Below are 71,706 nucleotides of genomic sequence, written 5' to 3'. Positions count from 1 at the left end.
CTTTCTACAGAGGCCACCAACAATTTCAATGAAGAGATGGTCTTAGGCAAAGGTGGGGAGGGAACAGTTTACAAAGGAATATTACTTGACAATAGAATTGTAGCAATAAAAAGATCCAAAGTTAGTAACCCAAATCAAATTGAGCATTTCATCAAAGATGTGATTCTTCTTTGTCAAATCAACCATAGAAATGTGGTGAAACTCTTGAGATGTTGTTCTCGTCCAACAACAACTAAGTTTTTGCTCAGCGAGTTTACATAGTTCTGGAGAACCTAATTTTGTATATTTATGTCATTCCTACCCTACCAAATAGTGCAACAGTTATTGCATATGCCAACACATACCAAATTTCAAGTTACACTACCTTCACTTATTCAAACAATATCATATGCAATACTAATCCGACAACATTCTCAATTTCATGATACAATTCAAGTAAGCCAAATTAAAACCCTAATTTCAATTCCACACATCATACTCAATCATACAACCTAATCATATAGGCAAAACACCGTACAAGCTTATAATTAGAAATTTCAAGGTATCAATCACATGAAAACTATGCAATTAGTTTTTCTTACCTGAAAGTAAATGAAATTGTTCTAAGAAATCCCAAATCCCTTCAAGCTCACAAGATGTTCTATTTATACCTAGGAACAACAGAAAAACGATAAAGGCACACATTTAGAATCACTAATTAGCAGAGACTCGTATATAAGACTCAAACACTACATGTAAACCAAAAAGATTCACATGCATATAAAGAACATAGAGGTCAAGAAAATGAGCATAAAACTAATGTACTCTATTGGAGAAACTAGGATAAAAATGGAGAACTCGTTGTAAGAATCACTCAAGTTGTTTCCGATCTTCAAACAGATGAACAAAATGTAAGAAAACCAATAAAGAAGAAAAAGAACTATATGAGAAAAGTTTTTAAAGAAAATATATGTTTTTAAACAATAAAACTTAATTTATAAAAACTCTATTTATACTTTTTAAACTTTTAATACTAAAATAATTGAATTTTATTATTTGAAATAAATTATCAATTCTAAAATACGATTTTCTAAACTAATCTATGTATTATTTTATAAAAATTAATTGTTACATTTTGTAAATTTATAATTATATATTTTTATTTTGCTATATAACTCTATAGTTATACTTTTAATGCTTTCTCCACTAGTACAGGTGGAGGATATAACACCGGTTAAAATTGGTTATAGGCACCGGTTCTGCAACCGGTGCATAACTAGACGAGGTAAAAAAACGTAGGTATTATGCCTCGGTCATGAACCGAGACAAAAATGGTAAGATTATGCCCCGAATTTTAGATAACCGAGGCCGTAACACTATTTTTTTTTTTTAAATTTAGGTAACCCAGTTCAGTTCAAGTTCAGTTCAAGCAGGAGGATTTGGTGACCGAGATTCACAAAAATGCAACTGTAAGAAGAAAAAATCAAAGCAACAGAAACGTGGTTTAGTAATCCATAACCCAGAAGCAAAAATCAAAGCAACAGAAACGTGGTTTGGTAATCCAGAACCCAGAAGCGCAACCCATAACCCAGAACAGCAGCCCAGAACAACAACCTGCAAACCAAAACAACAACCCAGAACCACCATAACAGCAACCCAAATCGTGCCTCCATGATTCAATCTTCTCTACCTCAACCTGCACACAGAACCCAGAAACTCAAAAATCGGAGAAACGAAACTCAAATTGCAGCAACCAAACTCAAATCGCAGAAGCCAAACTCAAATCGAAGAAACCAAACTCAAATCACAGAAACTCAAACGGTAGGAGAGAAAACATAGATGGTGAGGGAGATCGAGGAATTGCCGTTGCCGCCGCGTCCACCATCGTTTCTCTCTCGCCGGAAACCACCGATCTCGCGACTGTGCTGGCTGTGTGGGTGTCGTGACCGTCATCGTCGCGAGGGGATCTAGACTCAAGGACGTTGGGGTCGTTGTCGCCCGTCGGAGATCTCTTCCATGGAGTGGAACGAGACCGCACTCGGAGAAGGCGATGTCACCGGTGGAGCGGTCGGGGACGAGGCCGCAGTCGGAGTAGATGATGCCGCCGGTGGAATGGTCGAGAACGAGACTGGACGACGCGAGAAAGCGATGGAGGGAGAGGGAGGGAGGGAGTCAGATCTGGAGGAAGAAGGAAAGGAGGGAGAGCGAGGGAGCGAGGGTGGGAGTCGGATCTGGAAGAGGGAGGGAGGGAGTCTCTGGAGGAAGAAGGAAAGGAGGGAGAGCGAGGGAGCGAGAGTGGGAGTCGGATCTGGAAGAGGGAGGGAGTCTCTGGAGGAAGAAGGAAAGGAGGGAGAGCGAGGGAGCGAGAGTGGTTAAGATACGTGCACATATGACTCGGTTCTCTGCGTGCCCGAAACGATACATGCATATAGGTCTCGGTTCTACACCTGACCGAGGCATATAGTCCTCAAAAAAATGAAAAAAAAATATAAAATGATTATATACCTCGGTTTCCGTTTAAACCGAGGCATAAACACTATTTCGTACTGGTTCTGAACGAACCGAAGCCATAGACTCTACACAGGTGGGCTTTTAGGCTTCGATCGTTGCTTTAACCGAGGTAATATGACTTATATGCTTTGATTGATTTTGAATCAAGACGTATAAGTTCACTTAAACTACGAAAATGCCACTGCATTTTGATAGGCTTCGGTTTCACCTAAACCAGTACCTATAACGCGAGTTTAAAAACAGTTTTTTTACTAGTGCTCTTTTGTTATAATTTCTTATTCTTGTTCAAAATAATTTAAATACATGACAAGGTTAAAAAAATGGAATTAATTCATATAGCAATAATTAGTTTGAAACTAAATATTTTTATCACACAATTAAAATAAAATATATCATTTAAGTAAAATAATTATAAGTTTCTATGTGGATATATGTCACTAAAAAAATCGATTATTACTGACTGAAAAAGCAAAAGTCCGTGGTAATTTGAGTTTATCGAATTATTACCTATGACAAAAAATATTATCGGTAAATGGTAAATGGTAAATTGTAAATTGTAAATTATAAATTATGTGTTGTTAACGTGCTGTAACGAATGAAGGAGGAAAAAAATATTTGGTTTTAAATTATTTCAACTTTGATGTTAACATAATACTCTTTCCCCAATCAATTATAAGTAAAAATTGAAAAGTTTATATAGATTCGAAATATAAATAAAATTTCATTTTTTGAAAAATAAAAACTAAATTTTCTGATAAAATAATGATAATGCGATAAATGATCCTCCTTTTAATATATACTTATTAAATTTATTTTCTATCTCTTTTCTATTATCTTTTATATATATATATATATATATATATATATATATATATATATATATATATATATATATATATATATATATATATATATATATATATATATATATATATATAACTTGGATTCTTTTCCAAAGAGAGTTTTGGATGTACATGACTTAGTATCCATAAAAGAAAGTGTGATGAGAAAAACACTGCAGTGGTCCAAAGATGACAGCGTCAAGTGTTGCGGAGGACAAGTACCGCCCCTTACTGCGCCAAGATATCGAGGAGAACACCAAATGGAGATACGGTCCTCCAAGTTATGAAGTTGTGAACAAACTATTTGAAGAAGGCCGAACAAAGGTAATAATTATTAGGTTTCTGTCAGTTTCATGTTAATTAATTTCTGTGTTATAGCTCAATCAAAACCGTGGTTATGATTTTGATGACAGGTATGGGCTCCAGGCTCACTGGAAGAGAAGGTGCAGACTATAGTGAAGCAGTGGGAGATGGAAATGTTCCACAAGCTTGATTTCCAGGAGAACCGATCGGTGGATCCAGAGAAATACATCTTCAGCCTAAACGGTACCGTTTTATCTCCATAATGAGACTCGATTCTTGTTCTTTATTTCATGCTTTGAACTTGTTTCACAGGAAGAAAGGGCATAAGTTTGGAAGAGAAAAGGAAGCTTGGTGGAGGGTATATCCCTCTTCTGCAAACCTCTCTGCCAGAGAAACTAAGGCCCTACAATCCGTATGCAGAAACAGCAGATTCATCCCACAAGGCCTTTACCACTGCATTTCCACGCGGTTTTGCTCTCGAGATTCTGCACGTTTATTCAGGACCACCAGAGATAGTGTACAAGTTCAGGCACTGGGGTTACATGGAGGGTCCCTTCAATGGCCATGCTCCCACTGGCGACAAAATTGAACTCTATGGAATGGCTATTTTCACGGTAAGAATTCATTAATTAATACTATATACATACTATAGTGATCAACCATATATAGAAAAATTGAAACAAACTGTCATGATATTTTCGATGAGACTGTTTCTGGTGATAGTTGGATGAGAATTCGAAAATAGTGAAGGTGGAATTTTTTTATGATCCTGCGGAACTGCTGGGAGGTCTCTTGAAGGGTGCTGAGTTTGAGAACAGTGCTGAAGATGCTGTTGCGAGCTGTCCTGTCCTCAGGAGCACTGGCTAGAGAAGAACATGTTCAAAAACTTTAAGCTTCAATAAAATTATGGTGCAAAAATCCTATCTGTTGCTTCTTTAATTCTAGTTTTTCATCCCTAATTCGAGCATTAAGGTTGTAATTTATTAGTTCAAATCCCTTCCTAAATCATCTTCAATGTCTAATATATATTTAAAGCCGTATGTTAGCATTAAGAAGTTGTGATTAGTTAAACGATTATTAATAAAACTCAATAATTCTCTGTATATATTATTTTCTTATATATTTTTTCTTTCATATTTTCTCTTATCATGCACGTAACTATCAGCACTGCATTATTTTGCAGTCGTTATGCTTGACTTGTTTAAGCTAAAAAGTAAAGTGAACAAAGAAATAACTATATAATATAGACCACAACAAAAAAACATTTTTTTAATGAAATAATATAACTACTACTGAATACTTTTCTTTCGATAAGAAAAAAAGTTGGCCATAACATTTCAATCCCTTTATTTTCTGTGAATAGACTTAAAACACCAAACATTTAGATGATCCTGGAGGAGAACAATTGTATAATTATTTTTTCAATTGTAAAAATATTGATGTATATTTTAAACTAAATATTGCGTATAAAATTCAAAGATTTTTTATATACAGTATATATATTTCTAATTAATTTTTATTATAACTTTTTAATTGAATTGCTTTAAAATATATATTAAGAAGGAAAACCGAGTAGGAACAAGAATTCTCAATCATTAACGTCCACATAATTTAAATTCAATTATTTGGATTTATTTATCCACTCAAATTCTTTGTCATGTAAAATGAAATCTTCAAAGTTACAATTTTAATGATATTGCGTTCTCTTTTTTCATAATAAAGTGAGTTCACTTATAATTTAAAGAAAATGAAATACAAGAATTCAAAATCAGGTATAGAAACATTAATCTCTCTTCATCACCTAGACTCTTTCTTCTTTATGAGTCAGCATCTTTATGAATAAGTAGAGAGTCTATTACAATATAAGGATAGTTTTCAAATAGTGTCCATAATAAATGTATAATACTAAACATACATGTCATATCATTAGGAATTATATCATCATACTCTCTGACCTGATAATAACCCATTGAATCATTCATATCTACCATATGCATAACCTCATCATCTAATTACATATCCACAAACCTTAATTCTCACGAATATTCTTTATATTTAAACATTTATCATATTCTATTCACATAAACTTCATACACTATCCACAATATATATATATATATATATATATATATATATATATATATATATATATATATATATATATATATATATATTTATTGACATACTTTACATTTCAAGTCACACGCATTTATAATTCATAATATATATTCTTTTCTTTCAAGATCAAACCAAAATCACAAATAAGTACGAAACAACCCACAAACACATGAAGTAGAAATGTTCTTCAGAAAAGAGAAACCCAAAAAATAACACAATCGGAAGAGACTAAATTTTTCTAAAACTAGCTGTCAAAATGTTTAAAACTAAATGTAATCTTAATTTTAGTTCGATCTAACTGTTAACTAATCCGTAATCTTAATTTTCTCCGAGATGACTCATAACAAAAAGAAAACAACTCATCCAATGAGATATATGACTCACCCAACTAGTCTACATGACACATAAACTCAAATTCTGCAATTTGGTAGTGCCAAAACCCATTCAATTTCTCATCTTATGCTTCACACAAGTCATAAAGACTCCAAAAACCATATTGAAACAGTTCATCTCAACAAACATAATCAATTTCACAATTTCATAGCAAAGAGTTTATCCCAATATCAAATATAACCTATTTTATAACTTCTATATTCAATCAAATTCATACACAATTTCAAACATCAATTCAAACAAAATTATGCAATTCTAACATCACAATTTACATACACATGCAACAATTAGAATGAAAATCAAAAGGAAATTTGTTATAATCAGCTTCTCTTACTTGACACATACCCCTTTTTTCACATTGTCACTTCCTAAAACTCTATACTACATAGGATCACTTAATCAACCAATCAAAACTCCAATTTTGAACATAACATCGTGATTATAGAGCAACAAAAATTTACCAAGAATAACCTAATCACATGCATATCCTAAATTCCTAATACAATACAAGATTGTAAAATTCCTAAAAGGGAACAAAATAATAACTTATTCTATTCGAGTCTTTAATCATATAAAAATGTAGAACTCTTTACTGAGATAGATCCTACTCTCTCTTTAATCAGGTGAAGATTGAAATTAGAAATGAAGAGAAGATAAAGAAAACAAAGAATTTTTAGACAAATTGTGATTTTTATAAAAAAATAATCTCTCTTGTTAAAAATTTTCTATAACTTAACATTTTATCATTAAAATATTACACTATTTTTTCTTTATAAAAATCTCCACTCTCTAAAACCATTTTCTAGATTCTCATATCTATAATTATATATATATATATATATATATATATATATATATATATATATATATCCGATTATTTTTATTGTTACTTCATATATACATATGGTTTATTAATAATGAAAAAGGCACACTATTTGAAGTTTATAATTAATAAAGTAGACGAATAATTTTCTTTAAATTAATGTTCTGCTTACTCTTTGAAAACTACAACCAATATTTTTTAAGATAATTACTGAAAAAACGTTTAGAGATCAATTTCAAAATTTTTAATCAATTTATAGACCTAATTTCTAATTTAACTATTTAGATACTGTTCTTAGTTTAACTTCGATACTAATATTTGGTAAATGATTCTTTGTTGAATTTGAATAACGTAATTTTTATGCTATAATTTTACGCCTTAATTTTATTTTAACTTGGTATTGTTTAAGTATTACTTTGAAATTTTATTTTTGAATTGTTTCTATTCTATTATTTTTCTAACATTATAATGATACAGATTTATTTAAATCACGTTATCCAGAAGCTAAAATAAACCAGACTTGTCCTTTGCAATTTATACTTGTGGCTTTTATATAAATTTGCTCCAACCATGAATAAAGATTGGGCTTAAAACATTTCTGTGCACCTCTCCCATCTCTTCCTGTCCTTCACATTCCACAAATAATTTTTTTCAATAATTTATGAAATAAATTTTTTTAACAAATTTTAAAATTTATTAGAAAAAATTTCAAAATTTTTAACAAATTTTAAAATTTGTTAAAAATTTAAAAAATATTTAATGAATTTGGAATCCGTTGAATTATTTTTTTTAACGGATTTTAAAATTTATTAAAGAAAAAGGTTCTAAAGTTTTTTAAATGTAAAGAATAGTTTTTGAATTTAAAAAAAATGTAGAGATATGAGAGAAACATGGAATGATGTAAAAAAAAATACAATTGAGCGTACTTATACTAAAGAACTCAGCTTATCAGCAATATCATACATGCTTTAAGAAACAGCTATTTATCAAGAAATTGAAATGAATCTAATACAAAACATTTGATCTAAAAAAATTGAGTAGAGGAAAAATTTTATTATTAAGAATTGAGATAGAAAAAATTAAAAATTAAATTATATATTAAATCTCTTAAATTCTTGAATTTTACTCTGTTATTTACAGATTAAGAAAAATCCCTTTATAATTAGGTCAAACCAAAATCTTCTGGTAGAGAAGATAGGCATCTCTGAATTTGAATTCTTTGGTCATGTCTACTCGAGGGAATATTCAGACTGAGGCTTTATTCATTGTTCATTCTGCTTCAACTTTTAATTGGTATTACAAGAATACAATTTTGACACCCATAGTGCTGGAATTTAGACGGCACAGAAAAGACAAAACCCATGCTTTGGAATATCAACCCAAATCAACTCCAATAAGCTACGGTGTCCAAACACACAGCGTAACTAATAACATAGTTTAGTGATATGAACCAAATTGACTTACTAATATATCAACCTTGTTACAATAGCAGTTAATGAGACAGTTTCAGAATAAAGGCACTTTTGTTTCTCTTAGTTTAGACACCATATACATTTATGATTGTAGATTTTATTATACAGAGATTATTTTCTAACTTTCTGCACTTGGTGGGGTTGAGAGCTAAGCTCGGATACAAGCAACTGTATCAGTAATACTAATATGATTAACTGTGAGGAAGAGTTATTCATAACCATATACCAACAAATAAGATCAAGTTCTCCAAATTTCTCAGCCTTGTTTCCGAACCAGCTGTATGTGTGTGTATGTACTTGTCTTATTGACAAAACTAGCTAGTTTAGATAGAAACTAGAAGCCAGATTCTTCTACGGTAGTACATGAGTTATTCTGTTCATTTAATTTTCTTCTTCAACTGATTCAAATTTAGCAATCAACATAATCATGCCACCAGCAGTGTCATCTACTTTTGAGTCAGAGAGAGATCCTGTGATATATGTGCACACAGTTTCAGAGGCTGGTCGCCTTCTTCCTTCAGCTAGCCGCTGGAACTCTATAGCAGTTGACATTAAACTTGCTCCTGATTCTTCCACTGCTTATGAATCTATCCCTTCCCAATATCCAAAATCTGTTGATTACGATCTTGTTATCACTAACAGGAAGCATTTTCATTGTTTTATTTTTGTTCTTGTAACAATAATTTTAGTCATCCTAGCAGCTGTTTTGTTGGTACATTTTTTACCTCAGAAGCACAAGCACCAAGGGTCTTCAATCAATCTCAAAGTGGCAATAAACCAGGCTCTAACATTTTATGATGCACAAAAATGTATTACTTCTATTTCTGCTGCTACAAAATAAAATTTCTAGGTGTAGTTCAACTAATTATTTATTTTTTATTTTTGTTCAGCTGGGCATTATCCTAGGAACAGTCCAGTGAAATTTCGGGGAGATTCAGGATTACAAGATGGGAATTCGGCTAATACTGATCTTACTGGTGGATTTTATGATTCTGGCAACAACATCAAGTTTACCTTCACCACAGCTTACACCATGACCTTGTTGAGTTGGACTGTCATGGAATATCAAAGTAAATATGCTGATATTGATGAACTTGATCATGTTAGGGACATCATTAGATGGGGCAGTGACTACCTGCTCAAGGTGTTCATTCCCCCAAATTCAGCAGATGGATCAAACTTGACGCTATATTCCCAGGCAAGTTACAATTTTTTTGTAGGGAATGGATCTTGTCGTGTATATGATAATATGACACACATTACGTTCAAAATATTGGGGTACCGTGAGAGATGCTAAAATTCAGTCTCATTTTTGTGCCATAATCCTGAATTAAATACTAATAGATATGAATAGAAATTGGTCCTTTTTTCCTTTGTTTTATTCAATTTCATTAGGTTGGAAGTACCATTAGTATCAACAATGAACCTAATGAGTTGAGTTGCTGGCAACGACCGGAAGATATGAAATATGAGAGATCAGTTTCAATTTGCGATGGCTCTGCTACAGATTTAGTTGGTGAAATTGTGGCAGCATTATCTGCAGCATCGATGGTATTCAAGGAAGACAGAGATTACTCAAAGAGACTTAAGGATGCAGCAGAAAGGGTCTTTGGGGCAATACCTACCACACAAGGGACTCACACCATGGTTGATGCATGTGGAAAACAAGCAACAATGCTTTATAACTCAACCAGCTACCAAGATGAGTTAGCTTGGGGGGCAACATGGTTATTTCTTGCTACTACAAACACTAATTACCTTGCAATTGCAACTGAAACTTTTTTTTCAGCCAAGAGTAGTGAATCAAGCGTTGACAAAGGGGTTGTTTACTGGAATAATAAGCTCAATGCTGTGGAGGTAACTTCAATAGATACACAAACTGAAATTTGAGGAGAATTTGTTTTTGGTCTGATCTTTGATCTTTGTAGGTTTTGCTAACCGGTATTCGATACTTCCGTGATCCTGGCTTCCCATATGAGGATGTTCTGATACTTTCATCTAACTCAACCGATGCACTCATGTGTTCTTATCTATTCAATAAATACTTTAGCAGGACACCTGGTAATTAATTCTACGATCAATTGCCACATACGTCATTCGTTTGCTTGCGATTAATTACCTATGTGAGTGCATACGTGTTATCTATGTATATGACATGTTAAACATAATGATAGGTGGGTTGATTATCCTGAAACCTGATAATGAACCACTGCTCCAGTTTGCTGCTACAGCGTCTTTTCTCAGTAAATTATACAGCGATTACCTTGATCATCTGAAAATGTCTAGTGCAAGTTGCAAGACTGATACATTCTCCGTGAAAATGCTTCGTGACTTTGCCACTTCTCAGGCAGTTCCTAGCTTCCTTAACATTTCATTGTTGCATGTAAATTGGGAAAAAGTTTATTTATGTTTCATTCTGTAATGTGTTCTTCAGGTTAACTACATCTTGGGGCAGAACCCTTTGCAAATGAGTTATTTAGTGGGCTATGGTGACAGGTATCCTGTCCAAGTTCATCACAGAAGTGCATCAATCCCTTGGAACAACCAACCTTACAATTGTGACGATGGTAAGAGATGGCTAAACTCTAAAGATCCAAATCCACAAGTTCTTTTGGGAGCCATGGTGGGAGGGCCAGACGCTAATGATAATTTCCTGGACCAAAGGACCAACCAAAAGTTCACTGAACCGAGCATAGCCAGCAACGCAGGCTTAGTTGCAGCATTGATTGCACTTCAAGATCCTCCTTATAATTCACGTGACCTAAAAAGCACATTGTGGGGATGGACTTGATCTATATTTGACATGTCCATTAGATTATGTTCTGTTCCATATTGAGCATGTGCATTAAACGTCAATCATTTGATGGATGGGATTTTAATGTTGTTCGTGTTATCTAATGTAGAGTTCATGCATCCACCATGCAGATTTGTGCGAGGACAGACCCAGGAATTGGTTATTTTAGGATTCTTTACGCCACCAAGGTGTTATATTCAACTTTGAAATCATTTGAAATATAAAAAATCTGGTCATGCAGACCACTTTATTTGGAGGAACATTTAACAGTATCCTCAAGGTTTTCATTTCTTCAAAATATCAAAAAACTGTTTGTGAAAACAGCCAATCTTTGGAAAGAGAAAAAGTGCATATTTGTAATCATAAGACTTCCGTTAATAATAAGTTAAACCTTATACCAAGCTATCATTTACCTTTGAAAATTAGTGAGCAGTGCACACTAGAGATGTAACTCAAATAAACAGCAAGCATGGATGTAACTAAAAGAAATTACTAAACTATGACCATTGAGTGGTGGATTCCTCCTTCAACTTTAATTAACTTAGCACGTTTTGGATGTAACAAGGCTCTAAATTAGATCCTCCATCTAGACAAAATAAAACTTTGAATTCAACTTGTACAATTTTAATGTATAATAATATTATATATTGAGTAGCCGAAAGCAAATTTATAACTACATATCAGTGTTGACGAAAATTTTACTATACAAGCCATTTACACGAAAACAGAGAAGAATGAAACCAAAATATACACTACACAGAGCTGTACATATTCTTCTATCTTCAAGTTGACTTAATCCTGTCCAAGTTATACACTTTCTGCAAAATAATATTAATGAGGTAAGATGACAGAAAATTGAAGGAGCATGTAGGATATATGTTATGTTAGGAAGCATGAAATAAGCTTACAAGAATACAATGAACATCCTCAAGAAAAGGCACAAGCAAAGAAACCAAGATCTGCATTTGGTCCTTTAGGGTGTCACAGCTTTCATCTCTTTCCTTGAGGAGATCCATGAAAGTTTGAGTATCTGGCACTAGTTTTATAGCTACCTGCAGCAGTATTCCGGTTAGTTCAGCAAGAAACAAGTGCACAATTTTGGTGACTACACTAAACTCTGCAAGTTTTACATAGAGCACGGGATTTCATTTGGTAAAGAAGTTAGTAAGCTAATTGCTTGGAACAGACAAGTTGAGGTTAGCTTGAAAAAGCCATCAACAAGCTTAAAATTGATTTAACACAAGAGAAGAACAAGTGGTTATTTATTACTCTGAAAGCAGCTGATGAAATCCATCCATGCCATGGTGACAGGGTTGCATCATAAGTCTCTTGAACTATTTGCTCCATATTCTTTTTAGGATCGATTTCTAATGCTCGTAACAATGCTGAAGAGAAATCCAGGGATCTGTAAAGTTGCACATCTGTGAGTGAATATTAAGCACCTTACACAAAGGGAGGAATATATACTATACAAGTAAAGATAATTTTTCTGTTACTTCATCTGAGTAACAGTTATTAACCCATCGTTTTTTCTCAACAATTTGTAGAGCTGAAAGGAACTGATGATACAACCTAGCCTAAGTGTTAGGAATAACAAAATAGTAAATGAAAACAATATAATTTATGCATATGTTTACCTGGTGAGCCAAAGAAAGGCTTTACTGCAACTAAACCTCTTTCTTGCGTTGCCTTTGCTAGCTTCTGATTTCAGTATTTCAACCAAATTCGAATTCATTGAGGGGTTCAATTCATGCATCATTTCCAATCTCTGCAGAGACACAGAATTCAATAGCCCAACTGTTCGATCAATGTGCAATTAAATGCTTACTGAAAACTAGACCTCGTACAAGTAGACAAGAAACAACAAATTTAGAAGATCCCAATAATTGCCATGCAGAGACAGTTTCCTTCAAGTGAACTGAAGCAATTGAGAGTTGAAATTTAATTTGTACCTTAATATTCTGGTGAACGTCTTGTCTCAAAACAGCCATCGTTGGGCCTATCTTATCTGCAAGAGAGCATCAATCAAGCATAAAGACAATGTGTTTGGTGTTACATCACATTCATGTTTTCAAGTAAAACAAGCGAGTAAACCCACCAAGAACTTGTAGAACCATGTAGCATAGAGATAGGAAGGGTTTGGTGGGGATGTTCGCAGTCTCATGATTACCACCTGGTTTGACTATAGCCAGCAAAGACAACTCTTCAATGGCAGAGTTTATCTCTGATCTCTTCTCCATATCTCTGCTCCTCTTCATTCTCCTTATTATCTTCCCTCCCTCTCCCTCTTCCACTTCTCGGATACACAAACATGTATATTATGTATGCAGCTTCCAATACCCAACTAGGCTTCTCTATTAATACCTCTAGCTAGCTAGCTTGAAGCCTTGAACTTCCAACCGTAGTTAATTGGTTCAAAAATTTATATTATACTTGCTCCCAGATAGAGAGAGAGTAAAAGAAATTTCAAAATTTTGATCCAAGTGGTTGAACCAAGGAGTGAATCTTGCTTTGCCCACCTTGCCAATTATTTAATTGTTCTTCACATCTAGTAAAACAGCTAGTTTGGCTTCAACAATTTTTTTTTCCTATTGATTTGTTAATAATAATATTCTTGTGCTATCAGTTTCCTCTGTAAGTCATTGATAGTGACTTTATATTTGACCTTGTAGTTATCATCGATCACTCCCTTACCTTATGTTAATGAAACATTATCCGAATAAATCAAATTTGTATAGGTCCCATGCTGAAATTGACAGGGCTAGATAGTATAGCCGTTTATCTCCATCTCAGATTAACTGTGACAGCTTTGTTAGTTGTTACTGCTACTTAGAATTTTTAAACATTTTCTTGTTAAATGTTGCCCTATTGGGCCTTGCATCAGAACCGATAATAGTAGGATATGCTTTTTCAATTGGATCTCATATGATGAACAGAAAAAGATGGTTCATCACAGGCATCACAGGGACAAACCTATTTGTTTTTTTTTTTTTTACTACTATATCCAATAATTTCATATAATTTAGGATCAATTTAAATATTTATTTTTTTTCCATTCTTTAAAATGTTTAAAAAAAATAAAATTATGATAAAATTTATTGCTTCAAAGCGAATAATAAGAAAGGTAATAAGGCATTGTGCCAAAGAAGTGACTTTGTTTTGGAGTCTTTTATCTTCTTTTCCTAGAAGCTATTCAATTATGACTTCTCAAATTGGTCTAACATTTTCTTTTCTTTTTAATAAAACACAGTTGATATTTTAACATATTTTTAAGGTTAAACATGTACCTGTAATGGATTCTCTGTAGACAATATTATTAATTCAGTGTATAAGTGTAAAATGTTACTGTTCTTGTTCATGTTATTGTTAGATTTTATCAATACTTTTAATTTATTTTTTGTAAGTATAATAAATTCTTAATTTGATACATACCACCCCTATTTTTTTTAATTGCTTTTTATGTAAATTACGAAGATTTAAATATTATATTTGTCTTTGATAATTATTGGATTTTTGTTTTTATTCTTAACATTTTTTTAGTATTTTTGCCTTTACTACTTTTTTTTGTTTCTAAAAAGCAGTTTATATAAAACTTTAGACAGTAAAATAAAGTTATTTATAAAAAGCTTTTTTGATAAAAATGTTATTTCATATATGTATTACATCACTCTTATTGGAGAATAAAAACAATTATAATAGATTTCAATTGTTTTAATATTGTTTAAGAGAAAATTTATTTCATTGGAAAAATAATAAGCCAATTTCATTAATTTGGTATAGTCATATTCAATATGTAACTAAACATTTTAAACTTAATAATTCTTTTATCTTCAACTTTTAAAATAAAACCCAAATATAAAAATATATAACTTAAATGAATAGTTAATAATTATTACATTTTAAAATTAATAATACATTTATCTTCAACTTTTAAAATAAAAACCAAATACAAAAATATATAACTTAAATGAATAGTTAATAATTATTTCTCACGTAATTATATCTGATTTTTTTTAATTATTCTATCTACTTTAAAAAGAGTCCTTAAAAATTTAATTGATTTTAGAAATACATTTATTGATTTTAAATAACGTAAATACCCAAAGAATCTCATCTCTGGGAATAGGTTCTAGTTGTTTGATTATCTTAAAGCTTAAGGCGAGTTTTTGTTATGATTGAGTGTAAAAATTATTTAGAATTTATCTCCTAAGAAATTAAATTTTAAGGTAACATCACAATTTCTTTAGGCTTAAGTAAGTTTTTATTCGTTCAAGTTACGATGTGATGAGTTTGATCTTCTAATTAAGTTTTTTATTATTATTTAATTTTGAAAAAAAATGTTAGTGATGTTTACGTGTATTTAATTAAATGACGTGATTTTTTTTTAAATGTGTTAATGCTTAAATATATTTTCAATCATCTAAATTGAGTATATTACTTTTCTTTTTCCTTTCATTAAATTTTTCATTTTAAATAATTTATTTTGTGTATTTTTATGTTTAATTTGTGAGGTTAGGCCTCATTAATAAATAATGACTTATTTATAATTTTTCACATAAATTCAGTTAAGTGCATGACTTGTTAAAGGTTTGGTAAAGTTTTGTTAACTTCCATATTAACTAGAATTCTATTAGTTTTGGAGATATGTACATATGAGTTTGTTCTAAAAATAAAAGGAATGACCAACAATTATTTATCATTGTTTAGTTTAGTTTATAACGGGTGAATGTACAAATCTCTTACAAGAATATTCTATGAGAAGTAACAATTTGTTTAATTTAATTTTTTTATTTAATTTAAGACTTAGAGTTATATTTAAATTATTTTTAACAATTTTTATTTAAGGATGAGTCTTTTTTTATCTATGATATTTTTTTTCTTTAAGTATATAACTGCTGTTGTGGTTATGGTATTAGGTTTATGAATTTTTTTAATGTGAAATTTATTTTTTGTTATTTTTATCAAATAAGAATTAAATTCATATTTGAATTACTTTTAATAAAATTTTAGTTACTATCGTGGTTGTTGTACCTTCAAATGAAGATGTAAGAATGTGGTGTTGAAATGAGAAATCATAATTATTAAAATATGGCCAATGCATGTATGTAAGGGGAAAGACCCAATTTGCTTGGAAGTCCACGAGTGAGATAAAGCGTCTATTGGGAGACGTTGTTGGCAGAGTACTCCCTTTGTCCCGGTTGATAGAGAGAGAAAGAGCTCGAGGCTCTTCCAGAAGCTAGAGAAAGAAGTGGAGCAACGCTCTGCATAGCGACGGAGCCATGGATGTTCAGGGAAAGTGGAACGCGATCTGCACGGAGGTTTCGTGAGAGGTAAGAAAAATGCACACTTTATTTATTCTCTGTAATAGCATATGTATCTGTTTGTGTTACAAAAAATTACAAATGAAAAAGGGAGAACTCTATATATAGAGCTCTTGGGAAAACGGGGACAATACCGATTATTGTCTCTAAACAGTAATCTAGCAGTTATAGGAAAACTCAATAGCCTCCCCTCAAGCTGGATGGTGTATGCTCACTAATCCAAGCTTGGGAACTATGGATCTGAACCGCACACGATGGGGAAACTTGGTGAAGATGTCGGCCAGTTGTTCATCCAATCGAACCGGAAGAAGCCGTAGGAGATTCGCTTGTATCTTTTCACGAACAACATGATAATCAAGCTTTATGTGCTTGGTCCTTTCGTGGAAGCTCTGGTTATGAGCTATGTGTCTCGTCGATTTGTTGTCATAGTATAGAGCAGGAGTTCCCGCTTCCTATACTTTGAGATCTTGTAGGAGATAGTGAAGCCACTGTATCTCGCATACAGTGGCTGCAAGGGCACGATATTCTGCCTCGATGGAAGATCTGGAAACCGCGCTTTGCTTCTTGGGTTTCCATGAAATGAGAGATGATCCAAGGAATACACAAAATCCTGTAGTGGACCTTCTAGTATTTGGACACGTTGCCCAATCTGAGTCACTAAAAGCTTTTAGGTGAACTGGAGAATCAGCTCCAAAGAACAATCCCTCCGAAGGCTTAGATTTTATGTACCTAAGAACATGTTGCACAGCCCGATAATGATAGTTAGTGGGTGATTTCATAAATTGACTTAATAGATTAATGTAAAAGCACAAATCAGGTCTGGTATTGGTGAGATAGAGCAACTTCCCTATCAATCTTCGATAGGAGCCAGGGTCATCCAAGTAGCTGTCTGCTTTATACAGTGAGCTTGTATCACTTAAAAAAGGTGTAGAGGATGGTTTGCATCCCAGCATTCTTGTTTCCTTAAGGATGTCCAAAGCATACTTTCTCTAACATAAATGAATTCCCTTTTTAGATATGGCCACCTCCAAGCCTAGGAAATATTTGAGTTCTCCTAGGTTCTTTATTTGGAATTTATTATGCAATAGAACCTTTATGTGGTTGATTTCGGTCATGGAGTTTCCAGCTAATATGATGTCATCTACATAGACAAGTAAAGCAGTAAAATTTGCATAAGTACTTTTTATAAAAAAGAGAGTAATCAGATTTAGATTGGATATAGTTGATAGAAATGAGAAAAGAAGACAATTTTTCAAACCATTTCCTACTGGCTTGTTTTAGTCCATATAGTGACTTAGTAAGCCTGCAAACCTGACCCTCTTTATGGATATTTAGACTAGGTGGTGGCTCCATGTAGACTTCTTCATTTAGGTCCCCATGTAGAAAGGCATTGTCTACATTAAGTTGATGTAGAAACCAATTATTAGAGGCTACAAGGGCAATAAGCAATCTAATAGTAGTGAGCTTGGCAACAGGAGAGAAAGTGTCCAAATGGGCTTCTTTCCTGGAGGTAGTTGTGTTAAGTACCAGGTATTATTGTCTTGTAAGGCCCTGATTTCTCTCTGCATCGCTTCTGCCCATACACACATACCTTTGGCTTCATTATAAGACTGAGGCTTATTATTTGCAGTGATGGCCATAGTATACTTCAAGTGCTTTTCTGACAAAGAGTCACATGACAATAGATCAGAAATGGGATAAGGGGTTTTAAAATTATTTTTCATTGATAAAGATTGATTAACCTGATGCACATAGTCACTCAGATATCTTGGAGTCCTTTTAACCCTGTTAGATCTCCTGCAGCCATGATTTTCTTCACCATCAGCAATGTTGTCACCATTATTGTTGTTAGCGATAGTCTGTTGCATATCTCTTGGATCATTGGTACCCATTTCAGTAGGTCTCTCATCATCAATAGGGTTATGACTACCTAGGAGATCATTAAGAAAGGTGGTTTTATTTCCTTCTTTGTCAGCAATTTCCCTATTGTCTCCCCGGTCTTTGTAGGGAAAGATGTCTTCATAAAAGACAACATTTATGCTTATGAAGAGTTCCTTAGTGCTGACATCAAGAACAATGTAGCCTTTGACACCACCTTTGTAGCCAAGGAAAATCCCTTTTCTAGCTCTTGGATCAAGCTTACTTCTATTGTTTTCAAGGGTAGAGGCAAAGCATAGGCACCCAAAAACTTTGAGACTCAAGTAAGTAGGAGGAACATTATAGACCAGATCATAAGGAGTCTTGTTACTAAGAATGGGGGAAGGCAACCTATTTATTGGGTAAACAACATGACTTACAACGTAGGACCAATAGGCATTGGGCATATTAGATTGAAAAAGGAGACTACGGGTCACATTAAGTATGTGTTGGTGTTTTCTTTCAACGACATAATTTTGTTCAGGGGTTTCAACACAACTCTTTTGGTGATTAATGCCATACAAATCATATAGATTAACACAATTAAATTCAGGTCCATTGTTGTCCTAATAGTCTTAATCCTTTTATCAAACTGATTTTTAATTTTCACAATAAAATTCTGCAACAAATACCTTGTTTGACCTTTATTATTCATTAAAAAACCCAAGTATGTCTACTATAGTCATCAACTATAGTAAGAAAATACCTATGACCGTGAACAGAAGAAGTGGAAAGAGGGTCCTATATATCACAGTGAATCATTTCGAAACATTCAGTAGTCAAAGAATACTTCTAGGAAAAGGCAGTTTATGTTGTTTAGCATAGTGGCAAGCATCACACACAATATCAGGACTCATTTGCACATAAGGGAATTTTCACATATTTGTTTAACAGTTTTGTGTCCAGGATGACCTAACCTATAGTGCCACAAATTTATATCAACATGTTCATAAGAGAAAGCAGAATTTGAAATAAAATTTTGGTCCGGGTTAGGAAAGCCTTGTAGATAATAGAGGCCTTTGCAAAGGTTAGCATACCCAATCATCTTCAACGTAGAATTCTCCCTTATCTAACAAATCTCAGAAGAAAAATCTAGACTGCAATTTAAGTCCTTGATGAGACTTTGGACAAAAATCAGATTAAAACAAAAATCAGGGATATATAAAACATTAAAAATAACAAAAATCTTAGAAAATTGGACAGTCCCTACATGTTCAGCAGTAATAATGGTATTATTTGGCAGTCTGATAGAGATAGGTTTGATTATATGAAAGGTAACAAAGTTTCTTTTATCATGGGTCACATGGTCTGTGGCCCCGGTGTCAAGGATCCAAGAAGAGATACCTTGTTTGTCCTCTATGTTATCTCTCTGCAACTGGTTGATCTTGTGAGCGGGTTCATCAACCTTCTCTATTATTTTGAGGAGTTTCTGCATTTGCTCAGGGGTAAAAGAGTTGAAGGCAGCATTGGTGCTTACCTGTTGAGCAGATTGGACACCCTCTAGGCCTGAACTGCTTTGGCAGGCATTGACAGAGTTCCAGTCTCCCTTCCTATCTTGATTACTCTCAGTTTTCTTATACCAAGGTGGGTAACCGTGCTTGGAATAACACTCATCCATAGTATGATTCATTTTGTTACAGTAAGAACATTGCTTTCCATAGTTAGGGTTCCTTCCTCTTCCCTGCCTTGACCATGTGATCCAGCTCCACGCCCTTGGTTTTTCCAGGTCTGGTCTGGTTTCCAGTTATTATTTCTGTCAGCAGTATTGGCCAGAATCTTGGTTTCAGCAGTTTGATTCTGGCTGACAATGCCTAAATCTTGTCTCTCCTGTCTTTCTTGCTGCATGATAAGGGAGAAAACTCTATTGATGTTGGGTAGAGGGTCCATAAAAAAGACTTGAGTTCTAACAGTGTTGTATGTGTCGTTCAGCCCCTTTAAGAAGCATATGACGTGTTCTATTTCTCTGTACTTCAGAGAAATCTTTGAAAGTTCACAACTGCAAGGAATATCACATGTACAACTGGGTATGGGTCTAAGGGATTCCAATTCCTCCCAAAGAATTTTTAAGTCTGTGAAAAATTGACTAACGTCTCTCTCTCCCTGTTTGATCGAGTGGATATCCTGGAGTAAATTAGAAATTTTAAAATAGTCACCCTTGGAGAATCTTTCCTTCAATTCATCCCATAGCTCCTTTGCTTCTTCAACATATATCACGCTCTCTACAATCTGTGGAGAGAGAGAGTCTTTATAATCCAAGAAAGAACCATCATATTACATCTCTCCCAGGCGTCGAACAAAACCTCATTTCTTTGAGGTTTCTTGATTGACTCATCAATGAACTTGATTTTATTTTTTGAAAGCAGAGCCCTCCTCATGCTTCTGCTCCAAGAAGAGTAATTGTTTTCGTTCAGAACTTGAGAGATGAGAGTAACACCAGGATTCTCCCCATGATGCAAATAGAAAGGGCTGGTAGGATTAGCGGATTGATCCATGTGATCCATTACGGTAGGAAGCAAGAAGGGGCCAAAAAACAATCCAAGAAGATAACAAGAATGAAAACAGAGGCAGTGGAAGCAAAGCAGGTATTAAACCTGCTCTGATATCATATTAAAATATGGCTCAATGCATGTCTGAAAGGGGAAAGGCCCAATTGGCTTGGACGCCCGCGAGTGAGATAAAGCGTATATTGGGAGACGTTGCTGGCAAAGTACACCCTTCGTCCGTGTTGATAGAGAGAGAAAGAGCTCGAGGCTCTTCCAAAAGCTAGAGAGAGAAGTGGAGCAACGCTCTGCACAGCGACGGAGCCATGGATGTTCAAAGAAAGTGGAACACGATCTGCACAGAGGCTTCGTGAGAGGTAAGAAAAATGCACACTTTATTTATTCTCTATAATAGCATATGTATCTGTCTATGTTACAAAAAATTACAAATGAAAAAGGAAGAACTCTATATATAGAGCTCTTGGGAAAACAGGGACAATACCGATTACTGTCTCTAGACAGTAATCTAGCCGTTATAGGAAAACTCAATAATAATCTTATAAGATATTGGTAAATGTTGACTAAAAATTCAAATAATTATAGCAAAAAGAAAATATCACTAACACTATCTAATTCCCAAGACTAAAATAACATTTTACAAAATCAAAGAAATAAAAAATAAATAAAAAATAATAATAATTAAAAGGCTAAAAATTACCCAAATTTCAAAGGCTAAAAACACATCTAAACAATTAATAAACTTTTAAAAAATCATGTTTCTCAAATAAATTCATGTGACAAATTTTGAGTAGACCACTCCTTGTTACATCATCAATACTAACATTGTCTAACCCTAAAGACTATGAATAACTTTTCGAAGGTAGAAAAATTGCTCACAAAGATCCTTTTGAAAATATATTTGTAGTACATTGTAGAAGAAATTTAACTATCAAGGTTTTGGACTTTCTATTTTAATGGTTAACCGTCTTTTTTTTTTTCATGTTTGAGTATACTGTTATTATATATTTACATCTATTTATTGTTGACCGTTGTTCTTGGTAATTTTAATTTTTCTTGAATTATTTTTATAGTAAAGACTTTTCAATTAGGTTCTAAAATTTTTAGCTTTTGTGTGGGGTGAATTTGTTAGGTGATGATGCCTTATTTATTATTATTATTATTATTATTTTACATTCTTGAAACCTAATTCTTATGTCAGTAAGATAAAATTAAAATGTTTACTCACTTTTACGTGACAATACATAAAGGAGGTAATATTGATAAATCCAAAAATTTGAAAGCTAATTCTCTCGCCAACGTAGTGTTTAAAAATAGGCTTAAATATGTTTAGAGACTAGAAACAAATTCGCTTGATAGTTTAGAGATTAAAAACATATTTAACCCTTAAAAATATGATTACTGCATAAATGAAAGCAAACTAAAAAAAGAACGAAATTGAATTATTGGAAAGTAGAAAAATGTTAGAAATTCTAAATTTCATTAAAAAAAATTGACACATTATATAAAAGTGAATATCTAATAATTTATTTTTTAAAAGTTTTGGATTGAAAATGATGTGATGTTGTGGTTCTTCAGTGAAGATAATTTCATCAGAAAAAAGGTTTGTGTATATATGAATTTATAGTTTTGGATAAGATTTAAAATGATGATGAACTTTTTTTTTTATTTCTTACAGTAAAAAAGTTTTTAGTTTCATATGATGTTATCTTTTGTTAGAGTCAATTTACTCTGTTAAATGATAACTATTAGTGCGAATTAATCTTTTTGTAAAACATTACTCGTTGTGTAGGCATGGTCTATTATGGAGAAAGGAATACTGTTGGCTTTCAAAATCTACATAAGTTAAATGATAAATTGAAGTCACCTAGGATTGAGAAATATATTAGCATGAAAATTAAGTGATTATGTGGACTTCTATTAACAATTCAACTTAGCGAATGACTTAAATACTAGATGATTTTTTTAATAACTCTAATATTGTAATGGTCCTTGTCCTCACATCATATTGGTTCTAAAATAACCTGAACTATTTACGTAACTGGGGAATGTCCTTCTCTTTGGCTTATCCCGAATCTCTCTTCTACCTGGAATATAAAATGTTTAAGAAACAAAAGTGTAATGTAATAGGTTGTTCTGTTTTACCAATCATGTATGGTCATGCTAACATCTCATTTGTGTGCCATTCTTTTGTGACAATATCGTACAATTGCTTTCGCACTATATTAGGTATCAGCACCTCTGAAAATTTTTGGTGTGCCATTCCCAATCTAGGACCCATAATATATAACGGGAAAGTAACACTTTTACTTAAAGTTCATCAAAAATTATAATTTTAGGCAAATTTTAGTTAATGAAATTATATTTAGAAGAATGTTTCAACAGATATATCTCTAAAATAGCTGGCGTTTAACTTCATCTTTAACATGTGATTGATAAAGAATGAAGTTGCAATGTTTACAAAAAAATTGAAGATTGAAAATCATTTCATAAGTGTATTGTATAACATCGGTTATCTTCGTATTAGAGAATTTAATCGATCAATCACTTCACAAACATTATTATAATAATTATTTTGAGATCGAACGGTTGTAATCTATAAATTGAACGATTATAACCTACAAATCGAACGGTCATTCTTCAAAACAATTACACCTAACTAATACTGATTAATTTATGACAAAATGTGATTAGTATCAATTAGGTTATGAGCCTTTAATAATTTAAACCTTTAAAAATCTATAAATATAAATTTGAAATAAAGAGATAAATGAGAACATTTAATACACATTAATTGTTACAAATATCGGTTCTTTATTAATTTTGACATCAAAATATTTTATAAATAACCTCTCAGTTTGACCGAATAAGATTCAAGACACACAATAATAAAAACAAACACGTATTTATAAGATAATGAACAAATGATTTCGACTCTATCACCAAAATGTAGTTTATTCTTAGAAAATAGTATTCTCTCAATAATTTTTTTTTCATGCTTCTCCCAAAATTTATTCTCGTGAAAAAAAAAGAGTTAAGAACCTACTTTTCAGTTAATTTTTTACTGTAATAAAAATAATATTTACTATCAACTTGATAAATTTTAATTACTATCATTACTAAAAATCATGAAACAATAAAATATTATGGTATGAAATCGTTCATAGCAAAGTTCCCTTAACAATTATTATAGTTTTTTTTATTGAAGTTATTCAGTTTTGTGAGTGGTCCAGCTAGTACAGGACAAACCTTAAATTATATATAGGTTTTTGTCCTTGGATTGAGTTTTGTTAGGATGCATAAATCTTAGGATAGTTTCGAATTAAAATTTAAATCAAACAGGTTGGGTTGGTCTAGTTGTTGGTCTGTGGATTTGCTTCTCCATTTCTAATTTTACACTTACATCACCATTCCATTCTCAAATTCATTTTCACTGCTTTGTCTGCAGCCATCACTGGAATATATTGTTTAATTAAAAAACCAACGTACTTCTATTATTTTACTTAAATAATAATACAAATCGAAGCATGTTCGGATTCTGAAGCAAAAGTTTGACAACTTCAGGGTTTTCAAAGGAGCTTTAGATAACTGTCCAGAAAACACAAATCAAATTATTAATGTAATATATCGTTTATATAGTCTATAACTATTAATAAAAAAATTAATTTATATGATAGTTCGGTTCCGTAACTGCTTTTTAATACACACATTTTAATTTTATCTTTAATAATATAAATTATTTTATTAATTATTTTACTCTTTAAATTTTGTAACTGTTTTTCTATAATTATACTTTAAAATTTATTTTTTTATAAATTTAATAACATTTTTACTTTAATATTACTTATAAAATAGTTAATTTTTATTTTTTGTTACTATAAGATAAAAATGGACACATACACTTGTATACATGTGTTTTCACTAGTTATTCCTAAAAATAATTTTTTATACACATTTTTATTATATATATACTAATAAAAACACATATATCCAATATAATTAAATTTTACAATTTTATTGTAGATAGTTTTTTTCATAATAAAATATAATTATTTTTGAAAAAATCTATGAAATTAAAAAATTAGTCATTAAACAATAATGTTGGTATAATTGATTTTTAAAATAGATGTTATTTAAATAGTAAAATAGGAAATAAAATGTGATCATCAAAAAAGAGAGTGAGTAAATGAATTTAAGGTAATAAAGAGAAGAAAACAAAATTATTTGTTTTAAGGGATTGAGAGATGAAAGTGAAGAAATTTGAAAGTAAAATTTATGAAAGTTTATGAATAATAATAGATGTGATGGATAAAAAAAATATATTTTAATAGATAAAATTGTTAGATTATAATTTTACCCTTGTAGTTAAATTAATGTAAAATAAATTATAACTATTATTAGTAGTATTATTATTATTATAAATTATCCATGAGGTTTAACAATGGTAATAATTATTATTAGTTTAATAATAAAGATTATTATTATTATTATTAATTTTTTCAATAATCTTAATTTCATAATTAATATTATTAATATTGAAATTTTTTAAAGAAAATGATAGACATTTAGGTAAAAAGTAGGTACTAGATTGTCTTTTTTTCTTCTCATCTCCCTCAAATCCATCGGCATAAATCACCAAGCAAACAAGTTTCATCCATCCTCATTCTATCATTTCCAATTCTCTCAAACAATAAATGTCCAGAGACAATGACAATAAGGTATGAGAAGTGTGAGTTTAATTATCACATTTTTATTTTCAAAGTAAAAATCTATTTCTGACGAGTATGAAATCTATTTTTATCTTTATCCGAATTGCATACACGTGTAATTAGAGTTGTCAAAATGAGTAACTCGGGTTGACCTGATCCAGCTTATCACGGGTTGGTCATTTACTGAGTCAACTTAATCCGGCTCACTTGTTAAGAAACTGAAAAAAATTCAAATCTGCTCTGACCCACCACGGATTGGTAGGTTAAACGGGTTAGCTCACTACCTCATTTAATTATAAGTTTTTTTTTAAAATAAAAAATTACAATTTTTTTAAATTCAAATCTAAATAAACGTCAAAATGATGTTAAACTCCAAAGACAATTCAAAATAAAAACAAAAATATCATATAATCCAAACGTAATATAAAAATATGTACAAAAAACGAACAAATAAGTTTCTAATATTGATAATTTTTATATCACTTGTCTATTTATAATATTAGAGTCTACAACACATAAATCTATAACATTTTTCTCTTTTGAAATATCTTCTTCTTTATCATAATCTACAATATAATAAAAAAATGATAACTAATAATATTAAAAAACAAAATACTAAATAATTAAATTAAATTAGGTGGGTTGGTGAGTAAGGTTCAATCCGGTGAACTGGGTTCTAAGTGAGCTTGGTTGAAAACTAACCCGTATAAAAAAATTACATTTTTTTCAAACCCAACCCGGCTCAAACCTGTGGTGAACCGAGTTGGCTCACGAGTTACAACCCATTTTGACAACATTACCTCTAGTACTTGTTCATTTATTGTTTCAAATGTTAATTAAATATTTTTTTTACAAAGAAATAGAACTCACGTCAAATAAAACATCATTTTATCAAGTATTAAATATTAAAAGGATATGCCTTATCTTATCTTGAAAAATATTAAAAATGAAATTATAATTGTATTAAAATAAAATAAAAATATGAAATAATAATTGAATAAATGTCAAATAATTATTAAAAATAGTATAAATGATTAAATATAAATATGTACCTTAAAATAAGTTATGAATCAAAGGATTAAATAATAACCATATAAGTTTTTTAAATTATTTAAAATAAGTTAAAAGTGTTTTAGTATTTTAAAGAGATTGGGTAAGAAGACGAAAATTAGTATTGGAACCAATATGAAAACGTGGATCGGACCGATATATATATATATATATATATATATATATATATATATATATATATATATATATATATATATATATATATATATATATATATATATATATATATATATATATATATATATATATATATATATATATATATATATATATATATATATATATATATATATATATATATAATAACTTAATGTGATAATTTTTCATTGAAATTAAAACGGGTTTAAATAATTATTCGAAGGAATAAATTCATTTGTCATTTCATAGTTCCTTTCCAAGAAAATATTTAATATCAATAAGAAATAAGTCAACTCATAATAAATTATGATACTAATATAAAACTCTAAAATAATATATTTATGAATTTTTTTGGTATATTGATCGATTTTATTTCCAACTTATGTTTGAATTCCTATTTTTTTGTTATGTAAAAGATTAAAACTAATTTGCTTCACGGTAAAAAGAATTAATAATAGTTACATGATTACTTAAAAAAGTTGTGTATTTTTTTCTTTGAATAAAATGTTATATAGTTCTTATTTATTAAAGTAAAAAAAACAAAAAAAAAAAACTCATGTGATATACATCTAATATATAGTAATCAAATAACTTTATTTAATAAGTATTTGCATGTGCATATAGTAATTTAAATATTTAAATACTTTTATTGTTGGATATTAATAAAAAAAGTTGATAGTATTTCAAAGATCTGTTTAAATATTTAAATTATATGCGTGTGTTTGTTTTGTTAATTTTAGTTTATTTAACAAAATATCAAATAATTTAAAAACATTAAATTTGTAAAATTGACCTTTATTTTAGTTTATTTAATAAAATATCAAATAATTTAAAAACATTAAATTTGTAAAATTGACCTTTATTCTACGATAACTTTTTATTTAGTGATCAAGTTAATTTTAAGTTATTTAGATATTTTTTAGCTTAAGTAAGTTGTTAGTTATTAAATTTGAATGTGAAATTGGAATTAGTTATCATTTTAAACTTTAATATATTTTAGTATTCAAAACTTTTCAAATAGATATAATCTTTTTAATTTAATAATATTAACTTTTTGAACTTGTTAAATTATGTACAAGTATTTAAACTGGAACGTATTAAAAATAATGTAAGTATCTCAAATATCATTTTTAAATACATTAAAATTTTAATGCAATTAAATTAAAAAGGATATAATGGTTAATTTTTAAAATTTAAAAATTAAAATATATCAAAATTTAAGACAATAACAAATTTTAATTTTACATTCAAGATTATGATTAAAAATATATTTAATTTTATTTTCTTCTTAAATGAATATTATAACTATTAAAAAATTCAACTGTGATGATTTAAAATTAAATAAATGTCATAATAATTTACACTATAAATCGAATTAAAAAACTTATGAATTGTAAGTGTAAATATGCTATCGCCTCCGTCACCAATGACGTAAAACGATGGATAGAACATAACTTGCTCAATTTTGATATTAACAATTTACGTATGTATGAGCTACTCGTCTCAATACAAAATACACTTTCTATATATTTATTATGCATATGGATATGGATATGGAAGTGTGAACGTGCTAGATTCTTTAGGAAGCTTCTTAATTATATTTTGTTGGTTTATTTAACATTTAACACTATCCATAGGAAGACGACACTAGTTTCGGCTTAGTTTTTAAATTAAAAATAACATTAATATCAATTAATAATTAAGGACCTCAATCCAATCCACACACTAACTATTTCAGAATATGTTTCACGAGAAACTGATAACGGTTCGAACCAATTTGAAATTAATTAGAGATTCCATCAATAATTAACGCATTAAATTTTCTTTCTTAAGTAAACTCCTCAAGCCATGAAAATTTTCTAATTTGATCCAATAATTAAATTTTTTTTAAGCCAACATTTTACAGAACACTTGGCATTGTCACGCTGCTAATCATTGTCAAAATGATGTTTGATCTTTTGAAACAGCATCTGTATAGTACTTACTAAAATCAGGTGAGTCCTAAATAATGAAAGTTTGTCTAAATTGTATGTTTACAAACAAAAAATAACAATTTCTCTGCCAAAAACAAATCATAATTTATTGTTGTCGACAGAAATGATGAACCCAATTGAGTTTATAACTATATTAGAATTTTCAGTAAGAGTTCCAAAGTCCCAACTAAACTGGTTCCCTCTTTCTTGTATTAGTACCTAATTATATGTTCTTTTCCTCCAACGTACTTGGTTGTTGTGACATGACCACTGAATCTTTCGTATTTAATTTATTTTAAGTTAAATAATGTGATTTGTCTCAACTTTTGTAAAAGAATTTTAAATTAGTCATTATTTTTGTGTGTGAATTTAGTTTTTATTTTAAAAAATTTGATGCAATCTGATTTTTCTATTAGTAATGTATTAATAATGTTAAAAGAGGTATTATTTATGTATTTATTTAATTTTTTCAATTTTAATTTCTTTTAAAAATAAAAATTTGTCACATGTAAATATGGAGGGACAATGTTACCGGATATCATTGTTTTAGTCTTAATTTGCTTTTGAATTTTTATTTTATCTCAATTGTATTATAATTATCTTTTAAAATAAAACAATTTTGTCCCTTTCCAAATTATAATGAAATTTAATTTGTATATAAATGTTATACAAATAATTTTATTAAAATTGATTTTTTATTATATTTAAATTTATATTTTAGATTGAATTTTATTTAAAATTATTTTCAAATTTCAAAATTTATGTTTTACATTGTTCCTAGCCAAAGGAACCGCATTATCTTTATTCTAGCATCGACTCTTCTTAAAGAAGCGAGTAGATGACGACTTCTCACCATGACACTGATATCTCCTTTTCCTTTTATCCTTGTTCAGATGACTGATCCTCACAACATGGACCATCTTTAAGGGAATGGCTTTGGTAATGACCAGTGTAGCACATTCGTGGCCAACCTCTTTAACAATTGCATTGTTCTGTGGCAGTTGTTGAATAACCTATCGGTAGTAGGACTTACTAAAGGTTGATTAAACTTATGATGTCTGTATGACAAGAGAAAACTTAGTGAGGTTAACCCCCTAAAAAAAAATAACTGAAAAATAGGAAACATGTTTACCATAAATGTCCTCTCACATAGTGAGAGAAGGAGCGGTCCGAAGGATCTTCTGGATCGAGAGTTTAAAGGATAGCTGATTCAAAATCTCTAATATGGAAACCTCGATGGAAGTCATTGTAGACAGGGACCAGGAGGTGCGACTGGTTGGTTGATTGATCCAATAAAAAGGAAACTCGGGACAATCGCCCTAAAAGAATGGTGACAATCGTCCTCTTTTATCACGATCTTGAAAAAAACTATCCTTAAAGCTCTTAAAGGAGGAGACATATTGATCGAGGAACCACTTCGACTTCTCACATTTTAGGGAAAGCTAACCCGTTTTTTTCGTAGGAGGGCAAGTGTGAAAATGATGAAGGAACAAGGTACGCATAGCCATCAAGACCAACGCTCGACATAAGACGTGAAAGGCTTACATGGCAGCCCAACCATTCAGGTGTAGTTGGATTGACGCCACATTGAGCGCACAGAGTATTACCATAGTGAAATCATCCAAGGACGAGAAACATCTAGCTCAACAAACAAACATGTATAACTGTAAAAGAACTTGTCCATGGAACCCTCGCGGGCATGGAAGACATGCTCGTTTCCTTTATAGACGTGCAACATCACTACATTGTCAACAATATCTCCTTTGAGCACGTCCACCACTTCCATCAAAGCGCGTAAATGCTCACCCTATAGGTATTGTGTAACATAGTCCTGAACCTCATGGTTGACCCAATCATACCCTAATCGTTTGGATAAACCCAATTCATCACCTTTTCTTGAGGCACGTATATCAATATTTGTTGTGACGCATTGAGCACTCTCCTTAGGAGAACCACCCCTTCATTATTACATGTACTACTAGCCTCCACACTACCCTTATTAGGCAGTTAGACATGACTCTGATACTAATGACCAGGTTGCACCTTCGTCATAACATTTACCCTCCTGACAAGAAAGATCTTCTGGCAGTGAGAAACTGAAAGACTAAGAAATTATTATTACCTCTATGCAGAAAAGTCAATCGTTTGAGCAGAGCTAGGAAAAGGAAAAGATGAAAATGATTGACCAACCCCACAACTATTTATAGGAATGAGAAGCAAACGATCACTTGATCCAAACCGTCAAAGTAAATCACATCCAACAACTACAGATATCTATCGCTTCACATCCTTTGTCAAAACTTACAACAAGCATTACAAAGCAATGTAGCTTTCAAAACCGCATGGTCACTATTCGTCGAAGAGTTATGACTGCACGAATGGTCACAAGAGCCCAGCCGAACGAAACCTGTCATACAAACCCCTACACATTGGGAATTGACAACAACACTTGGCTTGGCGGGTAGTGTACTATGGGTACACATTGGATTGATCGATCAATATATGATGCTAAACTGTAGGTACACACACATACACACCCATATAAGAAGGAAACATAACTTTTGGTAGCCTTTGTCAACAACATTTTAGATTTTTTTTAGGAATGTATCTTTTGTTTTTAGTGTTCATTTATCTAAGAGATAATAGTCATAGAAAAGGGGGAACATGGAACAACACAATTTCTAGGACTGGTTTTGTTCTTTACATTTTCTTTGCTTTAGGCTGACTATTGGAGTTCCAAAATTTTATATTTTTAGTTTCTAAATGCAATTTGGTTCTTTTGCTTCCTTATTCTTTCTTTTGTAATTTTCATTTCATTTGTGCTTCGCAATTTGAATGTTATGGTGTTTAATTCCAATTTTCAATTTCTTATTTTATGTTCTTTACATTACTTTTATAATGTTTTCATGCACTATTTTACAATTTTACACTAACCCATTTACATTGTAATAAATGTTTGAGTTTCATTGTTTTCAATCTCATTTATATTTTTTCAACCAATCTTATTAACTGCATTTTAATTTCAGTTGTAAAATATGGATTTTAATGCTTTCAATTTCTTATTTTCCATTTTCAATTTAGTTTTAAGCTTCCTAATCCGCCAACCTTCAAAGTGACAAAAATAAATTTCTATCAATGAACTTACATGACATTGTTCCTTGTGCTGACTTAGGTTGACTTTTATACTACACTAGTAAAAAGAAAAAACTTAGTTTTTATTTAATAATACTTGTGCGACACCAAAACCCTTTATCAACAACTCCTTAGTACCATATGTTGATAAGTTTTAGATGATCATGTGAGGGTGTTAGAAAACCATATGAGAGTGTTAGATGTCCTAAGTTTTCTAGTGTTAGACAACCTCCCATTAAACGACTTTTGAGATAAATCATTATACGCTAAAAATGTCGGCGTGAGAAATTTTTTGTTTTATTAGCTTTTCTGTGATACCTTGTGATACTTGATAACTTTTTGGCAAGTATATCAAATCATTCAAGTAATACTCTTAATTAAGTTAAGAGTATTATTCTCCCAAGGGAATTTGAGTTACGTTATTCAATTAAAATTATTTATCAAGATCAATTAAATTCAATTAAATTTGATGATAACATTTGTGATTTTAATTTGGAAATTAGCATGAAATTAACGACATAAAAAATTAAGATTGAAAAATACGATAAAAGATCACTGGAATTGGTCTTTGACTAACATTACACTAAAATCCTGTACAACATACATTATCTGTTCAAGCATTCACATAATAGTATCTTGGTTTAATTCCTTAAAACAAGTTCTAAAATTATCTATTGAATTATTAATTCCTTACTTAATTCAGCAGATAATTTTGCATTAAATTCAGATGTTGAGAATGACCAAAAGCATAGAAGCTATTCCTAGCGTAGTTATTTTTAGTTTCTTTTCTTACGTTTCTGGTTCTAAAAATACTTCCCAGTACAAAAGAACTTTTAAAGAGAATTATACTTATGTATAATCAAAAGCAAGTCAAGAAAAGAACAAGAACAGAAACATATATTGCACAGGAAATTTACATTAATGTGTCGTCATACAACCAATTCCAATGAACAAAAAATTTAGCCTATCCTAGACATCTCAAACGTACTCTTTACAGCAATTCCTTGCAGAAAGTGAAGTCTTGATGTCTGGAAAGGTCTCCTGATCGTCTCCTGCAGTTCTACAGTATTTTTCTCGCTTTGTTTGTGTGTCAGAAGATCCTTTCTGTCTTTCTGTCACGTCTTTTTAAGCCACTTAATTAATTTCATTAATTCGCTCAGCGCATAAGCATATGTGCGCTCTACGAATTTTCAAAATGTTGTTTCTTTAACTGGTGTTATTCGCTTAACGCACAGGTGATGATGCGCTATGCAAATTTCTTCTTGCTAGCTCTGCGAATTTTGGCTTGCTCTAAGCGAGAATTGGTTGACAGAGTCCAAATAATACACTATTTCCTGTACAATATTTGACATAACAATCTACTCCCTATTACAACTTTTCACTGAGGAACAACATGAATAATTACAAGATTGAGCTCATTTATAAGTGTAAAAACAACTCTTTTTCACACTTATCAACTCCCCCAAACTTGAACTATTTTATGCCCTCATGAAATCACACAAGAAAATGAACAAGACAACAGACAATTGACATTTTGATAAAATGACTTTGCACATCAGAATAATCACATGCATTCCCAAAGATTTCAAACAAGTATGACATGATGCATCACTCACAAAATCACCTGTGCATAGAATATGAACAACTAGATCAGCATTTATCATTACTCACACTCAAGTGTTTGTCCTCACATGACAGTAGAATTATCATAGAACTTCATCAGCTTTTGCATTTCATTTGATTCACACACTTCACACACTATTGGTTAAGTCCAAAAGTCTTTTCAGGTTAAGGCTTCACTTGGCTAGACAAAGAATCATGGGTTTTTCTTGGATTCAAAGACGCCTATTAAGAAGAGAACAACTTCAATTCCCAATCCAGTACTCAAATCCCAAAATATATCATTCATCACATACCATTTTCTGATTAGTTACATATCTTCATAAATGATTATTACTTTTCATGAATGGTTGTAACTCTTCATAATAATTGTAACTCTTCATTGGTTATAACTCTTCATGAATAAATGTAACTCTTCATGAATCTGAAAATGGTCTCTAATACTGTTAAATTCCAACATGTTCATTGATCTAATTCCGTATATAGAAGATTGGTTGATAGGTTACTCAATCTTATAATACTGGCCTATATATTATTCTTACCAAGTAAAAAATGAGGTAATTTATGTTTAAAATTATTCAAATTTATCTTTAAATTGTAATCTTAAGTAGAGAAAAAAAATTTCTAGTCACATATAAGGATTTTGTCATAGATGACTTGTGTTCACTCTCTTGATTAATTGATACTTCTTCCTTAATAGCTATTTAATTTTGACAAATACTAAAACAACAAACTATTATGTCTATTTTTTTTATTAAAGTAAAATATAGATATCTTATACCTATCACAAGTAAGCTATAATGGTTTATTCATCTACTTAAACTTAAGTCCTATGTCAATGTTATGTAGTTATAACTATGATAATCACAATATTCTTGACATTGATTGTCAAATATTATCTGTATAATATCCAACAATGACTGGTGTATCTTCTACATATATCTTCTTTCAACTAATTAATCAATATGTGCACCAAAAGCTTGTATATGAAGTTATGCAATGCTAATCTCTCTAAGTCCGAATTGCTCAATATGCTTACACCTCCATCCTATTGAGGCTAATAAGAAAATTAAAAAAACATATGATTCAAGCTTCACTCAAAATCATAAGTGATCGAAACCCTAGTAACATCGATATATTAATATTATTTTCCTATTTTTATCTCTTGTCTACTATTCTTATTATTTTTAGTATTAGCTAGAAAACTTATTTTATGTTTAGTTGTTTTTTTTTTCTATTATTATACTTTTTTATGCAAAATTGCTTTTTATTCTTTAAGCAACACACAAATAAATTTTTCCAAACTCTTTTTATTATTGTGGTTCAAACTTGCATTATATTGGTACGTATTAAAATCTTCTAAGAATATTTTAATTATGCTCATGGTATACACACAATTTTTCAAACCATAAATATGTTTATGCATTAAATATTCGATTGAAAAAATAATATCAATTAAATATTATCATATTATAATTAAAGTATACATATATAACTAATAAAATAAAATAAAAAACAAAAAGAAAATAACCTTATCTATAAGATAATTTTATTATAATAGTAATATAAAGTAATATTATACTGGCGAAAGTTGTTTTTATTAAATTTCTTAAATTTAATTTTTAATTTTATGTATAATATAACTTATTTTATGTAAAATCTTTTTTTGTTGTTGTTTATGGAGAAGTTTTTTTAATTAAACAAACATTTAATCTTAATCAATTTTTAGATCCAGGAAAAAAAGAGAGACCAAGCAGCAGCAGCTCAAAGCCTAAACAGGTAAGTTTTTTTAGCCCAATTAATTTTTTATTTTAAAGGCCCTACTAATTGGGTTTTAGTGATGATCCGTTACAGTATAGGCCCATTATGAGTGTGAAATAACGAAGACCAGAAAAGAATGAGGGGTGATGAAAGAAGAGGATGATATTGATGATGACGATGATGATGTAGAATTGAGGTTGAAGTGAATGTTGGAGTAAGATTGACACAGCAATGGCATTGAGACTGAGACCGAAAGTGTCTTCTGTTGGGTCACCTTTTCTGCAGTTAGGTTCTTCTGCAACTGCCTTCGCATTCTCACAAGCATGCTCTGTTCCAAACCTTGGTTTTCAACCCCTACGCTTGCAACGCAAAAAATATTTATCCCCAACAACATTCTTTGTTCGGGCTTCTAGAACAGAGTCCAAAGGTGTTATCTTGGGCTTCAGGGCACCGCAATTCGAGGTTTTTAGCTTCCCCTCTCTCCACATTTTTTTTTTGTTTTCTTTGAAATATGGAATGGAGTAATTATTATATGTTTTATTTATTTATTTTTGGATGGATTGAAATTGTATTAGCTTCCGGAGCCCCTTACTGGGAAGGTTTGGACATTAGAAGATTTTGAAGCATATCCTGCTCTACTGGTAAGATGCCACTTATCTTCATTCTTTTTGCCTTTTGTTAACTTTGTTTGTTTTGCTCACTTCATTGATTGTTCATTCTTCTTGTGCTATGTTTGTAGTATTTAATGTATAATTGGAAAGAGTTTGTTTAACTGACCAAGTTTTAGCATTTTCATGCAAGTTTTATATTAAGGTAGTAATTCTTTAAAGTAGATATTGCAGAATAATAGCAGCAAATAAGTAATTTCCTTTTTTTCTTATTGGATGCTTATGTCTTCGTTCGTACAAGCTAACAAAAATTGAGGGAACCCACTTTCGTGCCTAAAATTTTGTGAAGTGTTATGGTTGTTCTTCTTTATGAATTACGATGCATAAATTAAGACCTTTCTCTAGTTGCTAAATTAATGCCAATAGGCAAAGTAAGACCCTGCTCATTTTCCTATTTTTTGTGGTCATGCAGGTTATGTTTCTATGCAACCACTGTCCATTCGTTAAGCACCTGAAAAAAGACATTGTAAAGCTTACAAAATTCTTTATGGAGGTAGTCAAATCAATTATCCAGGAAGAAACATACTACTTTCTACCGTTGCAGGTTGGACTTGCACAAGTTAAATCTGTTATAAGAATTTTTTTTCCTCTTTGTACAGAAAGGACTTGCTGTTGTTGCTATATCTTCGAATTCCGTAGCCACACACCCCCAGGTTCTAGTAACTTCATATCCTGGAATAAAGCTACATTGAAAGTATTGAATGACTTGTGCAACTTGGAATTGTGCCTCACAGGATGGTCCAGAATTCATGGCAGAGGATGCTAAACTGTTTAAATATCCTTTCCCATACCTATACGATGAGGTATGCTTTTACATCCTTCAGTAACATTTCTGAGTTGGACTCCTTTAGCCTAGTTAATGACATAATCTTTTTCCATGTAAAGCAGGGGTGAATATCATGTTGATACTGGGATGATGAACCTAAATAACCAACTACTTAAAATATTATTAGATAGTGTTATCCAAACTCTGCCATAAAAACCTAAGACCATAAGACCATCTGGAAAAAGGAGGCCAATCAATTTTTTGTTTTTATTGAATTATTTAATTCACCAACTAAAGTATGTATTTTTATGATGTGAATATCAGAACCAGATATTGAATGTCAAAAATTTATTATTATTACTATTATTGTTTTTCATATGTTCAATTCAGAATGTTTTAAAAGTTCTTCATTTTCCAGATCACTATAGCATATTTATATTAAAACTGGAAGGTCTTTTCTGATAGCAATGACTCAACTTGAATACAAGCTCTATCTGCAATGTGGTTAAACACTGATATTTGATGGAATTTTTTATGCAGTCGCAGGATGTTGCACAGGATTTTGGAGCTGTTTGTACCCCAGAATTTTTCCTTTTCAAAAAGGCAATTTCTATTACAACCATCATTATTCATTGTACTGCACATTGATCACCATGATTTTGATTAGGGGTGAAACTAAACCCTCGAGTGTCAGTGTATATCTCATATTTCTATCGATTAATAACAGGCTGGTCGAAGGCCATTTGAGCTGGTTTATCATGGCCAATTTGATGATTCACGGCCAAGTAATAATGTACCAGTCACTGGAAGGTTGGTTTCTTATATTGAATTAGCATCAAACAATTATTCAAACATATTTTATTTCTTGGCAGTAGTAACCATTTAAGTTTCTATATAAAGAGACTTGAGCTTGGCAATAGATCGTGTTCTTAGTGGCCAACCGGTACCATCAGTGCAAAAGCCCAGGTACTTTCTACATATTGTTGTCCTTTAAATTGTTTGAGAGTCTTTCAAGCTTAGGCATGTTACATTTACGTTGTTTTTCTGCTTGTATAAAGTGTTGGATGCAGCATAAAGTGGCACCCAGGGAAGAAGTTTTGATCGATAAACCGTAATTATCTTGTTCAAAAGATACTATTCAGTGAGTTAAAGTTTCTTTTTCAGGCTTTTCTATGTTTTATGTAATTTCACAAACCATATTACAATCTTACACCTGCTTATTGTTTTCTCAGTGTTCCTCTCCACCTAGAATTTCGGTAAGTGTGACATTCAAGGAAATGGTGTCATCTGTGGTTCTTATGGATATATCTCACTTAAGTTGTGTACTAAATTGATCTCATCAAAATATTGAAACCACCATTCGGTCACACGAGGTTCGGGTGTCATTGTTCTTTGTATCTTATGTTGTAACTGTAATAATGTCATGAAATTTGTTTTGCAATCCTCCTGGAAATACAATCATATTTTCTTTTGTTATAAGCTATTTATGATGTTTTCTAAGAGTACAATGTCCATGTACTATCTATCCACTTACACGACAATTTATGATGTCATACTGTTTTACACTGTAATGTTTAACTTATTTTCTCATTTTTAATGTGTAGAACTTGAAATGTATAATAATATTAGCTTTTTATTTATTTTATGCATTAATAATATGGGACAATAAAGTATACTTATAAAACCAAAGTAAACTTCATTAATATAATTTCATCTCATGTTTGGGCTTTCTTTTTGGGACGCATAATTGAGAAATCATGATGTGGTGTCCGTGTGATTTGTCTTATAATTGATACTTTCCAGTTACCAAGTTTTGCGGTTGCTGAAGACCATCATAACATGGTCCAGTTCTTTCAATGTAAATGGCCTAACCGTTTTAATGAGGCGAAACAGGTAAACGAAGTAACTTTAAAGTACCAAGTTATGGACCCCAGAAAAGTACCAAGATATTCTGCTCCTTGTGTTTTGTCTACAATTATTTACTTGTACTATCATCCTCCACTACCCTTGCTTCCACCTTTTTCTTTTATTCATCAAGCATTGTCTATTCCTCACCTTTACCTGAAACACTTTACTTATAATTAATATCTCTGCTGGTATTACTTTATCACAAAAAGATTTATGATGAAACAATTATAGTGGTAATTCAGTTTTTAAGGTTTTCTTTATAGTAAGTTACTTTTTATGTAAGCAATTACGTCATTAGTTAAATGCCACTGTTTGTATTTTTTTAAGGACGAAAATACTTTAGTAATTTTATCTTCTTATATTTTTAATTTAGATGATAATGCTTGTTAAACAAAACTGAAAGAAAAATGTCTACAAAAACTTGAGGTCGACATAATTTAACAGAATTATTATTATAGAATTAACGGAAGTAAGTTACTACGAAAGAAAACTTTATAAAAATAAATATCACTATAAAAAATCTAAAAATCAAATAAAATAACACTTCGGGGAAATTGTCTTCTTTTCAACTGACTGAATTTCCATGTGTATAGACTTTTATGGTAAACAAAACCTTTACTTCTACGTTTTGTGGACTTTCCTAAATTCTTGTACGCTATTTCTATGGTTGTATTGTAAGTGGAGGGAAATAGAGAATGCCTTTCACGTGCCATAACTACTGTTTTTTCCTACCTTTTTTTCTTTTCTTTTCTTTGTATGAATGTCCTATTTTTACCGTAAAATGGAGTGGATGAAACACAAAACAGACATCTCTAAACTTTGTAATGTGTAGTAAGGGGAGAGATGTACAAGGGTGAAAGAGAAAACGTTCCATATATATAAACCACATGGTTTCTTTTAAAGATAGTTTTATTAAAGCTCAAACACAAAAAAGATTGGAGAGAAAATGCTTTACTTTGTATGATATTATTCTTTTCGTGTTTATATCTCTCTATCATTATAATACATAATAAGTTATGAGGAAGAAGATATAGGCATAAAAATGATGTTATATTACATGAGTTATTGTATAAATTACATTTCTTAAAATGAAATATACACTTCTTTATTTCAAAAACCTAAGCTCACATAAAATAACTTTTAGAACTGATTTTTAAAATTAATTTCTGGTTCAAAACAGTTTCAACCTTCTTCAATAAAATCCAAATCAGTTTTTATAGAAATGATTAACTTAGTTTTTTTTTTTTTTTAAAAAAAAAGTCGTAATGATTTGGTTCAGATTTTTTAAAAAGCCAGACCATGCTCCAAGAGAATAAAGAAACTACATGCAAACATGAAATGAACATTTTGTTTAGAAGCATTCACACCTTAACTTCTGAAAGTCTCTTGAATTTGAACTATAGTCATTATCGTTTCATCATTTGACTGTTTTCTAGTTCTTCAGCTCTTATCCTTACACCAGTAGGGTTAATTTATGTGTGTTTGTGTTTGTAAGAAACAAAAACACCAGTAGTTACTCCGTTCTGTACTCTTGAATAGATTCATCTGTGTGTACCTCTTTGTCTCCTGTTGTTGTTTCCTCCAAACGTGGTTTGTTGTGCTCCATTTGTTCTCTTTGTTGCTGATGCACGCAGTTCTATATTTCCTCATTTATCATTTTCATATTATCTTACTGCCATTATAATATCCATCAATTTAGTGACGAGTGAAAAAAAAAAAATCTTGGATGCTTATTTCTGTACGTTGCTATAGCTATAGTTTGTTTGTTTCCAATGGTTGACCGTGGGTTTGTGATCATACAAAAGGAAGCCTTCAAAATTGTGCTGTTAGAGAATAAAATATAAGAGATTAAGTTTTTCTCGTGTTTGGGTACATTTTTAAGTATATCTTTGATTCATTTTCTTGTCATGGAGAACTTTATCCAAAGAGAACTATATAAAGTACAAATGAAAAGCTGGTGTACATAAACTGAACTACGTGCAGTATTTTGTTACTGGGCAAAAGAAGTAGATATATATGAACTATCTGATTATAGAGTTTAGTGTTGTAAGGAGAAAATAGTAGTTAATCTTGATGGTAGCTGTTGGTTCTATCAAGAAGAGGAGGTTCAGAAAAACTTTCAGTATAAGAATCATTATACTCGTCTGAGTCGGTCACTAAGACAAATTTGACTTTGATACCACGGTTGGATCTATTAAGGAGGAGACCGAGAAATACAAACACCAATAACATTGGAGTCCAATCATATAAGGGATTCACACCATTCTTTATCCAAAATTGATAAATCTTAAAACAAGTTAATGGGTATTTTTGTAAAGAGGGAATGTGTATCAAAGTATGTGTGGGCCAAGATGGTCACCAATCACATGAATAAAAGCAAGGACTTCTTTTCACTGACATGGGCACGAGCTATCTCTATCTATACATAAATAATTGGTGGTCCAGGTGCTTCTCTTCTCTCTATAATTTTGCGCTTTAGAGGTTTATGCCAGGAAAGAAGGCACTGTCAGCTCTTGCTTTTCAATGGCCCATCTCTCCAGTCCCTTGAAAGCTTTGTTCGTATGCTAAGGCCCCTTCTCTAACAAGTCATTATTAGCAAGGTTAATTGAACCAAAGGTCTCAGCCACGCTACCACTATTAATTTGTTTACTTCTGCCACTGTTGTCGGCAAAAGCAGGTTCTTAGATTGTGTCAGTGGGACTAGTCCTGGAGCATTTTCTTCATGGATTTTAGTGCAACACAAGCAACACTTTGATACTTGTCGTTGAAATGCAAGTTTCTGGCGTTATCTGACTTGTTTTTAACTCCAATTTATCTACAGAAAGAACATAATTGTGTAGTGAGGAATTGTTCTTGAGTAAAAGGATATGGACATGTGGTCTTTGTTGAATAGAGAGAGGCATAATTTTTATTAAACAATAACTATTGCAGAATCCACCAATTATGTTTGTGTCTTTTTCTTTCTAACAAGATCATATCTCCTAAAGAGAAGGATCCAAATCCATATAATACTAATCTATACAAATAATTTGTCACTTGAAAAAAAATTTAACAAATCTAGTAATGAAATAGGTGGCTAAGAAGAAGAAGAAGATGTTGATTCTATTATTAAAGGTTCACATGATCTGGAGAAACTTGAACAGTGAACTGCTGCTTTTGGATTCACAACCATGCCTTTATGGAGAAAATTTGATTTTTCGAAGTCATCACTTTCGAGCCTGATCTCCTTGAGCATTGCTGTTACGTCTTTCATAGTAGGCCTTTCTTCTGGTGATGGATTCACGCAGAGGAGAGCCACTCCTAGAACTTGAAGCATCTCAGAGGTTTTGGTTCCACTCTGCAATACTAGTTGCTGATCAAGGATAGATGTAAATTCCCTTCTTTTCTCTCGGATTTCGTTGCTAACCCATGTGACAATGTGGGCACCCTCTGGAATACTGTTATCAGTTGGTTCCATCCCCGTTAAGACCTCAAGAAGTACAACACCGAAACTGTACACATCACTCTTTTCTGTGATCCTTAAACTGTATCCATATTCTGCAGTTTGAGAGATAATGCTGTGGTGATTAGTCAGCAGTCACAATGTCATAGGGATAATGACCCAAAATGGACAAAATATACGAAACAAGAATAAAAGAAGATTAAAGTAGGATATAGCTCTTAATTCTAATACGGTTTCAGGAAACTATTATAGAAAGAACAGCCTAATTTTAAAATAAAATAAATGTCTTAAAGTGTGCACACAAAGGTTTTTTTATTTTTTTATGTACCAAAAGAGAGAGTAAAGGAATGTCTTAAAGTATAGAAAGGCAGTGATTTTTTTATTGACTTTTTGAAAAACAATGATGTAACACTGAAAGTTTTCTTAAACGGAACTGCTGTTTTAGAATGACAAAAGCTTTTACACTCACCAGGAGCAATGTATCCATAAGAACCTGCCACTGTATGAGAGGCCCCTGAACACTCTGAGGAATTCACGAGCTTTGCAAGGCCAAAATCTGCAAGAAAAGCTTCATATTGTGGACCTACTAAGATGTTGTTTGCCTTAATATCCCTGTGGACGATTGGAGGGATACAATCATGATGAAGATATTCTAAACCATGAGCCGTTCCCAGTATGATCTTATACCTGGCATCCCAATCCAAGAACAATCTCTTCTCATGAAGCAGTCCGAACAAACTTCCATTGCATATGTAATCAAACAAGAGCAATCTAGTTCTTCCATTGTCACAGCAACCTAAAAGTCTCACTATATTCTTGTGTCTTATTGATCCAAGGGTCTGAACTTCTGCAGTAAACAGATCTCTCTCTGGTGGCTCTTCCTTCTTTATTGGCCATAGCTTCTTCACTGCAATAATCTGTTTCGTTGGAGTCTCTACGCGATAAACAATTCCTGAGCAACCCTTTCCGACAATGTTTGATTCTGACAACTTTGTTAAAATGTCATCGATGGAGAAGTTGACTTTCTGGAATGGAGTGAAAGCCCATTCCATTTCATTACTATCAAAATTCCTGCCAAAGTTTCCCCCATGAATCCGGAGAGCTAAAATTACTCCACAAGTGACAAAAATAGAAGTTAAAACAACCCCAAGGAAAGTGTAGACAATAACATTTCTTATTGACTTGTTGAAGCCCTGGCCATTTTCACTTGTATGACACTTGCTAATGCAAAGGTCAGGGTTACCAGCAAATGCAGCGGAGGGTAGATCCCGGAAAAACTTTGTATCAGGAAGAGAACCAGAAAAGCTATTATAGGAGACATTTAGAGACACAAGATTGTCAAGACTAACCAATACCGTGAGTGTACCTGTGAGCTTGTTGTGAGAGAGGTCCAAGATGGATAGTTTTGAGAGATTTGAGAAGGTCTGTGGAATGGGGCCACTAAGAGAATTCCAACTCAAGTTCAAGAGGATATCTAATCCTTGCAAATGACCAATCTCATGTGGAATAGAACCAGTGATCCTATTGTTACTTATATCCAGCAACTGCAAATCCTTACACTGCCCCAGTGTCCCTGGGATCACACCAGAGATAATGTTTCCACTTAAAATCAACTTATTTAGAGATTTAAGTTTGCCCAGATTCTCCGGAATGCTTCCCGTTAATCTGTTTGCCGAAAGATCTAAGACATTGAGACCAACTAGGAATTTCAAAGATGAAGGAATGGTTCCTTCCAGCACATTGCTGTGCAAGTCAAGCAATTCTAGATGAGCACAGTTTCCTATCTCAGAGGGAATATCTCCACTGAGTTGATTATTTGATAACTCAAGGAAGCTCAAACTTCTTAAATGACCTATTTCTGGTGGAATTTGACCAGTAAAGTTATTTGATCCCAGCCGTAACCTGATCAAACTAGTGCAACTGCCAATATCAGCTGGAATTTGACCTGAAAGTCTGTTTGATATCAGCAACAACTGAGTCAAATTCCGCAGATGAAAGAGTGCACTTGGAATGGAGCCAGTGAGGAAATTGTGCGAAAGATCAAGTGCTTCAAGTTTATCACAGTTGGATATTTCTGTTGGTATACTTCCATTAAGTTGATTCTGCCAGGCATAAAAGAGGGTGAGTTCCTTCAGTTGTCCCATAACAGGTGGAATGTTCCCGGAGAATTTGTTGTTATCCAATTCAAGTTGCTTTAGCCTGGAAAAGTTGCCAACATAGGAAGGTATTTCTCCATAAATACTATTATCAGACAAAAGAAACTCCTCCAGAAAGAGTAGATTACTGAGAGTCACAGGTATCTGACCCTCCAAAGAATTCAAAGAGAAATCTATAACCTTGAGATTTGTACAGTTCCCAAGACTTTCCGGAATGGTCCCAGTTAAATTGTTCTGCCACAGCAACACCCTCCTCAGGTTTTGCATGGAGCCCAATTCATAAGGAATGTTTCCAGAAAGCTGGTTTTCATACAGAAACAAATCCTCCAAGGCTGAGCAGTTCTGAATCTCTGGTGGGATATGACCTGAGAGATGCGCCGTGTAGACTGAAAGTGTCTTGAGATTTTTAAGCTCTCCTATACTCGGTGGAATCTCCCCAGAAACCCCAGTAACTGCAAGTCCCAGAAAAACAAGGGCCTTGCAGTCTGATATCTGCATTGGAATTTCTCCATGAATACCTGGATTTCCTCCTGCTCTAAGAGTTTCGAGAGTACTCAACTGGCCTATTTCTCCAGGTATCATTCCAGATAGCTGGTTGTCGTAAAGTGCCAGATGCTGAAGCTTTGAACAGTTTCCAATAGTAGTTGGAATTCCACCCTTCAAGGAATTGGAATTCAACAATAACAACTGCAGCTTAGCTAGCATTCCTATTTCTTCTGGAATGCTTCCTGACAAAGCATTGAAGCTAAGATCCAAAGTGACCAAGGAGGACAAGTTTCCCACTGAACCTGGAATCTCACCTGTGAGATTTCCATTTGAGATGACAAGAGTGGTGAGGTGGCCAAAAGAAAGGACCTGAGTGGGGAAGCTGCTACGCATATCTATGGATGTTATTATGATCTCTGACACAAACCCTTCTTTGGAACATGTTATGTAATCCCATGTGCAAGGATCTTTGTTGGTTGGATCCCATGAAGAGAAGGAAGCGACAGAGTCGGAGGAGTTAAAGGTTGAAAGCCATGACAGTAGAGAGAGGCCTTCCTGGTTCAGAGCAGAGATGGAAGGACACAAGGAGATATTAAGAAACAAGATAAAAAGAGTTAATGCATTGCTTGACATGATGAGGTGGTGTTCTGCTACTGTTGTATCTCATCCAAACATAGCAGCTACTATGCCCTCTTTAGCACCATGGTTGGACATTGAAAGTCTCTTATCTCCATTCAAGTTTACTGATGAAGATGTAGACCATTCCTTACTCTTTAAACACTGCTTCACTTTTATATTTGTGGTGAATTTACAGCAAAGGCCGAACAAAGAAACAGACAAATTAGAAGCATCATTAAGCAGACAGAAAGGTAGGAAAGACGAGGTAGTACACGATTTTCTACTTCACTTGTCTCTGTATTATTTAACCCTTCATACCTGTAATCCTTATCACTGGATATTTACTGATAGCATCAGTAGTGGGAGTTTTTTTCATAAATTTAAAAATTGGTTCTTTTAACTTGAGATAATTCTAATTTCTAGAGAAAACTTCTTAAAACTTTTAAATTTTATACGTCATTATTGGACGTGTAAGAGTGTTTTAAGCAACTCTAATGATGACTTATTTTTTACTATTGTTTTAGAGAGCTTTCATGAAGTATACAACTACTTATTCAAGCGTAAACTAAGAAGTCTAAAAATTTATTTACCCAATTTCTATGAAATCTAAACATTTCTCTTGCAAGATTCTGGAGAGAGCAATGGAGCAATATAGAAGATCTAATGCAGTAGAATATCCGTTGGGAAAATGACTTTATTGCTTTTTATAGTGTCTACTGGGTCCTGTGCATCTGCTACTTGTAGAGAGATACAAATTTGGACAATAGAATTATAGAAAAAAAGGCAAGTATTACTATAATCTGACACAACATTCTTATGATGGATATACTTTGAAACCTAAATGTATCTAGCAATCCTGCAAGCTGGAGGTTCAAAATCTAATCTATTTTCCCTGTATGTAGTCAACATGCACAAAAGAAAATGAAATCCATAAACTTGTATATCAAATTTGTCTGGAAGTATAAGCAATATTATTGTTTATTCTGATTGTCTGATACTTTTATCAACTCACCATAACAGAATTTCTAGTTACACAATTTTCTACAGAACCTAAATTTCATTAATCCAACGGCTGACTGCAGAATTTTTATTTAAATATTAAAGTTTTATATAATTTTATAGTCATTTCTTATATTATTAATTTAACTTCATTTTTATGTATGATTTATTTTTTTAATATTATTAAAGGAAATTTTCACTTCCCTCCTCTGAAATTATATCAAAAGACATATCCTTCACTGTTTTTTAATAAATGATATCTACCTCACTTAAATTTTTAATATAATATTTATAAAAAAAATAATCTAATTTTTATACATTAAAACTTTAACTTTATTTTTTTACTTAAATTTTAGTTAATATTATATTTCTTAAATAAAATAAATAAAGTGAGTGTGATTTTATTAAAAATATAAGAAAGTTAAGTACATGTTTAACAATTAAAGAAATTTATTAAAAAAAGTAATTATAGTTTCTCTTATAATTAAATATCATCTATAATACAAACTCTGACATAGTATACATACAAACTTTGACACAGAAGTTATCAGAACAACATCAGTTTTTGGATTTGTCAAATTTATATGAACAGAGAAATTAACTTTAATATGTGTAAGTCTTACTCTTCCAACAGGTATATCGCTCTCCTTCATATATATATATATATATATGTAAAGGTAACTAGCAGACAGTGATGAGAAACTGCTCAGACGCATTTGAATGACATGACAGAAGTTCTATTTTCGATTCTTCTCCTTTTCTTTTAGGTGCAAGTGACAAGAGTTGCTGTGAATTTACCAAGTCACCACAATGATGTTTCATCTAATTCGACACAAGAATCCAAGTATCAAGATGTAGCAGCTGCACCTAATAGAAAATGAGGAACACAAAAGTAATTAAGAAGTGGTAGAAGAAGTCACATAACTACAACCTTTTCTGTTATACCTGCATGGAGAGATCTCAAAATCATCTTCTATTTAATAAAGCTGTTCCTTATCATGAAAGTCAGCAGAGGACTTTCCCAAAGGAAGATATAGATACATTGTACGAATGCTTTTTTTTTTTTCTAACACAAACATTCTTGTAAATCCAACTAACAGTGTGTGATGTGAATCCAGCATTTCACATACAATTGTTCCTTTAACAATAGCCTATGGTAGTAATGAGATAAATTTGTGATGAAAATGAAAATTGTGCAGCTGATTTAATTATTTGTATTATCTTGATTGGTCTAAGAGAAGGGTAGAGTTGAGATAATGAATATGAATAATAGTAAATTATTATAGGTGAGGTTGTCTTAAGTGTGTGTGATATGTTGGGAAATAATTGTTGAGAAACAGCAAAGAGAACTTGAATGTGAAGAAAGCAGACAGAGAGAAAAGATTGAAGGACAGAAAATGATATTTGAGTAACAGAGGACTTAAGGAGATGTGGAGTGATTTGGGGATGAAAATAAGTTGGTATCTGTTTAGGGATCATGTGGGCCTTAGGGTTAGGATAAGCTGGGATTTGGAAGGTGGGGACAAATGATTCCCTAACCACAACAACTAGCGATTACTGACTAATTTCTACAATAATTGTTTTTTGTTTGCAATTACTTCTTCTAACTCTTCCTTTAATCCTTCACTTCTTTCATACCTTTCTTAGAATATAATTGGAAATCATATGATTCTTACCTCTCTCAATTTGCTCAATGAATGTTAAACTTTACAAAAAGACTTATAAAAATAGAAAAGGACAAAATTCTTCAACCAAAAAATAAGAAGTGGACAGAATATATAATAATCTTAATAGTGTACATTGAATACAGTCACAGGTAAGTCACTCTCGCCGGGAATAAGCTATGATAAATAAAGTTTTGCTTAATAAATATGATTTAAATTTATCAACAACTTTTTTTATTCGGTTTAATTTTTTTTAAGAAAGAAATATCTGAGTTAATTAATGAGATATAAGATGGTACAATTTAATCCATAATAATTCAATACTTTAATATTTCAAATCTAAATTTATATTTGGATTTTACATTTAGTCCACTTAATTGGATTTGAATCAGATTTTTTTAATTAGATATTTTTTGAATTTTAAAAATCTAAAATTAAGATACGTTTAAGTTAAGTTATTGTAATTGAGAACTAGGTCAAACCAACTTATCATAGGTTTAAGGTTGAATAAAGTTGATTCAGGTCGAAGATTGAATTGAGTTGGTTCAAGACGAAGGTTAAGCCAAATCAATCAAGGAAGAGTTGAGTGCGTCGGGCTAAAGAACAAGTCAAATCGATTTAAATTGAAGGTTGAGACGTGTTTACTCGGATCAAAGGCCGAGACGAGTTGCTTAAGACCAAAAGTCAAGCTGAGTTTGCTCGAACTAAAGGTCGAGGTAATTTAGCCTAGACCAAATGTTGAGATGAGTCAATCTAGGCCGAAGATCAAGACAAGTCAACTTGAGACAAAAGGTGAAGCTAAGTCAGCCCGAACCAAAGAATTGAATTGAGTTGGCTTGGGCCAAATAATAAAGTCGAGTAAACTCCAATTGAAGAATCAACTTGACTGGGATATGGTCAAAGGTTAAGTTGAGTCAACTAGAATAGAATAATTGAGACGAGTCAGCCAAGACCGAAGGTCAGGCCGAGTTGACCTAGACCAAATGTCAAGTTGAGTTAGTTTGGACTGAAAGTCGAGTCGATTCAGCCACCGTCAAAGGTTGAAACGAAAGAGCTAGGACCAAAGGTCAAAACCAGTAGCCCAAATCGAAGAACTGAGCCAAGTTGGCCAAATGTGAAGGTTGAGATGACTCGGTGCAAACTAAAGAACCGAGACAATGTTGTGTATGTTCAATATACACACATATCCATAGATCTCCACACGAGTAAGATATTGTCCGCTTTGGGCTAAGCCCTCACGAATTTACTTTTGGTACCACTCCAAAATGCCTCTTATTAAGGGATGTATCTTATGTGTATATAAACCCATGTGTATTTCATATTTTATCCGATGTGGGACTTTGTTTGTACCCAACATCCTCCCCTCAAACAAAGGGTTATGGTTCTTCTACCTCCCCTATAGGGAAAGTTTTTTTTGTTTGTTTTTTTTTCCGGTCACCAAACCTGAACCAAGCTCTGATACCAAATGTTGTGTATGTTCAATATACACACATATCCATAGATCTCCACACTAGTAAAGGGCTAAGCCCTCACGGATTTGCTTTTGGTACCACTCCAAAAGGCCTCTTACTAAGGGATGTATCTTATGTGTATATAAACCCATGTGTATTTCATATTTTATCCGATGTGGGACTTTGTTTGTACCTAACAGACAAGTCAACTCAAGACGAAGAATAAAGTTGAGTCGACCTAAAATGAAAAATCGAGTTGACTTAGTTCAAATGAAGTCAAAATGAGTGAGTTCACATAAAAGGTAGAGTCGAGCTAGCCTACACCAAAAGTCAAACGAGTCGATCCTGCAAAAAGGTTGAAATGAATGGCCTTGACTAGAGGTCTGTTGGATGCAAACCAACGGCAAGTGCACCGGTTGCAGCGTAGCAAGTGATAAATATCGTTCTCTCCCAAGGGACTTGTGCAACACATGACAATTCTTCCTTTTATAACTCAATTAAACATCAAAGTGCACAAAACAACACAAGAAACTCTTTTTGGTATTTTATCAAATAGTTGGTGTGTAAGAAACTTAACATAGTGTATTTACAATTTGTCAAGACTAGAATTCATCCATTTCATTCTCATGCATTCACAAACATCTCAATTTCATCCAATAGGTTTTCAATTTCAGTTCTAAGTTCAATTCATATTTCTCAATACATCAAGAATCACAATTCATGCATGGGTGATCAATCCAAAGCAAGCATTAAGCATAGAAATACTAACATGAATTGGAAAAGCATATAGCATTAACATCACAAAATACATAAGAACCATGTTTTACTACTAATCTCAACAAATAGAAAAGCCCTTCATGGTGGAGAACTTAGGGTTCTACAAAATTGAAGAGATAGGGAATAAATTGGAACCAAAGAGAAGATGCACAACCTTTCCCAAGGATCTTGGCAGCTGCTCCATGCTCTATTTGCGCCTCCCCTTCGCATCTCCATCTCCAATTTGTGACCCATCTTCTTCCTCAACCCAAAGGGGTAAAATCACCATTGATGAAGCTTGAAGACCCAACGAGGAGTGGGAGAGCTTCCCAACACCCCAAATAGCCTCCAATGGCCTTTCCCAATCTCTCTAGGTGAAGAATGAAGTGTAGGAGGAGAAGAATGCCCAAAAAATTGTGACACCCATGTTTAAATAACCCATTTTGACACATTAGCGTCGTCACCGCTCAGCTGCACCCCAGTTGCAACATTCCAGAGAGCAGGGCACTCAGCTGCACCCCAGCGGAGAATTCCAGTGACAGAGCGCTCAACTGCACCCCAGCTGCACCCTAACGCTAGCAATCCAAAGACTGGTAGCTTAGCTGCACCTCAACTGCACCCCAACTACAGCATTCCAGAGACATATAGCTCAGCTGCCTCTCAACTTTAAGTAGTTTTGACAACATTATAAAATTCAAGTTCTCGTGCGATTTCAAATGCTTCCAACATGGGTATTTGCTTTAAATTAATCTTTTATTGTCCCAAAACATGTTCCCTTGAGTTCTTGCTTGTTTTCCTCCACTAGAATTGCTTCCTATTCATTTATTTCACACACTCAAACAAAGAGATTAGAGGTAAAAACAAACATATACTAAATAAAACACAAAAAACTAGAAAACACACTAAACTTAAGGATAAAACAAGGTAAAAGCTATGAAGGAGTTGATTTATTCACAAAGAAACATAAAATTAACGGTTATCAAGGTCGAGCCAAGTCTGTCCGACTGAGGTCGAGCTGAGTCTACCCGAATTGAAAATCAGGTTGAGCTAAAGGTAGAGTTAAGCCAGCCTACACTAGTCAAAATAGGTTGATCTTGGAGAAAGGTTAAGATGAGTGGTCTAGTCGAGTTTGACCAACTGAAGGTCAAGTTGAGTCGACTCTAATCGAAGATCGAAATAAGTTGACTTTGATCGAAAGTTGAGATGAGTCAAACTTATTGAAAATTAAGATGAGTCATCTAGATCCAACATGAAGACAAATAGCCTAAATTAAAATTAAAATTCAATATGAGTTAGGTAAGATGAAAAACATGCCAGTTGAATTATATTCAAGACACAATATAAAACAAAATTACTTAAATTTATGAAATATAAGACTAGAAGATAAAGATAATGACTCGACAAGCTCACAATTAAAAAATAAAAAGTTCTATCCATTAAAAAAAATAATGTTAAAAGAAGAAAGACATCTCAAAATCAAAGGGCTTCGAATATTTTACTATTGGATGTCACAATAAAATATAAAAAATCATCTAAAAAAAAGTTAAGTTTTGTTACAAAATTTGAAAATTAAAAATATGTTACTTTCCTCTCTAACATGGAACCCAATGATGACAAGAGCTCGGAATATCTCTTTCATTAGCATGTCTAAGTGTGACATGTTTCATGCTCCACTTATTAGAGTACATGTTTTTTTGGTTGAAATTCATATACTTTTTTACCTCAATTGACAATGCTTTAATTTTTTACAATTTGAAGTCCTAAATTATAATTAAAGTTCAAAGAAACATATTCTAGGATTTAAAATAAAGAAATTCTATACTAGAACTAGTAATAGTTTTGCATGAGATATTTTTATTCCTTCACTCAGCATGTTTCCTTCTTAAAATGAATTCGAACTCAAATTTTGGAAAAACCTAAAGAAGAAAAATCTATTTAGTCTAGGATCAAATATGAATGTATCTTTTCCCCAAATTTTATAAAGAAAGCTTCAAACAAAATTATTTCATTTGCAAATATTAAAATTTTATAACTTCCTTTCAAATTTACTTAAAATAGAAACTATCACATGGTCTAAACAAGAATATTTTAAAAGATATTTTTAAAAAAATTAGAAAAATTTATGTTTAAGGTGTTTATGTTTATGTTATGCTTATGCTCATCATGTTAATATAGAGAAAAATAGTTTTTAGTAATTTTCACTAGTACAAAATGTGCTTTTAAACTCGTACATTAGACCTCTGTTTACACCAAACCGCTGCCTATCTAGACGCGGTGGCAGTTTCATAATTAAGGAGACCTTATAGGCATTGGTTCAAAGAAGACCGGTGCAGAACAACTCTACCACTTCGGTTTCAAAGGCAATCGATGCCTAAACATATACTAACTTTCCAGGCTTTTCGTTTGAAATGGTCAGAAAACGTGATACTACTTCGGTTGCACGCAGAACCGAATCATAAAGACCTGAAACACGCCTACAACACGTCAAATCAATCAAGTCAATATTAATAGGCACCGGTTAGGTTGAAGAACCAAAACATAAACATAGTAATATTACCTCTGTTATATTTTGAACTGAGGCTGTATAGGCCTAGATCCTTTCTCTGCGATATTACCAAGTGGGCCTAGTGACCTAATTAAGGGTGAAGCTTCTTTCCCTTGAACGCGCACCGCACCAAATCCTCCTCTTTCCCTTGAAGGCGCACCAGACCCCTTTTGGAGCAAGCCCAGATCCTCCTCTTTCTCTTGAACGCGCACCAGCAGCTACGCTGTTTCACTGAAGCTTCTTCCCTTTCTCTTCTTCCCTTGAACATGGACGAGCAGCGAGAGTGTTGTGATGGAGGTGAGTGGACAGCGAAGACGTGGAGAGACGCGACGAGGTGCGGCGAGGTGCGGCGAGGTCGCGTCTGATAGCGGCGAGGTCACGTCTGATAGCGGCGAGGCGCGGCGAGGTCACGTTTGATAGCGGCGAGGCGCGGCGAGGAAGGCGGTGGCGCGTTGCGAGGAAGGCGGCAGCGGAGTGAATCGTTTTTCGATTTAGCATTTTAGGGTTTCTGAAATTGAGAATTGGAGAATTATGTTTTTCATTTTCAGATTTGGGGTTTTTGTTCTTGTTTTTGCAACTTTGGGTTTCAGTTATTGATCTAATTTTGGGGTTCCAGTTGTGTTATCTGAGTTTGTTGAGTTTGTGAAACAGCGTGGTTATCTCCTCGGATTATTCATTTTGTTATCTGAGTTCTTGTTCATTTTTAACGTTTTTCAGTTTGGGGTTTGAAATTAGAATCTGAAATTGAAATCAGAACCGAAGCACGCTAAAGAAAAAAAAAGATCCTACTACCTCAGTTTAGGTTCTAATCGAGGCCGTAGAGACAGACAAAATAACTCGGTTTGGAACCGAGGCAAAAAGACTACCACTTTTTGCCTCGCCTAAATATGCCTCGGTTCAAAAACCGTTGCCTATAAATGAAATTAACCGGTGTCGTATCCTCTTCCTACACTAGTGCTTGAAATGTTTTAGTTGTGTTAAACTTTGTTTTTCTCCTTCTAATGTTTAGTTGCATTAGCTATTAGTAATGTATTCTTCTTATACCATTTTTGAGATAAGTTTTCACTTTAATGGTTTAGTCATATTATTTTATTTACTATATATATTGAATGTATCTAATATCCTAAAAACTTAGTAATTTTAGTATCTAAACTTTCATAATTCGTGTTATCTTCCATCATGTTAACAATAGTACAAAAATAGGAAATAATAATTAGTTTTATTATAATGGTTGCAGTCCACCTATCATAAAAAGTGGTAAAATGATATTTTGGTAATAAACGTGAAATTTGTTATGTAAGTTCAAAATAAAATTGACATAATAAGTATATATTATTTCTTATCAGTGTATGTTAAAATTGCGTAGCGAAATAATTGTGTTTGGACAAAACTAACAAGGATGAATTGGTTTCTTTAATAAAATTGTAAGAATTTTTCCTTTTTATACAATTACTTTACAATTAAAATTGCTCCTTTTAAATAATAACAAGAAAAATAAAAAGTATAGGAAAAAAGAAATTTGCACAAGTAATTTTATACTATTTCAGATCATTAAGGGGATTAACAAATCACTAAAATAAATCATAACTTAAAATCACAAAGAAGATAATTTAGGTTCAGAAAACACGTCTTTTGAAACCATAAGGTATAGGAAAAGAGAGATTTGCACACATAATTTTATACTGATTTGTATCAAAAGACCCTACATCCAATTGTTAATCTCTTTAAAAGAGGGATTAACAAATCACTCAAATAAACCATAACTTAAGATCACATAATATAGTTTAGGTTTAGAAAACACCTTTTTTAAAACCATAAAAGATGAAAGACACCTCTCTTGAAATACAAAATGGATGAACACCTCCTTTGAGTTTCACAAAGGATGAAGATACCTCTCTTGAATCGCACAAGAAATGAAGAAACTCCTTCCTTGAGTCTACAAGAAATGAACACCTCCTTTAAATCACACAAAGAAGGAACAACTTCTCTTACCAACAATAATAACATTATATCACACAAATACCCACTTGATGAAAGTTATCTCTCTACTCACACTGGGTTTTCCAAAGTCTTTCCATAGAAATTTATCAAGTACTGAGACTTTCTTAACTAATGCATTTTCAAATGAAAGTCTATACTTTATTTATAGAAGTCGTTTTTGAAATTAGATCAAGAAACCAAAGAGTTAAGTCATAATTGTTACTAGTAATTGATTATCAAAAGTAATAATCAATTATCATAGAAATTTTTCTAACAAAATATTTTCTCAATGTGTCAATTACCAGAAGTGATAATCAATTATCAAAGTTTTTTTATGAAAGACTAGATTTCATTTGGAGAATTGAAGAAAAATTAAATTTTCTTTGAATGCTTCACTACTTGGTTTTTGCCTTTTAACTCTTGACCTACCAATTTAAATAAGATACACAAATTACAAAACTTCAACAACTAAAATCTTAAATCTTCAACTTATCTCTTGAATCCAAACATTCTTTAAGTCTTCAACATTTTCCTATGAGTCATCATCATCAAAACTCTCTATTAAAGCAAAGACTTATGATGTGTTCGGCTCTTTATCAACAACTTAAGAGAAAATAGTAGTTAATCCAAGAGAGCTAAATAACTTGTCTCCCCTTTTTAAAATAGAAGGTAGTACAAGATATCAACGTAATCATATATCTTTCCCTAAAAAAAGTACAAGTTATCATAAGATATCAACACAAATATATCTCCCTCCTTTTTTTATCATCATAAAAAAGATTAGTTAAGAATAAAAACTCCACTAAGAAAATGAACTCTCCCTATATGTAATACTCCCCTTTTTTTATATATAAAAATATTTTTTTTTTCTAAACAAGTACTCTCCCTGTATATAAGCTACATATATGTCCAAGTGATTCTAAAGATTAAAGAAAGCAATAGTTTATTTAGACAAGGGAACATTACATCATTAAATCTTTAAATTTCTAATTTCCATTTATTAAGCATTTAGTTATTACCAATGGTCTAAAATTTCAAAATCTCACCCAAAAATGGTCAAAATTGAATTTTTGTATTTAGTTTCATGAGGATCATCAATTATCATATTTGGATCCTTTAAGGTTAGAGACATGTTACTTAATTGTTGGAACCCAAACATATCTTCCATTTGGAACATTGAGATGTTTTATTCTACATTTATTTGAAATGTGCTTTTTTTTTCATATAATAAAATCATGTTATATAATCAACATTCGTAAAATAAGACTTACTTTTTTTCTACTCATACCCGACATAGTTTTGTATTCTTATTATTAGGAGCTTTCTTGTTTTATGAAAATCATTTTTCTTAAAAATATGCTTTTAAACATTTTTAACTTTTGAAGCATTTGCAATTGATTTTTCAATATTAGTAATTTTCAATTCATGTTGCTTGCAACATTCACACTGATACATCTTTACCATCCTTTAAAATTGAAACTTTGCTTTTTAAACTTTCTTATTCTTCCAAAGATTTTTCAAATTTCTTTTGCAAAGCTTTATATTCTGATTTCAAATGACTATGTAAAGAAATTAATTTTTCAGATTCAGCATACAACTCTTGAAAGACATAAAATAATTCATCATAATCATGTGTTTCACTAAAAATATTACTAACCTTGTTGCAACTTGATTCACTCTCTACTAATAAACAAAGATTAGGTTCCTCATCCAAGTAATTAGAACTTGATAAAGAGCTTAATAACGAGCTTGACTTGTTTTCCTCTCACTTTTTTTTTCTTGAATAACTTTATGTCCTTCTTCAATTCTCTTTTGTGATGTCCTTTATTTTTGTTCTTCATAAAGTTTATGAACTTTTTTATCATTAAATTCATATTCTCACAATCAGAATCATCATCTTCTACTTGATCTTTGTTCTTGGAAATTTCATTTTTAAAGACAATGTGTTTTTTCTTTCTTCCTTCAACTTTGTTATTGAGTCTCCCTAACTCTAACTCATGCTTTCTCAATTTCCCAAAGAACGCAATCATGGACATATTCACAAGATTTTGTGACTCCATTATTGTAGTGACCTTTTGCTGCCAAGACTTGTTCATGGATTTTAAAATTTTTATATTAATTTCATTAATATAAAAAGTTTTACTTAACCCTGTGAGATGATTGATGTGTAAACAGTTTCTACACATCATAAATACTTTCACCTTGTTGCATTCAAAACATATTGTATTCTTGAATTAACAAGTTCTTTTGAGCATACTTAACATCATTTGTACCTTCATGAGTTACTCTTAAAATCTCTCATATTTCTTGAGCATTCTTGCACACAAATATCATGTAAAACTAAGAGTTAAAGTATATGAAATTATATTTCTAGCCCTAACAATATAGTAAACCCTTTTATCTTCTTCCACAATCCATTGTGAAAAGGGCTTTTGGTTCCTATAAATTATTTATAATTAAGTAGGCATAAATGGACCACTACATCCCAAACACCTCTATCAATAGACTCTAAAAAGATTTACATCCTAAAGTTAAATAAAAATAGCTATACTTTAATTATATATATATATATATATATATATATATATATATATATATATATATATATATATATATATATACACGCAAACAAAATCATGTGTTATTTAAAAAAAATATACTATATCAATATTATAGAACAAATTTAAGGAAGATATGATGATTGAAAAAGAAAATGTATATTCAATTTTTAATTATGTAGATGTAGAAAGTGTTGATATGTATAGTAATAATTAATGAGTGCGTGTGGAAGGGCAGATATTTCAAATGAGGAAGAAAGAGAATAATACAACGGTTAAGATATCCCATCATGCATGTGTGTGTGATGCATAGAAAAACTTTTTGTCTGTAGCATTTGAACTAATTAATTGAGTGAAGGCTTTAGTTTCCGAAAAATGAAGGTAGAGAAGAAGCAAAGCTACATTAAATGAAGAATGGAAAATAGGAAAGCAAACATTCTTGTGATGTGAGATCATAATTTATGATTGAGGGACCCTTGCTTGTCGTTGCATTATCTGCCACAACAATAATTTCTGTGCCCTTTCACATGTATAATCTTCCAATCACAAATGTTAACATAAATCTAACCATTTAGTCACTTATGTCTTTCTATGTCTACCTATCACAATACACTTAGTATGCATCTAAATGACTACGTTAATAATCTCAATCGCCTCAATTAAATCACACCTTCTTCTATGATATAACTCAAAATGTCAATTAACTTTTCTGACCAACTCTGATTTAAGTTTAGTTGATAATAAGTTAAATGGATATAACATGTGAATTAAAAATAATAAAAGTTACTATAATGTAACGAAAAGGATATGTATGATGTGGAACTTGGGTAATTACTTGAAAAAACAAAAGCATCCATTCCTTTCTTAAATGGAAAGATATGGACAGTGGTTAGATTCAAAGACCACTTGGGAAGTAACTGGAATAATGAAATAACCGATATGTTGTTTGAATTTCGAAATTCGTTTTGCTAGGTCATGGCATCACTACCCCAAATGTCTGCCACATTAGGAACTTGCATAAGCTCAAAAATTAAGATGAGTGACGGACGACTATACATTGCTCAAATAAACAACAAGAAGAAGAGTAATTGTTTGAAGGCTGCGTTGTTTCCATTGACATTGGTGGGAGAAAAGAGGCCCAAAATAGGGCTACGGAAACAGCCAAGTGAAAAATGGAAAGTCGGGGTAGGGGAAAGTGGTGAGTTGGTGCCACGTTCAGTTATAGAGAGCGCTGTCAAAGATTTCCACCGTGCCTTCAATGATAAAAACATGGAGGAAATGCAGGAATTGATTTCGGATGATTGTGAGTACCAGGACTACCTCTTCTACAGTCCCTACAAAGGCCAGGTTAGTTTCAACATTTTCTCTTCCGATAATGTGCATTTCATGGTGTCAAGTATTTGGTGAATTACTTCCTGCATTGCTTTTGATTTAGGAGAATGTGATGAAGTTCTTGGAGAACGTTATGGAAGCGATGGGTCCAAATATAAAAATTGCTGTGCGAGATATCAATGTGGAAGATGTCCATGTCAAAGATACCAAAGAGGCCAAACTCATGGCTACGGTCTTTTGGCACTTGGGTATCTCACTTCTTTTCCTTCTTTTTCTTCTTTCACTCCTACAATTTTTAGCTACATCCCCATAATTTTTAAAATATTGTTCGTCAAATCTGTTTTAAAATAAGTTTTCTGAAATTTTTATCTTAGGATTTTTAGAACAAGTTGTATGTGATATTCTTGGAAATTAGTTTTCTGAAATAAGTTTTACAGAATACATATGAAATTATCGGTGGTGATGTAATGTGGTGAGAGAACACATTTTAATCTTTTAATTATTAGTATGGGGTGTATTTATTAATAATGGACTTACTTCTTTAACTTTCAATCAACATCTCTAACAATATCCAAAAATACTTTGGGTTTGTGTGGCCCAACATGTTCGTCATAAACAGCGGGTGGGCTAAATCCAGACACAGTTTTCCTACAAATGAATTACCATTTTGAAATTGGTAATGTACATTGTAAAACTTTGAGATTAAATTTTTTACAGAGTGGGGAAAGGAGAAAAAGAAGCTACCCTTCTCAAAAGGATGCAGATTCTTTTGGTTTAAAGAAGTTGAAGGAAGATTGGTTATTAGGTAAATCCTGATATTTGTTCTCTGTATTTCATTTTTCTTATAAAAGGCATGTATAATTGAGTGTAGCTATTTGCAGCAAGATAACAGGCTTGGAGGAACTTCCAATAAAACCGGGTGAACTAGTACTGGTATCTTCCTCATTCAATATTTCATTTCTTTTAACACAAGTATTGCTTTTATATTATATTTATATTTATTTCAATTACTTTAGTTAATATGTTTTCAACATATAGTTAAAGAATTTTTAAACTTAAATTATTATTTTTAGAAGAAAGTCATGATATTCAATGAGTAATAGCATAATTCAATCAAATTTTTATGATTTTCATTAGAGCTTCTCATTTTCCCCCCTTTTCTGTACTTACTTTCATTTGTTAGAGTTTATAAAAAAAAATTATGATGTGACAATACGAGCATTATTTATATTTTGTATGTCGGTCTATTTTAATACAATGATGATTTTGATTTTAATTTTCTAATAATTTTTAAGAATGAAAAAATTATCTGTGTGATGAAAAAGTTGAATCAATTAACTTGGAGTTCTAATATCTGCAGAATGCCTTAAAGGCAATTAGTACTTTTTTGGACAGCTATCCACCCATGGCTTCAGGTACATATATCCATGCCTTTCTTAATTATTTCTTCTATTTTCTATTTATCGCATTTATTATTATTAAAAATATTACTGAATAAATTTTAGGCATCATCCTTTATTTCCAATTTATATTGGCAATAAATACTTTATATTTAATACCGTAAGAAGTTGGTATGGTATATGGTATTATTCTAACAAAACACGATTTCAATTTGGTGCGTGACAGCGTTGCTTAACTATCCTGCCTTTCGAGATGATTGATGGCACACATGATTGGGTCGGTGAAGTCCATCACATGCTTTAAACACTTCAAATCTCCTCCTATTTATGAATCAACAATATTTATTTTTAAAATTTGTATTTTTTATTTATTTTTGGTATTGTGTATTTATTGTATCTTTAAAATATATTGATAAACATTAATTTCCATATTTTAAAATATATTAAAAGTATTTTTAATATATTAAAATCAATTATTTTAAAGATACAATTAAAACGACAGCAGTAATTCTAAACTCGTGTTCTTATTAAATAAAGTGCAATTCGCCTGGATTAGGAAAACAAATGTTAAAATTTTAAGAAAAAAATAAATTATTATATTTGTGTGTTTGATTTTCTAATCAACACCTATAATTATTCATTTTTACTCCCACGAACCATCTCTCACTTCAGATAAATGAAATTCAAAGATTTGTTTGAGAATTCTAGAACACCCTCCACATAAATGGATGTGTCGTGTTTTTTTAAAATTGTAGAAATTTGTTCAAGCATGAATATTTTAATATCCAACTGGCCGTATACGGTAATTAAAAACTTAACAAATGAAAAGAGTTAAAATACATAAATTCATATAAATTTATAATTTAATGTCATACGCTTGTATATGCTAAATTCCATCTGTAGTTAAAATATTGTATATTCTTTTATAAGTAAAGAAATAATACGTACAAGGATTACATATATACCATCAAGTAAGAAAGAAAAAAAATATACAGAATATAAATATTAGACAATGATTCTAAAGAAAAACATAATCAGAAAAAGGAAGAAACATTAATATTTGTATTGTCATTAATTGAATAAACTTCTCGTGGTGAAAACCTAAAGCAGTGTGTTCGAAAACTATATTGAACTAGACGACACTTGATAGCAACAAGTCCCTGTATACATCATTTTCCTAGTAGTATGTCGTTAAAATAGCATGTTTTTTATTCCTACTCTCCCAAACTCTTTCGACTTACAAATATTTTTCCATCTCAATGAATCATTCTTCCTACTTTCTTGTCCTTTACCTCACACAAAAGCACTGTGCATTTAAATCAATTTTCTTTCAACCTTTTTAGAAATTCTGAAGAAGGACATTAGAATCTACAATTGATTTTCACCCCTCTTCCTTTCTCTGATTAGTTTCAACTGGAATCATTAAGAACACAAAAGGGAGAGCAATTTTAATTTTTACTTCCCTTTCTTTCGTTCTAAAAGTCTCATCCTTAACTATGATATGTCACTGTTTTATTAGTTTGTATATTTGAAACACACCAATCACGAACTACCATATAGACTATTATAAAAAAATTGTCAAAAATAATTTTTACTTCCCTTTCTTTTCGTTCTAAAAGTTTCATCTCTATTTGTGAAAAGGATTATGATATATTAATAATTTTTCTTAACAACTTTTTGACAATAAACTATGTGTCACTATTTTATTGGTTTGTATATTTGAAACAGACAAATCACAAGCTACCATATAAACTATTGTAAAAAAGTTGTCAAAAAAAGTTGTTAAAAAAATATTTTCTTTATTATAATTTTGTTTTAGTCTTGCACTAATTCATAACATCTTAACAATATTGTAGTGGAAAAATATTTTTTTAACATTTTTTTTACAACTTTTCTACAACATCCAATGAATGTTTCAAATATTCTTTTGAAAATAAATTTAAACATACCAATAAAATAATAACATGTAATTTATTATCAAAAAGTTATTAGGAAAAGTTGTTAATATATCATGATCCATTGTAGTATACCAATTTCCATTTTTAGTGCCTCCCCACCTTGTAATAACATATTTAAATTTGAAATAACAAATGTAAACAAATGTAGAGATTTTTTTCACAATAGTAGGTGGTCTACAGCTGCAAAACAAGAAATATAGCGAGCACATAATTGATATTAAAGTGTAAGGTGATTCCATCTGTAAATTTGCCAATAGAAGAGAGAAAACGATGGAAGGAAGCAAGCTAAGTTGGAATATGGGTGGTACTCTTTTCCCTATTGTCTTTTACTTTATTACATGCATATGGACTATAACTAATTCATTAATTCTATCCCATCATCACCCTCCAATTTATATACGCGTCCAAAATGATAGCTAGAAGCTACTCGTGTACCACGACTACATTTGTCCTAACCTAAAATAATGAAATCGTTCAGGCCTCACTCAAATCAAAATCTAAGACATTTGATATTCCTTGAGGAATGCATAAGTATCTCGTGTTTGAATAAGTTCTTTTAGATGTGAATAACAAGATACAAAATCCACCATCTTAGACTTTTCAGATAACAACTTGGACCACAAAATTCTTTTTTTTTTCAAGTATTATATATATGTCGGGATTAGCAACTAATTATGTTAGAATAATTTCAAACAATTCATTCCTACGTTCCACAATAAAAAAATGTTCACTTTAAAATATAGAAAATAAACTATCAAATCTTAAATTTCACTTTAACTTCAAAAAAAATACATTAATAAGGTAAAGAAGTTCAAACAAGACTTAATTGGTAGATGTAGGGTGGAACTGTAAAGCTAAACGCAACACACACTAGATAGTGCACTGTGTTTTTATTGAACTGTGTCCGCATTTATAAATAGCTATGTACATAGGGTTTGGACCTAGTATAAAGAATGAAAACTGAAATACTGCTGAGTATATATATTATCTCTTTGGCTGATCTCTATCTTATATCTAAACGAAATAAATGGAAAAACAAAATAACAAATAAAAATGAAGTCATGATTTATGTGACAGTACAATACGAAAATAAAGGTTCAAATGAAAATTACACAAACATCCATAACTTAAGTTTATTCAACAAATTTTTTTCATAAATTTAAATTCTTCTTCCTTTATCGTTGCACCCCAATTTTTCATATACATTATCTCATATTAGACTTGCTTCTATGTCTATAAAGGTTCTTCGTTTTCTTCATGCTCGACTTCTTCGTTATTTTGATCAATTTCTCAATTACTTTTGTCGATTTATTTTTATCATGACCTTTTCTTGATCTTGACTAACTTGTTTTTAGCATTTTATTGATTTGTTTTTTTGCTCTTATCATCTTCCCAATAACCTTGTTGTCATTACGGTCAACTGCAATGTAAACTTTTTTATAATTTTCTTCGTGATTATCCTCACATTTTGTTTCCGTGCATACTGTCGATCTCTCTTCTTGGGATGACAAAAATACTTGTACCTGCATATATCTGTAGATAAAATACACGATGACTAGTTGGTACCCGCAAATATTTATTATTCGTGGGTAGCGGATATTTTAATATTCAGTTATAAACGAGTTGGGTACAGATATTATACTAATCGTACCCATGAGTATACGCTACCCGCGAAAAAAAATTAATTTATATTTTGTTAAGTTAAATTTAATTAAAATTAAATTAATTTATATTTTATCAAGGTTAAATTTAATTAAACTTAAATTTTAATTTATATTTAATTTAATTTATATTTAATTTAATTTATATTATATTTTATATATTCTTTTATAATTTTATTAAATTTTATTTTAAAAATTTAGAAAATATTTTTAAATATTTGCAGGTATTCACAGGTACTTGCGTGTTTTAAAATACCCGCAAGTATTTTTTAAACAGGTATATGCATGGGTAGTGGGTGGGTTGCGGGTAAATGTTTTTATTGTGGGTCGGATAGCGAATAAGTATTATCTGTGTCTGACCCAATCTATTGTCATCCCTACTCTCCTCGCTACTCGTCTGTGTAGCTTATCTCTCTTTGTTACTCGATAAAGCTTGACAAGTTTTCTTTATGCCCAGTTTTCAGTCTTCTCGTTATCAAACAATTAAGACGCAACTTAGTTTCCAATCTCTAACTCGACAAGTCAGCCTCCGAGCTCCTTAACATCAACAAAACTATTTCTTTGTCATCTTCCTTTACAAGGAGATTCTTCTCTTTTTTCTTCTCAGCCCAACAAAACTTTGTAATACGGTCGGTCTTACCACAATTATAACACTTTGTCGATCTACGCTCATTTGCGTAGTGGTCATGCTTGCCACACTTAAAACACTCCACTCCTAAGTGATCTCTTCGATCTTTTCCTTGTCCTCGACACACCAATTATGCTAACAAGTTTGCTCTTCGCTGTCATCCTCCAAATCACATCTGTTACGTTCTTCAAGACCTCAACCCTGAGTGTTTGGAGTATCTTCCTTCTCGTTTTGACGTGCTTGAAGTACTTGATTAAGTGACTCATAATTCTTCTTTCTTCGTTGTTGGTTCTTGGTACCCATTCTTTGGGAAATCTAGGCAATCATATATGCTCTTCCTCTTTTGTTGATTTTTTATACTCGTTCTCTACTACATCTGATATGTGAGATCCAAAGAGAGTCCTCAACTGCAAACTCTATCATCATTTGCCTTCTTCGTCAATTGTGGTAGAGACATATCATTCACAAGATTTGATATCTTACTCAGTGTTTCACTCACACTATTTCACTCTCTTTCTTTTTCTCACTCGACAGTCAGAGCATTAAAGCTCTAGTATCATTTTGTAAAACTAAACACAACACACACACTAATTCATTGTGTTTTTATATTGAACTGAGACAACCTTTAAACAGTGGTACACATAGGGCTTGGACCATATACAAAGAATGAAAATTGAAATACAATATGTCAACTGCCAAATATATTATTTCTGACCGATCTCTATCTTATATCTAAACCAAAAAATAAAAAAATAAACTAACGAATAAAAATGAAAGCTGCGACATATGCGGCATCACAATACAAAAATAAAAGTTCAAATGAAATTAAAGAAACATCCCTAATTCAACAAGGAAGAAGCTCACTTCACCCTCCCCTCTTTCTCTCTATATTATATATATCATGCCTCGGAACCCACACTTATCATTTTTTTTATTAAGTCAAATACTGTTGTATAAAAACTTAGCGTAAGTATGCGAAGTTGTAGAAATAACCAAAGTCATATTAACTCGTGAGATATTATTCAGAACCAACAATTGCATAGAAGAAAAAGTGAGACATTAATGAACCCCATATCCATTTGTTGGTGGATGGAAGAGGAGATAATTACAAAGTCTGATTGACAAAAGGGACACCAAGACTGAAAACAATCGCTTGAAAGGAAGATGAAGGGTTCTGAAAGAAATAAGGATGTTTGTGACCGTTATGTTTGTGTGTGTGTCTCCTACTCCAGTATTAGAGTTCTTCCTCATCATTGGGAAAATGTCCATATACGAAACACTCCTACACGACTATTATAGGGATCTTTCTCGTCATAACATGCATAAACCTTTGTCATCGAAAAATCGACTAAATCAGGTTCCATCCATCTAGAAACGACTAAAATTGTTGTCGTTCGTCTAAAAACAATTAAAACATACCTTTTACTCATTAATTAACATCAATAATTCACAATTCTTAAATATGATAAACATACTTTTTATATTTGTAAGAATTAATATATTGTGGTGTTGAATACATATTAGATTTGTCACTCATTTCGAGACCAAAGTTGTAATTCTATCTTATTTCATAGGGTTGAGCTGTAACTAAAATTTTGACTGAAATCAACGGCTACAAGAATTAACGTACGATATGGAGAGTCAAGAGATTGGATAGGAAATTCAACTTTATAGTATCTATATCATTAGTATGTATATATTCCTAAAGGTACAGATCCGAGGGTATATGTAGCTTTCTCAACATCATTTCTACGACCCGAAATACAACTTTATTCTACATCCACTAAACACAAACAATTTCTATAAGATTCTACCTTTTTATAATTACCTTTATCAATATAGGAACACATGTGAGGTACGCAGCGTAATTAATTAACTGTGTCTGCTTCTTCTCTTCTTTTCAAATAATAAGAAGAAGATCAGATCTTATGAAGTTTATGTAAAATCATCAGATCGAATTGATCAAGGAGTTGATGAGAACATTTCCATGGCTGAAAGATCAAAGGAGCTCCAAGTGCTCCAGCAAGTGTCACTCATTGAATGCAGGGTAGACGCAGAAGTGATGGGTAATAATTGGGCATCGTTTTCATTCAACGGCATCGAGTATTCCAATTCCTGCAACTGCATTTCCTTCACGGGTGCTTCCCAAGTAACGGAAGAGGACAAGGTAGCATCACACCAGAGACCATCTTCATCACCACTCACACCCAGAAGCTTCTCCAACTCGTCAATCTCACCCAAACTCAATTCCTCCCTACCGAAATTCTCAATTGCCACTACTGCATCGGAGTCAACAATGACAGGATCCGACGACAAACCCTTGTTCGGCGACTGAACACCAGCGATATCATTCTCCGTTTGAACGCCGGGCGGTGTGAAGTAATTGTTGGAAGAAGAGGAGGCATTGTTATCCTCTCCAACGTTTTGTTTTGGGTTCAAGAATTTGGCGAACACAAGGGCCATGTCTATTTCACGAGAGCCGTTGTTGTTTCGATGGGCATCTTCGGGTGAAGACTCGGTGTCATAAGAAGAAGCGGAGATGAAAGAGCGTTGGGTTTGGTTGTGGCGCGAGGAGGACTTGCCGCGGCGGTTCTTTCGGCAGCCGCCGCCGACGGGGACGTTGCGGAGAGAGCCGCCTTTGGTCCAGTAGCGTCTGCAGGCTTTGCAGAAATAGCGGGGCTGCGACAAGCTGTAGTTATTGTAGTAACAAAATTTGGTGTTGGTGGAAGCGCAACGAGGGCAATTGGGCGCGACCTCAATGTTGGGTTTCCACCTCGAACGTTGTTCCATTGGGGTTGGAAAGTGATGATGATGTTGCAACATGTGTTGAAGGGCAGCGGCAGTAATAAGGGTATGTGGGAACATTTATTTGGGAGAGGTGTGATATAAGAAGGGTGGGTGGGGATGGAGTGAGAGTGAGATTGGAGAGGGATTTGTTGGTGTGTGAATATATGTGTGGTGGAAGCGTTGGAGGAACGTGGGCGGTTGGGGAATCGTTAAAATTAAGGAAGGGTGTGCATGTGTATGTGTGTGTGTGAGTCTGTGATGTTGATGTGAATTTCATGTTATGCTGTGCTGTTTCATAGGCGGATGGGGCGTGTCTCCTTCGACACTGGATTTTTCTTCATTGGGGTTACTTTGTGAGAGTGATTGAGGTTGATAAGTCAAACACTTGCTTCCCCACTCATTCTTTAACAAGCCGCGTGGAAAAAAATCATCCATCATATGCATGCTACCTCCATCTTCATCACATCAAATCATATATATCATACATTCAAACCCACCTTAAAACCATGAATTGACCGAGACTAGTTTGTGAATTAGAGACGTTTATGTGTTTAAGGAAAGTTCAATATTGATTTGATGAGTTATTGCTAATTGATCATGCAGTTGGTGCCACAGGCACGGTTAAATTCAGGTAGTTCTGCATTACCCAATAGATATAATAATAATTATTAATGTGTGAAACAATGCAGTGTGCTGGATGCAGAGGAGGGAATTAAGGTTTATAGAATAAGTTTGACATATATGTATACTATATACAGTAATGTATTGACATCATATGGAAGGCCAGAGTTGCGGGTATGGAAAGCACCACCACGTGCTTAACGAGGATACGTGGCACATTTCCCATCCTTTCGTTTCCTATTGCTAAAACTAAATCCCCACATCACCGTACATCTGTTTGCATTCTTCTTTTCTTTATTTCACCGATTGGAAAGACACATACACCAATTATGTATAAACTCAACTTTATAAGGGTTAATAATCAAAACATCACCTTTTATCAAAAATATTAAGACAATAGGTTAATAGTCTTTCATTTTTATATAATAATCTATTTTTTCATTTTTATCTAGAACTTAGACTCACACATGCTCACTTCATTCAATTCCATACTTTCAAATTTTAGTTAACACATTTTCACAACCTCACCTTCCAAGGATTCAACCCAATCAAACTAAACTGTACATTAATCTTATAAACTAAACTAAACAAATGACAATGATTATTGTAAAATACACGACTCCTGAATTTTGTTCTGATTATCATAACTATGGATATTATCCATATATACGATTGATAGGACTTTTCCTAAAATAAAAAACCTGGTACTCTGAAACCGAGTCCAAGTGAAGTTGGAGTGGAGAAGTTTGCAATAATTGATGGTTGATGGGTAGGGATACATGCATATTGCGGTGGTATGTGGGATTAAAATACGAATAATTGATGTTACATGAAAGGAACAGAAAGAGAGAACGGTGCAGCTAAAGGTTGCAATCGTAGGATTGGAGATTCGATCCAAAGAGAACATTCGAGGCACGTGGGGGTTTAACGTTGCTTTCACGAAAGATGCTATCATACGTATTCATGCTTCCGGATCAGTGGCTTCCACGTCTCAAACTCCTTCTGCTATTTCTTTTCTTTTGCATGTTTCTCTAAACTTTTATTATCATTAGTTCATTAAATCTAGCATGGTTAACGATCTTCCAACAAATCAAATTGCAGTTAGTTCCTACGTACTTCACTCCCTCTAACATTAACATACGTATCTTTCAACTAACAATGCATCTATAAGGAATGCGTGCATGCATCAACAAAATAATTATATAATACACAGCACATGTGCTTGGACCTTCATGAATATTGAATTTCAGAAATCAGAAGTATAAATAAAGCCACCATGATGATGGACTAGACCGATAATAAGTCCCAATGACCTATTCATGCTCCAGAACACCTTGTGCTCCTATCTGTACCAAAACTATAGTGTTTCATCTTTTAAGTTAAAATTTTATTTATTTAAATTTAAAATAATTTAAATCATGTATTATCACATGGGCTATATAAGTATTTTGTAATATATATGTATCTCAAAATTAGTTCTCTAAATTTTAAAATGTTCAAGAAATACTATCTTACTTAAATTTGAAAAGAAAAAGCATTTTCCTCCTTCGGTAATGGCTCTGTATATTAACTCCTCCGAAATTTTGTTCTGCGTGAGTGATTACTTGGCCTTTTCGGTCTGCTGCTGCCATATTAATATAAAATATCTATCAGTTTTCTCATACATTTAAAATTGACCTTTTAAAATTTCATTTGCAAGATTAATATGGTAGGAAAGTATAATTTGAACATGAAATAAAGAATAATTTTTAAGGTGTTATAAAATAGTAGTATAAATTATTTTTCCAATTTGAGCAGAGGAGAACACCACCAGCTGAAATTGCGTCTTAGTTTATATTGAAAAATATATGATTATGATCCACTACTGTCCTAATCATTACCTGTTACATCATATGATATAACTTTTTCTAAAATAATAATCATGTAATACCAATCTTACTTGTAACATTTTCTTATTTTTTGGGTTTATTTATTTATTTATTTATATATGTATATATATATATATATATATATATATATATATATATATGTATATATGTATATATAATCTCTTCTTTTAGATGCTTTCTTGCTTTATGAGAATCAGTTGTACATAACCTTCTTCGTATAACATTGGAATAAGTTGGCCCACACAAGAAGCGAAAAAGTGGTTGAATAACCTACTTTGATAAAACAACAAAACGAATCCCATGTAATAATTTTTAATTCATATTATTATATTGGTTTCAATCCTGTACCAAAGCAAAGGAAAATGATTGGAATGTATATCGAATTATGTATTATATATATATATATATATATATATATATATAAATAAGAGTATCATTTAAATGAGAAATATAATTATCTATAATATAGTTATAGAATTTTTAATAACTTAATTACAAGAATTTAATTAATTTAATTATAATATCAATTGTTAATAGACTTAATTTTAGAATAATAATTTGGATTCTGTCATTTTTTTCGTTTGAGCAAAATGTTTATAGATGCTTAGATTGGTTTAAAAATCATAAAAAAAATTGAGGTTGACCTTTAGTGAAGATATCAATTATCTGATCTAGTGGTGAGAAGAAAAATAAAGAATTCATGTCTAACCACACACTCTCTTTTTTCAAATAAAGTGAATATTTATCTTTGTTAGGATATTTATCCTATTTTATCATCATTATAGTGTGTCAAGGGTTACCCTATTTATCATGATTATATTATGTCTAGGATTACCCTATTTATCATGATTATATTGTGTCTAGGGTTACCCTATTTATCATGTATTTGTGTATCAATTTATTCTTATAAATAGAAGATTGTGAGAGGGATCAATCAAGCCCTCTAGAATTATTTTACAGTTTCAATCTTAAGTTGGTATCAGAGCGGGTCGATCCCGCTCTGGTTTCTGTCTCGTAATATATATTTGTCCAGCGCCACAGTTCTTTGTCGCCCGCCGCTGCCCGCCGCCGGCCACCGTCAACCGTCGGCCACCGTCCGGCCACCGTCACCGCCGGCCACCGTCGTCCATCACTGTCAAAGTTTCCTTCGTCTAAACCCTTAGGGTTTTCTTGTTCTTCGTTAGTACTATTCGTCTTCTTCAGAAATGGCGTCTGGCAGTACTCTTTCCTTCTCTGGAAGTCCATCAATTACCTCCGAGAAGCTAAATGGAAAAAATTATCTATCATGGTCTGCTGCCGTTGAAATGTGGTTCCTTGGCCAAGTGCATTATGACCACCTTGAGCGAGATGGAAGCCATGTGCCTACTGAAAAAGCTGATCAGTGGAAACAAGCAGATTTCCAGTTGTGTGCCCTGTTATGGCAATCAGTGGAACCCAAACTTTTTGTATCTTTGAGGGCTTTCAAAACTTGTCACTCCTTTTGGAAGAAAGCCCAAAGCATTTATGCCAACGATATTCAACGTCTCTATGACACTACGAATAAACTTGCATCTCTTAAAATGGCAGACCATGATATGGTGTCCTTCATGACTGAAGCCCAATCTGCTGTCGAAGAACTTAGGATGTTTTTGGAAGTAGATCCATTAGAGGATATAAAAAAGAAACTAGACAAATTCTACATGGTGTTGATCCTTCGTGCCCTACATCCCGATTTTGATCATCTCAGAGATCAACTTCTAACTAGTCATGAGGTCCCCTCTATGGAAACATTGACCACTCGCCTTCTGCGTGTCCCGGTATCTCAAACTCAAGAAGCGCATGAACTAGTGGAACCATCTGTCATGGTTGCCACACGAGGAAGAGGAGGACGTGGCACTAGAGGAGGAGGACGAGGAGGTCGGGGACGTACTCAATGCACATATTGTAAAAGGATGGGTCATACTCAAGAGAATTGCTACTCCTTACATGGTTTCCCTTCCAAAACCGCCAATATTTCGAAGACTGAAACTTCCACTTTGAAAACTGAAACCTCTACTTCTATGTTTTCTGAGGATGAAT

General features: G+C 32.2%; 8 protein-coding genes across 14 annotated transcripts; 5 read left to right on the top strand and 3 right to left on the bottom strand.

The window, feature by feature from the left end:
* Window positions 1-1,995: 1,995 nt before the first annotated feature.
* LOC108330422 (uncharacterized) lies at window positions 1,996-2,355 on the top strand. Its single transcript, XM_017564907.1, has one exon. It carries the CDS (start codon window positions 1,996-1,998, stop codon window positions 2,353-2,355), a length of 360 nt encoding a protein of 119 aa, XP_017420396.1.
* Window positions 2,356-3,449: 1,094 nt separating this feature from the next.
* On the top strand, window positions 3,450-4,738 carry LOC108330981 (pathogen-related protein). Its single transcript, XM_017565585.2, has 4 exons — window positions 3,450-3,656; window positions 3,746-3,878; window positions 3,948-4,249; window positions 4,359-4,738. Exons 1-4 carry the CDS (start codon window positions 3,522-3,524, stop codon window positions 4,500-4,502), a joined length of 714 nt encoding a protein of 237 aa, XP_017421074.1. The 5' UTR covers window positions 3,450-3,521; the 3' UTR covers window positions 4,503-4,738.
* Window positions 4,739-8,868: 4,130 nt separating this feature from the next.
* Window positions 8,869-11,398, top strand: LOC108330421 (endoglucanase 25). The gene is made up of 6 exons (XM_017564906.2): window positions 8,869-9,250; window positions 9,332-9,639; window positions 9,837-10,298; window positions 10,370-10,502; window positions 10,616-10,788; window positions 10,876-11,398. The coding sequence occupies exons 1-6, from the start codon at window positions 8,869-8,871 to the stop codon at window positions 11,230-11,232; spliced, it is 1,815 nt and encodes a 604-aa protein (XP_017420395.1). The 3' UTR covers window positions 11,233-11,398.
* A 343-nt stretch (window positions 11,399-11,741) lies between these two features.
* On the bottom strand, window positions 11,742-13,777 carry LOC108331073 (glycolipid transfer protein 3). The gene is made up of 6 exons (XM_017565690.2): window positions 13,334-13,777; window positions 13,188-13,243; window positions 12,873-13,003; window positions 12,505-12,640; window positions 12,144-12,287; window positions 11,742-12,053 (listed from the first exon to the last, which is right to left on the bottom strand). Exons 1-6 carry the CDS (start codon window positions 13,491-13,493, stop codon window positions 12,018-12,020), a joined length of 663 nt encoding a protein of 220 aa, XP_017421179.1. The 5' UTR covers window positions 13,494-13,777; the 3' UTR covers window positions 11,742-12,017.
* A 21,734-nt stretch (window positions 13,778-35,511) lies between these two features.
* LOC108330957 (uncharacterized) lies at window positions 35,512-38,311 on the top strand. 7 transcript variants are annotated; one of them, XR_008248653.1, is made up of 10 exons: window positions 35,512-35,837; window positions 35,951-36,016; window positions 36,456-36,536; window positions 36,643-36,696; window positions 36,778-36,846; window positions 37,350-37,412; window positions 37,537-37,619; window positions 37,685-37,775; window positions 37,868-37,950; window positions 38,042-38,311. XR_008248653.1 is itself a non-coding variant. In XM_017565557.2 (10 exons), exons 1-9 carry the CDS (start codon window positions 35,607-35,609, stop codon window positions 37,908-37,910), a joined length of 756 nt encoding a protein of 251 aa, XP_017421046.1. In that variant the 5' UTR covers window positions 35,516-35,606; the 3' UTR covers window positions 37,911-37,950; window positions 38,042-38,311. The 7 variants fall into 7 exon arrangements, 2 of the variants coding, with proteins under 2 accessions (XP_052733155.1, XP_017421046.1); XR_008248652.1 differs by having other exon boundaries at window positions 37,682-37,775; XM_017565557.2 differs by having other exon boundaries at window positions 35,516-35,837; window positions 37,710-37,775.
* A 2,555-nt stretch (window positions 38,312-40,866) lies between these two features.
* LOC108330092 (LRR receptor-like serine/threonine-protein kinase RGI1) lies at window positions 40,867-45,633 on the bottom strand. Its single transcript, XM_017564577.2, has 2 exons — window positions 42,629-45,633; window positions 40,867-42,254 (listed from the first exon to the last, which is right to left on the bottom strand). Exons 1-2 carry the CDS (start codon window positions 45,432-45,434, stop codon window positions 41,794-41,796), a joined length of 3,267 nt encoding a protein of 1,088 aa, XP_017420066.1. The 5' UTR covers window positions 45,435-45,633; the 3' UTR covers window positions 40,867-41,793.
* Window positions 45,634-58,285: 12,652 nt separating this feature from the next.
* On the top strand, window positions 58,286-60,535 carry LOC108331287 (uncharacterized). Its single transcript, XM_017565937.2, has 6 exons — window positions 58,286-58,719; window positions 58,808-58,952; window positions 59,422-59,509; window positions 59,586-59,637; window positions 60,065-60,119; window positions 60,331-60,535. Exons 1-6 carry the CDS (start codon window positions 58,348-58,350, stop codon window positions 60,363-60,365), a joined length of 747 nt encoding a protein of 248 aa, XP_017421426.1. The 5' UTR covers window positions 58,286-58,347; the 3' UTR covers window positions 60,366-60,535.
* Window positions 60,536-66,002: 5,467 nt separating this feature from the next.
* On the bottom strand, window positions 66,003-67,593 carry LOC108331155 (dof zinc finger protein DOF3.5). The gene has a single exon (XM_017565790.2). The coding sequence runs from the start codon at window positions 67,214-67,216 to the stop codon at window positions 66,314-66,316; it is 903 nt and encodes a 300-aa protein (XP_017421279.1). The 5' UTR covers window positions 67,217-67,593; the 3' UTR covers window positions 66,003-66,313.
* Window positions 67,594-71,706: the final 4,113 nt, after the last annotated feature.

The sequence above is a fragment of the Vigna angularis genome, chromosome 4 (assembly GCF_016808095.1).
Source record: "Vigna angularis cultivar LongXiaoDou No.4 chromosome 4, ASM1680809v1, whole genome shotgun sequence".
Taxonomy (NCBI): Eukaryota; Viridiplantae; Streptophyta; class Magnoliopsida; order Fabales; family Fabaceae; genus Vigna; species Vigna angularis.
The sequence above is the reverse complement of the archived record's forward strand: the minus strand, read 5'-3'. Positions and strand labels throughout refer to the sequence as shown.

Bases quoted from the DNA above. Each gene is read 5' to 3' on its own strand.
- LOC108330422 (XM_017564907.1), top strand. From the start codon at position 1,996: ATGGAGTGGAACGAGACCGCACTCGGAGAAGGCGATGTCACCGGTGGA.
- LOC108330981 (XM_017565585.2), top strand. From the start codon at position 3,522: ATGACAGCGTCAAGTGTTGCGGAGGACAAGTACCGCCCCTTACTGCGC. The intron at 3,657-3,745 runs GTAATAATTATT...TTTTGATGACAG, and splicing joins TTGAAGAAGGCCGAACAAAG to GTATGGGCTCCAGGCTCACT. The intron at 3,879-3,947 runs GTACCGTTTTAT...CTTGTTTCACAG, and splicing joins ATACATCTTCAGCCTAAACG to GAAGAAAGGGCATAAGTTTG.
- LOC108330421 (XM_017564906.2), top strand. From the start codon at position 8,869: ATGCCACCAGCAGTGTCATCTACTTTTGAGTCAGAGAGAGATCCTGTG. The intron at 9,251-9,331 runs GTATTACTTCTA...ATTTTTGTTCAG, and splicing joins ATTTTATGATGCACAAAAAT to CTGGGCATTATCCTAGGAAC. The intron at 9,640-9,836 runs GCAAGTTACAAT...CAATTTCATTAG, and splicing joins ACTTGACGCTATATTCCCAG to GTTGGAAGTACCATTAGTAT.
- LOC108331073 (XM_017565690.2), bottom strand. From the start codon at position 13,493: ATGAAGAGGAGCAGAGATATGGAGAAGAGATCAGAGATAAACTCTGCC. The intron at 13,004-13,187 runs GTACAAATTAAA...GTGTCTCTGCAG, and splicing joins ACGTTCACCAGAATATTAAG to AGATTGGAAATGATGCATGA. The intron at 12,288-12,504 runs GTAATAAATAAC...ATACTGCTGCAG, and splicing joins TTTCATCAGCTGCTTTCAGA to GTAGCTATAAAACTAGTGCC.
- LOC108330957 (XM_017565557.2), top strand. From the start codon at position 35,607: ATGGCATTGAGACTGAGACCGAAAGTGTCTTCTGTTGGGTCACCTTTT. The intron at 35,838-35,950 runs GTTTTTAGCTTC...AAATTGTATTAG, and splicing joins TCAGGGCACCGCAATTCGAG to CTTCCGGAGCCCCTTACTGG. The intron at 36,017-36,455 runs GTAAGATGCCAC...GTGGTCATGCAG, and splicing joins AAGCATATCCTGCTCTACTG to GTTATGTTTCTATGCAACCA.
- LOC108330092 (XM_017564577.2), bottom strand. From the start codon at position 45,434: ATGTCAAGCAATGCATTAACTCTTTTTATCTTGTTTCTTAATATCTCC. The intron at 42,255-42,628 runs GTGAGTGTAAAA...CTCAAACTGCAG, and splicing joins TTATGGATACATTGCTCCTG to AATATGGATACAGTTTAAGG.
- LOC108331287 (XM_017565937.2), top strand. From the start codon at position 58,348: ATGGCATCACTACCCCAAATGTCTGCCACATTAGGAACTTGCATAAGC. The intron at 58,953-59,421 runs GTATCTCACTTC...AATTTTTTACAG, and splicing joins TACGGTCTTTTGGCACTTGG to AGTGGGGAAAGGAGAAAAAG. The intron at 60,120-60,330 runs GTACATATATCC...GGTGCGTGACAG, and splicing joins CTATCCACCCATGGCTTCAG to CGTTGCTTAACTATCCTGCC.
- LOC108331155 (XM_017565790.2), bottom strand. From the start codon at position 67,216: ATGTTCCCACATACCCTTATTACTGCCGCTGCCCTTCAACACATGTTG.